Genomic DNA, 70,999 nt, shown 5'->3' with positions numbered 1-70,999 from the left:
AGCCAGGTCTTGAACTATGAGCAGGAGTTTCTCCACTGAAGAATAAGGAAGGGAATTGCAGGGAGAGGGAATAGCATGTGCAAAAGCACGGAGGCATGCAAAAGCAGAGAGAAGAGCCACATGACCAGCGGGCCTGTGAGGCTGGAAAGGTTGGGAGGGGAGGCTGGAGAGTCAGAGAAGGCTGGATCCCAAACGGCCTTGAAGACCTGGTAAAGTGCTTGGGTTTTACTAAGACATTGTCTGGAGCCACTAGAGAGAAAGCAAGAAAGTGACACCATCAGGGTGAACATTTAGAGAGACCACACCAGCAAGAAGGGGGTAGGGAGAGACCAGTGAGAGGCTGTGGTGAGCACTAGAGGTAACTGGAGCCAAGCAGTGGTCTGTGGTTGGGGCTGAGAGATAGGATACACTTGAGAAGTGTTTTAGGAGGTTAAAGAAATAGGAAGTGAAGACTGGACATGGGAGGGGGCATTGGGAAGAGTTCACAATGAGGCTTGGGATCCTGATGTGAAAAGCTGGATGGATGGAGAAGCTATTTACTAAAATAGGGGCCCTTGATTTGCCTCTTCGTATGGGTCTCCACCTGATTGCAGCACAGCCTCTCGCCTGGGAGTGGAGGTAGCTACCCAGCCTTCCAAATGGGAAGTGCAGTTTTTACAACTTAATAATTGAATACAAATTAAGCCAGTAATAGAGGCTCATTGTGGAAATCATAATAATAGCAGCGTGGTGCCCATTGTTAATTCGATTTCCCTTATTCTGAGTCCCTGGAGGATCATAATCCCCTCTCCCCCTCCCTTGGCGATGGCTAATTCTATGTATCAAATCAACTGGACCATGGGGTGCCTGAATGTCTGCCTAAACATTATTTCTGGGTGAGTCTGTGAGGACGTTTCTGGAAGAGATTAGCACTTGAATCTGTGGATGGAATAAGGAGGATTGCCCTTCCCAATGCAGGTAGGCATCACCTAATCTGTTCAGGGCTTGGATAGAACAAAAAGGCAGAGGACGGGAGAATACCCTCTGCCTGACTGCTGGAGCCGAGACATTATTCTCCTGCACTTGGACTGGACTTACATCATCTCCCGGTTCTCAGGCCTTTGGAACCAGAGTACAGCTATATTACCCAGTTTCCTGAGTCTCCAGTTTGCAGATGCCAGATAGGGGGACTTCTCAGCCTCCGTAATAGCATGAGCCAATTCCTATAATAAATCTCTTTATATAGAGAGTCATGGATGTAGGTATAAATTTAGATAGACATAGATGTCTATATATCTCCTATTGGTTCTTTTTCTCTGGAGAACCCTGACTAGCAAATATGCCCTTGAAGCTGGGCAAGAGCCTATGATTAATTCTGTGAGAGGCAGTGACATATATTATTTCTGGCCAGAAGCATCTAGTTGCTACAGCTGCTGCTCAACTTCTCATCTCTGTCTTCCCCTGGCTCGATGAACCCTGAACTCTTATGTCAAAGCATCGGCATCCTAAATCAGCTGGATCTCCCAGTGGAGGGCCCCCACTCACCTGGACCAACCCTTTGCTGGGCATGTAATGCGAGCCAGAAATAGTCCTTGGTTGCTTTAAGCCACTGAGATGTGGAGTTATTTGTTACCCAGCATAACCTAGGCCATGCTGACTGGTATAAAAAAACCCCCACTAGTTATTAAGCATCTACTATGTGCCAGGGTTCTTCCTTGTCCAATAGCTAAAAGGACCCTGTTACTATGTAAGATTCATGGCACTCCATTGCTGAGCATCGTCTTAGCTTCCCACCTCATTCAGGGTGAAAGCCCCACTCCTTCCACTGTGACCTGAAAAGCCCCACATCGCCTGGTGCCCTGCTCTGGCCTCCTCTCCCACCACTGCCTTCCCAGCTCATTCCACTGCAGTCCTACCAGCCTTCGTGCTAGTCCTCCGGGATGCCAAGCGCACTCCCCCCTCACGGCCTGTGCACTTGCTGTTCCTTCTGTCGAGAATGCCCCTCCTTGTTTCCTCATGGTTTGCCATCTCACCTCCTTTGCTCCAACGTCACTTTTTCAGCAAGGTGTTCCTTGGCACCTAACTTGGTCTAAATGTTTAGCCCCCTGACAACAGACTTCCCAACTGCCCTCTCTGCTCTATCATCTTCTCCTTATCATCTTTGCCTGAGTGGATGCATTCCTTCTTTCTCTTGTTCTCTATCTCCCCACTGGAATGGGGTCTTTCCAAGGGCAGAGGTTTTTATAGGCATTGATTCCTGCTGAATCTCCAAGCCTGGCACATAGGAAGTTCGTGGAAAATTCATTTGAATGAGTGAATACATGAGCTCCTTGAACCTTCCCCACAACCTGTGAGGAAGGAATTGCTAGCCCCGTCTTCAGAGGAGAAAGCAGAGACCCAGCCTTTGGCCCAAGGTCACACAGGAGCAAGTGACTCAAAGGACTGATGCTCTAAAGCTGGCCTGTCTGTCTTCTAGGCAAGGCGATACAATAATGTGGCGGCTTTTCATCTTTTTCCAGAGTGCCCAGTGGCCTACTTGCACTTCAGGCGGGTCCTACTGCCCAGATCCCTTTTGGAAACCTGGCATAGATTTGTCTGTGAGGGGCTAGGGCTCTGGGCTTGCCCTGCTAGGGCGGCTGTGGTGGGCAGCAGCGCCACCTACTGGACAAACAAAGTCTCTGGCATTTCTTGGCTCTGCCTGGTGGCTGAGAGGCTCACACTCTGGGACTTTGCCTTGAGGCCCTCAAAGAATTACAGCGTGTGCCTAAAGGGCTTGAGCTGAGAGACTCCATCATCCCCCCACTTATTCACAGCCTGTTTAAGAGCGTCAGGGCTGGGATCCAACAGACCTGATTTAGTGCCTGGCTGGACCACTTCCTAGCTGTGCAACCCTGAGCCTCAGATGCCTCATCTGTAAAACTTACCTCAGGGGTGTGGTGAGGATCAAGCCAGTACTGCTCAAATACCACTGCCTCAGAGGCCTTTCTTGACTATGCTTGTCTGAAAGAGCTCCCCCATACCGCTTCAAGACATTCTTCATTCTTTTACTTTGCTTTAATTTTTCTTTATATTGTACTAGAGGCGCAGGCTTGCGCCCTTTTGCAGCCCTTGGGGGATGTCCAACTGACTGCTTAGGACCACTCCCGGGTCTAAGCTGTCAGTTGGACATTCTTAGCACTGCTGCTGCTGCAGAGGTGGGAGAGGCTCCCTCCACTGCCACTGCGGTCGCCAGCCTTCAGCCTGGCTTCTGGCTGAGCAGCGCTCCCTCTGTGGGAGTGCACTGACCACCAGTGGGCAGCTTCTGTGCTGAGTGTCTGCCCCCTGGTGGTCAGTACGCATCATAGCGCCCTGTTGTTCTGCCGTTTGGTTGATTTGCATATTAGCCTTTTATTATATAGGATATCACCATCTGACTATTTATTTATTTTATTGATTTTAGAGAGGAAGGGAAAGGAAGAGAGAGAGACAGAAACATCAGTGATGAGAGAGAATCATTGATTGGCTGCCTCCTGCACATCCCCCACTGGGGATCAAGCCCGCAACCCAGGCATGTGCCCTTGGCCGGAATCGAACCTGGGACCCTTCAGTCCACGGGCCGGTGCTCTATCCATTGAGCCAAACCAGCTAGGGCACCATCTGACACTTTAACATTCTTCTTTACTATCTTTCCTATAGAATGTCAGCTCCATCACAGTAGGGGCTTTCCTCATGCTCTATCCCCAAAGACTTCAGCAGTGCTGGGCACATCATAGGACTTAATAAAAATATTTTAGTTCTGCCTGGCTGCTGTAGCTCAGAGGTTGAGTGTTGACCCATGAACCAGGAGGTCACAGTTCAATTCCAGATGAGGGAACATACCTGGGTTGGTGGCTTGATCCCCAGTATGAGGAGTGTAGGAGGCAGCTGATCAGTGCTTCTCCCTTATTGTAGATGTTTCTATCTTTCTCTTCCTCTCCCTTCCTCTCCCTGAAATCAATAAAAACATACTTAAAAAGATGTGAGTTCCAACACACTTTGCAGAATGACTGACACATGCTAAATATGCAATAACTATTATCATCATGATTATGCATTTATTTAGTCACTTATGCATTTATTCATTTGCTCATTTCTTAGTTGATTCACTCACATATATTTCTTCTTTTATTGTGATAAAATATACATAACATATAATTTACCATTTTTAACTGTGTAATTCGAATACATTAAGTACATCACATTGTTGTACAGCCATCACCACCATCCATCTCCAGAACCTCCTCATCTTTCCCAACTTAAACTCTGTACCCATTAACACTAATTTCCCACCCCCTCCCCCCCTTTGTCCAGGCCCTGGAAATCACCATCCTACTTTCTGATTCTATGATGTGACTACTCTAGGGACCTATAAAAGTGGCATCATACAGTATTGATCTCTTTGTCACATGTATTTCTTGAACCCCTACTACATGCATAGGGAGTAGTTCTTGAGCACTGAAGTGAGAATTGAATGAGATGAATGCAGGTAAAGCACCTAACACAGCTCCAGTCACAGATCCAGTCACAGAGGAAGCTCAAATAAAATGGGCCCAGTACCCTGTACACTCCTCTCAGAGCTGTGAGGTGAGGCGGTGGGCAGGGGATTCTCAGACTCCTGTCTGTATTTCCCTCCATGGCTACTGCATCCCTCACAGATACCAGGTGGCAGCATCATGCCATGGAGTGGCCTTTGTCTGAGCCAGCCAAGGGAAGCAGAGACATGCTGGGGGGAGAGGGAGCCTGTATGGGGCTCCCAGGGCAACAGGAAGTGTTTAAGAAGAAAGTTCCTGGGGGTGGGATACAGGGGTCTCAGTCCTTCAGGGTTTGAATCCTTTGCAGGCATCAAGTTCCCAATAAGGAGAGGAAAGGGCAGCATGCTGCCGGGGAAAGAGCACGGGGCTGGCACTGGACCACGTGCGGGCTAAAGCCCAGCTCAGCCACTTTCTGCTGTGTGTCATTGGGTGAGTCTCTTCACCTCTCTGACCTCTACATCAGCATCTGAAAAATGGGTCTTCTGATAAACCCTGGGCGGGGTGATGGGTAAGAGTGAGTGGAAAGGAGCGCTGAAGCCTCTGGAACACAGCAAACACTCTGTTTGTTGGCATTTACTGGTGTTTGTTATTAACAGAGGTGAGAGAGGTACCGCGCCAGGAGGTGAGGGGATGGTTATTCCTCCTCCTGCCACTCACTGAAGGTCATTTCAGTTCACAAATTCTCACTACTACTGCCAGACTCTAAGCCAGATGCTTGGCAAACCCCAAGAGGTCAGCTAGTCTCCATGTCCACTTTTCAGCCTGTGGGTTGGGGTCCTTCACCAGCCTGCTACTCAGCCTGGCTGCTTCCATGAGCCCCTCTGGCTTCCAAGCAGGAGCAGGCAGGCAGAGCTGTTATATGCCCACGTTACAGATTCCTCCCTGACCTCAGAAATTCGTTTTTGTTGTAATAAGTCTGATTTAAGAAGCCAGACACAGAAATGTGCAGAAAAGGTACATTTGGGGGGTATAGAAAGTAGGTTAGTGGCTGGAGAAGGGAAGATGGGGAAAAACTGCTTAATAGGGTTTTGTTTTGGGGTGATGAAATGTTTGGGAACCAGATAGAGGTGACAGTCGCGGAACATTATGAACGTATTAAACACCACTGAATTACGTACTTTAAAATGGTTACTTTTTTGTTATGTGAATTGCATCTCAATTTTTTTAAAAAAAATCCTGATTTAAGAATACGTTACTACTAGTGGCCCAGTGCATGGATTCATGCACATTGAAAGGAATCAATTAGAAGAAATATTTTAATATTGCTATTCTCCCTTTCTCTATAATAGAAATGTCAACCAAACTCACGATCCACAATGACAGATCGAAACATACATGTTTGGCACCAGCAAGAGCTTTATATGTATCACACATGCATGTGTCAACTTAGCCTTTCATATATATATAGAATACATTTGCTTAATTAGACCTGCTTTCTGATTTAGCTAAACTTTTTCCAGCCCAGTGAAGCACCCCAACTTCTCTGTCAAGTAATTGTCAGCAACACAGCAGTAAATATCAACACGAAGCAGATTATTATTGTAGATCATGCAGGGAGAGCAAAGGGTAAAATACTAGTATTTAACTGCAGCCGTGTTTGGCTGTATTCTGAGAAAACCTGAAGTCACCTTCAAGGTCCACCATTTCTTACTTCTTTTCAGTCGGATCAAATTTCCAAACTTTCTAAATCTCTGTTTTCTGGCTAATGAAAAGAAAATAGGATTTTACCGAGTCTCCTGTCTACCTACTCCAGTATTGATCTTTTTGTCGCATGTATTTCTTGAACCCCGACTACATTTGATCTTGAGGATCAAATGAGACGAGGCACAGGAAAACGCTTCACAGACATTTGGTTAAAGTGTAAAATGTTTGCTCCCGGCTATAAAGAAAGCCGTGCTCCTGGGTTGAAGAAGCTCCAAGGAGGCTAGTCGCTAGGGAGAGGAAGACGGGCGTTGCTACATGACATCATTACCCGGCGCCCACAGCCACTATTTCCAGGCTGGGCTGGGCTGTGGGCCACATTTTGTGCCATGGGGTCTCGGCAGCGTTGGCTGCGATTGGTGAGCTGTTGCTCGGGGTAGTGGCAGGGCCACCTGGGGGAAGCTGAGTGTTGCTTTGTTGGGGCTAGTCTGCGGTGCTGTTTCTTTGAAAATGGCCAGTGCATGTCACAGCAGCTTCTGCGTTGAGCGCCTGCCCCCTGGTGGTCAGTGTGCGTCATAGCGACCAGTCAGAGGGACACTTAGCATATTAACCTTTTATATATATAGATTATATATATATAGATTTCTGTGACCATTAAAGATAAGGGCTGGGTTAGGCAGAGTAACTTTCCAAACCTTGAAGTCCAAGATTTGAGTTTTTCTCCCTCTAATGCTAGAGGAAGGACCAGCATGCTTCCATCTGTCTATGTGCCCCCCAGTCATTCATCTATCCCAGTGGTCAGCAAACTGTGGCTCGGCAAACCGCGGCTCGCGAGCCACATGCGGCTCTTTGGTCCCTCGATTGTGGCTCTTCCACAAAATACCGGCTCTTCCACAAAATACCGACTTCTGCGCATGGGCCACGAAGTTTCAATTGCACTGTACGTGCGCGCCCACATGTGGTATTTTGTGGAAGAGCCACACTCAAGGGGCCAAAGAGCCGCATGTGGCTCGCGAGCTACGGTTTGCCAACCACAGAGCTATCCATTCATTCACCCACTCATCCATTGTTTATCTATTAATCTATTTATTCTCCTATTCCTCTCTCCACTCACTTGTCTATTTATTCATCCATCTGCCCATCCATCTATTTAATCATTTACCTACTTATCCACTCATCTATCCAAAGGCATACACCTAGAAAGTAGCCACACTGAGGCTTGAACAACAGTCTGCCTGACCCCTCTGCCCCCTGCCCTTTCAACTCTGACAACCACTTCCTTAATATTCATCATCTTTTAAAAAAAATTGCTACAAAGTGCTATCCATGCTTACATTTTCACATCTACCCTGAGAAGCAGATAAAATCCTGGCCAAGCATGTGGGCTATGGAGCCATAGGGCCTGGGTCTGAATCCTGCCCCTCTCCTTACTGGGGGGCTGTGTGACCTGGGGCAAGTTACTTGGCTTTCCTGTGCCTCTGTCAAGAGGGCTAACGAAAGTAACTGACACATGGGATGCTGGGATGGATCAATGAGTTAATCTGTGTAAATGTAAAGTGTCTTGATAACAGCTAACATTTACTGAGTGTGGGCTGTGTACCAGGCACTGTTCTTACACTTTACACATATTTACTAATTTAATTCTCACAACAGTCCTGTGAGAGAGGCCTCACTATTATCCCAGGTTTACAGATGAGGAAACTGAGGCTCCTTCTCTCCCAAGGGCACCTCTCTGGCCAGCCTGAGGTTTCATCAGGAGGGTTTTGGAGCTGCCCTGATCCTCACTTTAATTAAAACGAACCGTCCTCCCGGAGTTGTTGGGCTGGTGTTTCTTTTTCTCCTCGGAACATTTGCTCAGCCTCTGAGCTGGAGCCTGGTGCCTGATTAATTGAAAGTTCCAGATGAGCAAGGACACGGCTCTCTTGGGAGGGAACAGGAGAGGCACAAGCTGGTGTTGGCTCCGTGCCTTTCCTGTGGGAGGGAGCAGCCATGCCCCAGGCTGGTGGGTGGGAGGCCGGCAGGGGTCTGGAGGTGCCACTCCCACCCATCAGAGCAGGCCCCCTCCAGCCCAGCCGCTGCGGACCCAGTGGAAATCCCAGATGCCAAACTTATTCGGTTCCAAATAACTCATGTGCTTGCTTTCCACAGGAAAACGATAAAATAGAGCAAAACGAAGGGCCCAGAACGCTTCATTGCGGCTGCCAGCTGGAGATCATCATTGCTAACACTTGGGTGTGTACAGCCTCCTGGAACTTTCTGGTCACTTTGCATAAACAAGTTATTTTATTGCCTTCCCCTCCTTGATTATGTAAGTGATAGATGTTCATTGTCAAAAGCTTGGACAACAGTTTTAAAAGCATATAAAGACTTAACTGTTTACCCATCATGTTATACCAAGAGACTGTGCATAGAGCAGTAGAGAGTGGAAGGCGTGGGCTGGGTATGGGCTCTGGAGTCGGATAAGCCTGGCTTTGGTGAGACATTTAATTTCCTGTGCCTCAGTGGTCCCATCTGAGGAATCACATAGTGGTGGCTATGTCAGGGGCTGCTACGAGGAGAAATGAGATCACGGGGTCTCCTGCCTCGCCCTCGTCAGTCAATTTAGTCAACATTGATGAACACAGAGTTAATTCTTGGGAATATTTTCTTCCAGGTATATAATACAACAACACAACACAACACAATGATATCATGTATTTATCCTTTTGAATCCTATTTCTTTTTTTTTTTTTTTTTTACACATTATTGAATTTTGGACATAATTAGAAAATCCTTTTGAATCCTATTTCTTTTTTTTTTTTTTTACACATTATTAAATTTTGGACATAATTAGAAAAACATGTACTTTTCTGTTTTAACATCACTTTTAATGGCTGGGTCATGTTTTATGGGCTGAGATCGCCATTGTTTACCCACACACCCATTGAAGTTCTAGGTGAACGCCTTTCTTTTGCTGCTGTTGTTATGTATAATAGCGCAACGAAAATGTTTGCATACAAATTTTGGCCAGCATTTCTTAGTATTTTCTGAGAAAGAGATTCCTAGAAGTGGAATTGGTGAGTCAAGAAAATCTTCTTACTGTATTTTATTACCAAATTATATCCAGAAAGTTTTTAAAAAAATAAGTGTAGGCATCTGTCCTACCTCTATGAGTGTGTTCCTTCCCCTGAGTCCTTGCTGATACCGCCACGCATGATTTTCAAAAGTCCTGCAGATGTAATGGACGAGGAAGATCTCTTTAGTAGCTGCAGGGATGGGGAACTTTGTTCCTGCCAATGGACATTTGGATATTTATAACAACACTCCCAGGCCATACAAAATTACCAACTTAAAAATTACCCTGCTACATTTGGTCAAACACTTAATTAACTCACCCCAAATGCCTCAGCCAGACCAAAGGATTTCACAGCCTTTATTTGGCCCATGGGCTGGATGTTCCCACCCCTGCTGTACATACTAGGTGAAAAGATCAGTATTTGGGTCATTGGTGATGAGTATTTGGTAGTTGTAGGAGCAGGCATCTCTTTGCACATCTGGTTCCTTACCTATAAATTGGGGATGATAATACTACTTACTGCTAGAGCTGTTGTGAAGATTATATGACTGAATCCATAAAAAACTCTTAGAGCCCTTCTTTATAAATGCCAAGTAAAACTCAGCAGGTATTACTATTCTCCCTGCCATTGTTGCCAAATCCCACAGGCATATCTGGGGCCTGTTTTCAGGTGGAAGTCGCACTGTGATTTTGTGTAGGTCTCATGTCCTCTCGGGTTCTCAGTGTCTTAATCTGTCAAGTGGGGCTGAGAAGGCCTGTCTTGCCTGCCTTCCAAGGTCATTGAGAGAAGGTCAAGTGCCACCCTCTTCTTGCCTGATGGGTCTCAGATTCCAGAGAGTGGCGCTGGCAGTCCGGGAAGTCTTCCTGGAGGGCGGGCACCAAAGCCAACACTTCAAAGAGAAGTTGGAGTTAGCCAGTTGGATGCAGCCCAGGGCTGTCTGGTATCTGAACAATATCAGGGTTTCCCCACTGAGGAAGAAGGGGAAAATGGCTGTTGGTTCACAGCCAACTGTGTCTCTCCAGGGTCTCCAAAGACACCTCGACAGAGAGGAAATGGGCTTTTCAAAATCTGAGCGTCCCCCAAGGAAGGGAGCATGGTGGATGGCTGCCAGCCAGGAGCCTCTGCTTGGCTGCCTTGCCTCATTTGCTCCTGGTTATGTTCCCCTGGGGTCTTGGCAGGCCCTGGGGCTCAGGAAGCAGGGGATAGATCTGCATCTTCCATCAGGATATGAGGGAAGCAGGAAGCCTGGCCCAGCCCTTGTCATCCCCTCCCCCCCCTCCCCAGTCCCAGTTGAGTGGGCGCTGAGCCTTCCATCCCTAGGGTTCCAACCTTGGGGAGCTGGTGCCAACGTGGAAGGGAGTAGGGCTGAGTGAAGATGCCTGTCTTCTAGTTCACAGCAGTGTCTGGCACTGCAAGTGCTCAATAAATATTCCATTAAATCAACTTGTAAAAGGATTTGATCCTGGGCTTTGGGCAAATTACGGATCCTCCTCAGGCCTCAGGTTCCTCATATGTATAAATGGGAAAGTAAAGAAAAGGAGAAAAATTAGTAGAGCAATCTCTGTCCCACCCTCATGGAGCTTCCTTCCTCCAGACCAGAGAGCAGTATCCAGCCTTCTTTCTCAGCAAAGGACTAGAGAGAAAGAATGCTTCTGAGGCCCTGGACCTCCAAGTGCTCCCACAACCAGCACCTCCTGCAGCATCTGGGAACGTGTCAGACACGCAGGTGACCAGACTGTTCCCCTGAATCAGGTGATCACTGTGCTTGTTTGAGAAACACTGATGTTTCCAGGTGAAGCTGATGATGATGTTGCTCCAGGGACCACATTTTGAGAACCACTCAACCCTGGCTGCATGTTAGAATCTGAAGCCTCAGCCACCCCACTAAGGATTCGGAGTCTGCTGGTCGGAGATGGGCCTGCGGGGAGAGTTTAAGAGTCGCCCAGGCAGTTCCAACATGTAGCCAGGGCTGAGAACCATCGCTTCCAATGTTTTGGAGGAAATGTTCTCTCTTACTTACTTACATTTATGTATGCATCCATTCAATCATTCATTTGTGTTTGTATTTATGTTATTTATATGTGTTGGTTTGTTTCTGCCAGGAATACTGTTCAATCTGTCTTCTGGTATCCTTGCAGTGTCATGCATCCGCCCATTTCAATCAGCACATGGTTATGGAACCTCTACAATGTGACACGCGTGTGTTTGGGGCCAGGGAAATGGTGGTGAGCAGGACAGTCTCTGTCCTCACGGGACTGGCAGACCAGCCGGGGAATGAAAGTGGGAAGAGGTGATGCTACAGTGCATTTGTGCACAGCCAAGCCTTCCAGAGGCCTCCCGAGCATGCGAGGGGCCTGGCTCAGGAAAGTGTGAGCGGGAGTTTGTAAAGTAGAGCTGAGGGGGGACAGGTGCAAAGCCAGAGATGAGAACAGGCAGGTGAGTGTGCAGAGAACAAGGGGCAGCTGGATGTGGCTAAAGGTGGGAGACCAGGTCAGACAGGACCCTGCAGGGCACAGTGAGGAGTTTGAACCTGATACTCAGAGCAGCCGGAGGCTGTGGGAGGGTTTTCAGCAGGCGGGTCTCGGGTCTCATGGCCTGACTTCAGCTTTAGAAAGGGCTCCCGGGTGTGTGTGGAGATAGAAGGTCAAAACTGGAAGCCAGCAACCAGCTAGGAGGCCACTGCAGCCAGCTGGTGAACCATGGTGGTGGCTTGGGTGGAGGAGGGGAAGAGGAGAGGCCTGAGTTGAGCTATATTTGGAAGGGTGTACCCCCAGGTGAGGGTCACACATCAAGGGCTCGTAGGAGCCTGGGGAGGGAAAGCTGGGTAGGGTGGAGGCTGGGAGCTGGATTCCGACTGAGGCCGAGAAGATGCGATTTTGAACGTCCCAGTTGGCTCCCAAGACCCAGATGGGGCCAGCTGCAGGCCCCACGTGACCACTAGTAGTCTCATTGGAGTTGCTTCCTCGCTTTAAATAAAGTCTAAGGAGGCCATTGTTTTGTTGCAAAGTTTCAGCTTAAAAATAGTGCAAAGGCCAATTTTAAAATTAATCTTTTAATGGGTCAGGACTTGGCCATTAGAAAAATGTTATTCTTGAGGTGGGGTGGGGGTTAGGCAAGGGCGAGAAAAAGAGAGCAAATGCTTATCTTCAGAGAGCCAGGGTCCCAAGTCCCTTCTCCCACTGGACCAGCTCAGAAAACATCTGCTGCCAGCAGAACCATAGAATTAGCCCCTCCCAGGTGTGCAGCCGCCTCTCATCTTCCTTTCATCTCTGTCTGTCAGGGTGGGGCTCTCTGCTTGCATACCTCCAGAGACGGTGAGCTCACTTCCTACTGAGGCAGCTTGTTCTGTTGTTGGACAGTCCTGACTATGAGAATGTATTTGCTTTGGTTGAACTGGGATTTGTCTCCTGGAGTGCCCCTCCAACCCCGGAAACACACCCCTTTGTCCCCGTTGGGATCATAGAACACTCTGTACTTTCTGCCTTATTCATTCATTTACTCATGCATTCATCCAGGAATTTTTTTTAAAAGCAAGTCACGTGTTTCTCTCTAAGCACCATTTTTTTTTTTTCATTCGTAACGTGAGAGTAATCAGATCGCCCTTAGGTTTGATGGGCACTAATGACACAGAGGGTAGGCAGGGCTTCGTTAGTGCTGGGTCTCGGGAATAGGCCACCAAAAGCGATGCCTTTTGAATATCGGCATGTGGCAAACATCGTGTCAGAACTGGGGACACAAAGACCAATGAGACACAGTCCACACCCCCCTCCAGCCCCAAGGGGCTCATAGCCCAGTGGGGGAGACAGTGCTGTGAGAGGGAGCTCTGGGAGCACAGGGGGCACCCAGCACAGCCTGGACCGTGATGGGTGATCCTGAAGAGCTTCAAGGAGGTAGCTTCTCAGCTGAGACCTGAAGGAGGAGCTTTCCAGAAGAAGAGTGACTGTTGCAGGGACAGGAGTGTGTGAGTGAGGAGTAGTCTTGGTCCAGACCCAAGCTTGTTTCCCTCCCCCCTCCTCCCTCATCCCTGCAGGAACCCCATCCACACCACCCTGTATGGCTCTCACCAAAGGAAGGTGATGCCCAGGCTCTTCCTAGATTGTGTGTCTAATTCATTTCAGACTTAGAAGTTGCAAAATTAGTATGAAGAGTCTGTATACCCTTCACCTGGATTTCTCAGGTGTTATTTCTTCACATTGACCTGCTTCATCATTCTCTTTCTCTCTCACTCTCCACACACACACACACACACACACACACACACACAATTAATGTTTTTCCTCAGTTACTTAAAAATAAATTGTAGACATGATGTCCCTTTACCCCTGAATACTTCAGCATGCATTTCCTAAAAGCAAGGGCATTCTCTTACATAACCACAGTGCTAATTAATCAATAATCAGGAAATTATACTGATTATTATCTAATCCACATACCTTATTCAAATTTCACCTATGGTCCCACTAATGCCCTTTACAACAAAAGAAAAGGAATTTTTTTCTGGCCCAGGATTATCTGTCGCATTCAGTTGTCATGTCACCTGAATCTGAACATTCTTCAATCTTTGCCTTTTATGACCTTGATATTTTTCAAGAGCGCAGGCCTGTTGTTTTGTAAAATGTTCCTCAATTTGGGTTTCTGGATTGTCTTAAACAGTGTTTCTTGATGTGACGGGCAGCAAACTTTCCCCATGAGAAAGGGTTGGGCTGCTTTTTAGAAGACAAGTTCTGGACCCCTCCCCCGCCACCCCCCTACCCCTCCCACCCCTGCCCAGACTCTGTATCAGATTGGTGGTGGGCAGCCCGGGGTCAGTCTTCCCCTGGCGCCCTCTCTGATGCTCAGGTGCACTGCCATCTTCTGAAGAGGCAGTTAAGGTTCTTTTGTGCTCTGGGCCTCTGTGCTGGGCTACCTGGCATGGCCCTTGTACCTCTCCTCTTGAGCCCCCAGGACTCACTGAGTCAGTGTAGGCCCTTACATCCAGGTTGCCCCCCAAAGAGGTGGGGACAACCCCTCAGGCTCCAGCAATGAAGGGGCAGAAGCCCCCAACATCCAAGCCACGGGATTTTCCCTGGCCTGCACTCTGCCTTGTTTTAGACCTTGGTCTGGTGCCCCGTGTATGTTTCTGCCCACGGAGGTGACGGTGGTGTCCAGCCCCATGACTTATTGCTGTGTGGGCTTGGGGGAGTTGCTTTCCCTCTCTGAGCCTCAGGATATTCATCTATAAATGGAAATAAGAAGCCCTACCTTTGGGTAGATTGGTGGTGGGAGTAAACAGCAGTCCCTGAGAAAGTGCTGGGCAGGTAGAAGGCATCCGGGTGTCCTTTCCTTGTCCCTGCATGCCTGTGATTCGGAGAACTGCTGTGGGAGTGCAGTCGGCCTGCGCCTCCAGCCTCACTGTCTTCAGGATCCATGGCAGCGTTTGAATAAGTCCGTACTCTCCCTGGAGGCCCCGTCAGGGACTGAGGGTGGTGGAGGTCCTGGGGCCTGGACATTTCTCTGCCGGGGACTCCTCCAATGACAGTCATTGCACTGGGGCTGTCCGTTGGTCTGGCCGACACTGTCCCAGCACAGCCTGCAGCCTGAGGCTCTTCCTACCCCAGCTCCTTCCTGCCCCCTCTCCTTGCACAGGTGCCCGGCATCAGCGTGGCCTGAGTACCCACCTGCCTGTCCTGCCCTTTCTCTGCTGCGTCATTTAAAGGCATACGCCCGAGCAAACCTATCTCACTTTTAATTCTGTCTTGGTGTCTGCTTCTTTTCAGACCTGAACTGACCCAAACCTCAAAGAAAACCCCAAAAATCCCCTTAAAAACATTAGGTGAAACCTCTAGTGACCAGGTTGCTGGAGCCTTGGTTTCTCCTTGGGTGGAGTTACTAGTTTTCCACCTGGTTGGGCTCCCACCTGTCCTCTTGAGCACATTTTAGTCCAGCGGTTCTCAACCTGGGGGTCGCGACCCCTTTGGGGGTAGAACGACCCTTTCACAGGGGTTGCCTAAGTCCATTCTGCATATCAGATATTTACATTACAATTCATAACAGTAGCAACATTGCAGTTATGAAGTAGCAACGAAAATAATTTTATGGTTGGGTCACAACATGAGGAACTGTATTTAAAGGGCCAGAAGGTTGAGAACCACTGTATGTAGACCAAGGAGACTTTCCTCCCGAAGCAAAGCACAGTCCTTCATTGCATGTACATTGCAATGAGATGATCTTGTTAGTAAACTGTCCTCCTCCACATCGGCAAGCTAGTGTGGGTTTGTGCTTTAAAAAATATATGGTTTATTATGTGGTCTCCATTATAAAAAGCAATACCCGTGGCACCTCCGTCTTACCTAGTGGGGCCTCCATAAATGCTCATTATCATGATCCCTGCTGTTACCGCCACCACTGCCAACACCACTGGGCACTTCTCTACAGGGCCGCACAACACTCGGTGAGGTCTGACCCAAGGGAGACCCCAAGAGGATCACAGAGGGAATGGTTGTGAGGACAGAGAGGGGAGAGGCAAAATGAATACAAAAGGCCAGAAACCCATGATAAAAAGACCAGCGTCAATGAAATTCTAAGAAATATAAGCTGGATTATCTTTGGCTGTGAAATTGGAAATTTTGAAAATAACAAGACCTGGCTTGGGAAAGGGTGTGTGTGTGTGGGAGGGGGGGGGCTGATCACCCCTGATACTCTCGGGGGAACGAAAAGGGTCATCATTTACCTGGAAGCCCTCGGAGTGTGTGCCCCTAAGAACGCACAGGCCCCAGAATGGACTCAGCAGCTGCACTGCTGCGAGGTCATCTGAAGAAACGAGATGTGCCCACAATTGGAGCTTCAAGAGCGCAAGCCACTGTTGCGTTCTTTTCCATTAACTTGACCCAGCGTTGTGGTCACCCCGTCTGGCCGTTTGCGTCTCAAAGCATTCTGCATGGCTTGGATTTTAAAGAGGAGAAATGCAAAGCCTGCAGCCAGATATTTCGTGAGCTGATGGAGATAAAGGCCCCACCTGAGGCCCTGGACTGGCCAGGGTCCCTGGAGAGACCAAGAGAGTGTCAGCAACTCTTTTTCACATGACACGGAGCCAGGAGGAAATCACATAATTACCCTCCATCAGGTTGAGCTGGGTTCCCAAAATGCCACATTGCTTTGTTTATGTCTGGAATGATATCAGCTCAGTGCTGTCACCCTGGTTACCTCATGCTAATCAGGAGCCCTAATTAGCAGCCACATCTGATTAATTAAAAAAAGAGGGCTTATTATTAAGTGACAGCTTGGTAGACAAAATCCTTCAAAACACAGGGCTCTGGGTGGGGGAGGGACCCTGAATGCAAAGGTCCTTCTATAAGGGAAGCTCTCAGGCGCCATCGCCATAATAACACGTGCTATTCTTTGCATGCTCATTTGGGGCCAGGCACTCTGCTTTGTGCCTTCCTTGTTTTATTTAAGTAATTTCACTTTAACCACAATTCTGGGAGGAAACTGAGACATGTTCAGAGATGCATGGAGAGTGAGCAGCAGAGCTGTCACTCATGTCCAGGGCTGTCTGACCCCAAAGCCAGTGACCTCAATAGCTGTTATATTGTCATTCTCTGTCCATATTCATTCATTCATTCATTCATTCATTCATGTATTTATTGAGCTCTTACTGTGCGTCAGGCACTATTGTGGGCATTTAGGACAGAGCAGTGAACCAGAAAAAGGCTCTATCCTTCCAGAGTTTCCTTTATATTGGAGGGAGGCAATAATAAACATACAAGTCCTGAAAATAAGAAACATAAAGCAGGCCCTGGCTGGTAGCTCATTTTATTAGAGTGTCGTCCCGATATGCCAAGGTTGTGGGTTCAATCTCCAGTCAGGGCACATATTTTTTGTGGAAAAAAAAAAAAATCAGCCAAAGCCGGTTTGGCTCAGTGGATAGAGCGTCGGCCTGCGGACTGAGGGGTCCCAGGTTCGATTCCGGTCAAGGGCGTGCACCTGGGTTGCGGGCATATCCCCAGTGGGAGATGTGCAGGAGGCAGCTGATCGATGTTTCTCTCTCGTCGATGTTTCTGACTCTCTGTCCCTCTCCCTTCCTCTCTGTGGAAAATCAATAAAATATATATAAAAAAAAATCAATAAAAATATTTTTAAAAGAAAAATAAAGCAGGGGACAGAGAGAGACAGGGAAGTGTGTTATTTTGGGTAGGTGGTCAGGAAGGCCTCTGGGAGGAGATGCCATTTGAGCAGAGACCTGAATGAAGGGAAGGAAGCAGGCCTGAGGCCATCTCGAGGAGCCAGAGGCAGAACATGTCGCTGGTCCCCTAATACAGACCAGCAAGTGCTTTTTGTTTTTCACCCCAAATCAAACCCGAGAGAGTTTGGGAGTCTCGCGGTGCCATCTCTGCCTGGCAAGAGGCGCTCCTGGATCCAGGACCAGACAAAAATTGCTATAAAGCGTATTATCAGGACAATTAGAGAAATTGGATATGGACTGCAGATTAGACAATTTTATTGTAACAGTGTGAACTTTTCTGCATTTGATGAATGTCCTTTTTCTCACAGGAGATGTGCTCATGTTTTAAGAGAAGCAGGGTCCAAATTTCAGCAACGTACTCTCAAATGGATTAGCAAAATCATCATCATCATCTTATTATTATTATTATTATTATTATTGTTATTATTATGTTTTTTGGGGGGAGGGGCGTTGTATTGTCCTGTTCACTTGGTTAAGCTAAGACTGCATTTCCCAGAATCCCCTTATCTGTGCAGTTCTGGATTAGAGTTGGCCAAAAGCAACATTAGCCTGACACTGGAAGGCAGAAGTAAAGCAGGAGCCATTACTCCTGGGAGGTCTTCAGGGTCCGATGCAGTGAGACACCTGTGTGTTCCCAGAGGTACGGGAGGGGTCCAGCTTGTCATGCTCTCCCCTGCCCATTGCCCTGCTGACCAGTGGCTCCAGGTCATCCACGAGACATCCAGAGGTGGGAGCCATGCACTTCCCAGGCCGACTCCTTTACTTGCAGATTGTAACAGTAATTATACTGTAATTTTTTTTAAAGCAGGCTCTGTATATAGTTTGAATATGTTTCTATTACATATATTTTTATATAGAGATATATTTACTTGGTGTTATGAGAACAAATCTTTATTGCAAAAGAATAGCATCCTATATCCTATCCTATATAATAAAGAGCTAATATGCTAATTAGACCAGATGGTGGAACCAGTGGGTGCAGGGCGGGGCTGCAAGGGCTGAGGCAGCCCGGGCTGCGAAGGCCTACCCTTGCACGAATTTCGTGCAGCCGGCCTCTAGTATATGATAATACAATATCTTTCCCCGCCCCCAGAACAAATACTAAAAAACAGTTCAAAAGACAAATGCAGGGCCCCTTGTTCAAAAAGCAGGAAAAAAGTGCTGCTAAAGGTACTAAAATCAGGCCTTTCCTTCCTTCCATGGTCGTTCTCTTGACCAGTCATGGTGCTTCTTAATTTGCTATTTAATATTATCCCAAGTAAAGGAAAATTTGAAATCTAAATCTTTAGCATAAATTTTATTGTTCATCTTTACAGTGTACAAATGCAAGAGCGTTGAGCTCATATGTGAATTTCACAACATGGATTTCGAAGCTTGGACAGGCACTGGCATTTTGTTCGTATCAGACCAGTAGAAAAACCTACACAAAGCTGAGTTGCTTTTATATCACTTCTTTGACACGCACACTTTCTGCCAATACTCGCCACCTTCAGCTGAACTGAGAAGGAAGAGAAAGTGTGAGTTAGCACATCTTTCCCTTTCCTCCTATGCCATCATTTTCGGTGTAAGTGGTTGGCTAATAAGGGAAGTACCTTGAGTAACAAAGAACATGAGGAGGGCTCCTTGGGTGATGGGTGTTTCTTAACACCATTGCCTTCTTTCTGCTTCGGAACCACGTTCCAGGTCAAATAGAGTGGCCTCACGGGGTTCTCAGAGCCCCTGCTTACTCAGTTGCAGACATAACACACTTGCCTTGTGGGGGCTTTGAGTCTCACTCAACTGCACGCATTGTGGATCCACTGGAATGCTGTGCCCACAGGGCATTAGAATTCTATCTGCAAAAGGTGCAGCAAGGCACTGTGGGGACACACACATTGCTCAGACCTCTTCTGCTCAAGTTGCTTAGTGACTTAGCTCTGATCTCCCAACTCTCTCTTTCAGACCCTTACTTCCTAACTTCCACCTCAGTTGTAGAAGGTCTTGTTCCTGTAATAAATCCCTTATTCCATAATATTCCATAATATTCCATATATTCCAAATATTATTCCATAATATTCATGGTGGTTCTGCTCCCCAGACTGAACTTGGACTGATAGAATATCATCACTATGTCAACTGGTGAACCATTTGTACTTCTCTGTAGAATTCAAATTTTTTTTAAGATTTAAAAAGATTTAGCCGGTTTGGCTCAGTGGATAGAGCGTCAGCTTGGTGACTTAAGGGTCCCAGGTTTGATTCTGGTCAAGGGCACATGCCCAGGTTGTGGGCCTGATCCCCAGTAGGGGGCGTGCAGGAGGCAGCCGATCAATGATTCTCTCTTATCATTGATGTTTCTATCTCTCTCTCCCTCTCCCTTCCTCTCTGAAATCAATAACGATATATAATAATAATATAATAATAATTTTTAAAAAATAGTATTTTAAGGAATGAATCAATGAGTGAATGCATGAATGTCCTTGTTAATTAAACATGTTCCTATTATCCTGGGTTTAGACATTTATTTAGTAGACCACATTAAAATTTTCTAGAACAGTAAGAATATCTCCCTTTTGTAGCACAGTCATGTTTTAGCTACACATTCCAAGACTTTTTGGAAGTACATCTCTAACTCACTGAATTGTGAGCCCAAACCTTTCTCTCTCTCTCTCTCTCTCTCTCTCTCTCTCTCTCTCTCTCGGATAAATAATATTGTGTGTAAGTTTGGTCTGATTAAAGAGGCAATTGTGCCCCCACCCCCAAGAATTGAAGGTTTGACATTGTAGATCATAGAACCTTTATTATTTTTCCTCTAAATTCTTAGGAATGTACATAATGTCCGTGCTCCAGTTATGACACCATTTATAGACATTTAAAATGCATCTTCATTTATAAATATTTTACATTTGGTCCATAGAACAGATAATTTTACTAAATAATGCTGTAATTATTTTAAAACAGGCTCTGTATATAGTTTGAATATGTTTATATTACATATATTTTTTATATAGAGATAGATTTACTTGGTGTTCTGAGAATAAATCCTTATTGCAAAAAAAAAGCATATATGATAATACAATATCTTTTCCCCCCAGGGTAAATACTAAAAAAATGTTACACATATTCACAGTTCTCACAGTAATTGTACGACACGTAATATTGTGCTATATAAGTAGGTTTGGATGGAAATCAGTTAGGGGATTTCTTGCCAAACATCTCACTTAGATTTGCTTACAAACATGAAATACGCCGCATTTGTCTTAAAAAGACTTGGCCTTAGTTTCACACTGAAGAACAAAGAGAAAGTTTGACGTCTTCCTGCCCTTATTCTAAAGGGATGGGGGTGGGACCATGATACACAGTGAAGGGTTGCTTTCAGTCTAAACCCTATAGGTGAACAATACATATGCAGGTTGATCATGGAGTCACCAGCTGGCATTTGGGATGCCCTTAGCAATGAGACTATTTTACAGATGATCTCAGGAACAGGCTTTAGATTCCCTACACGATATCCAACAAGACCCTAACTCCCACGCGCGAGGATGAGTGTATGTGTACAAACGCTTTGTGTTTTCTCTACAATAATGTGCTTAATATTCTGAGGGTGATACCTTATTGCAAGAACTGATATGCTGGTCACTGGTCACTTTCAGATGAGAATGACAAGAGATTAAAAAACCCACAGTCACAGTTATTTACCATAGTGATTAAGGATTAGTTATAAAACACCGTTTGTGAGCTAACGAGCTAAGGAGCTACAGGGCACAACAGACGATTGGCTACTTGGGAACCCATCTTCCTGCCAGATGAGGGACACTGAGTCACTGGGGTCTGCAAGGAGCTGTCTTCACCGATGTGCGGACATGCCACCGCCACCACCGAGCCCATTCCGGAAAGGAACAGAACCGACTTCCCGGGGAAGCAGCTTTCGACTTGGAAGCACTTTGGAGGTGGGGGTGGGGGGCTGGATGAACACTAGCGCCTCAGTTGGTGGCTGGGTAGATTTTGGTGGCAGTGAGGGGACTCCCGCTGAGGAGTTTCAGAGATGGTGAGAGGGCCGCAGCTTTGAAGGGGGTGGTAGTGAGGGAGGAGATCGTTTTAAAACGGTCACTGGATCCATTTGGACGCAGGGGTAGGATCACGTGACCTTGATTTCCTCCACAGCTGTTCTGTACTCTCTCACTCTGGGCATCCTAAGAGAAACTGGGGCTCCGATGAGGGAACGTCCCCAGCAGGATCATAGGACGCCCAGAATGCTGATTAGAAATTTAATTGTGCTTGTGGCAGTTTCCAATGGGCAGGGCCGGGTGCAGTCAGAATGGCCTGGCGAGGAGGGGCAGGAAAGCCTAGCCACAGAGATGCTCTCAGCCGGTGGCAGGGAGGCAGGACCCTGTACAGACTGCTTGAGAAGCAGGCCGGGGGATGCTGACTGAGGTCCTTGGGCTTGTTTTAAAGTCAGCTGCCTCGGGAAGGAGAAAACCAAAAAACGGAGAGAGCTCTGCTGGCTCCCTGCTACTTAAGAGTGAGCTCTCCCTAGAAACCTGTTATACAAAATGCCCTTTTCATGTGTACAGAGCAGCCTTCCGGTGGAAACGCACTCCTGCAAAGTCCAAGGTAACAGTCACGGGTTTCGGCAGTTAAGAGAACAGTCAGGGAAACGACTAAAAGCCAGGAGGGTGCAGGCTCACCGAGTCACACTCGCTGGCGGATAAAAGTGACCTACGCGGCAGTCACAAATGCCCACTGCTGGACGCTTATGGGGCCCGGATTAAAAAGCTCACCGGCCCGCAGGTGCCGGAGCCGAGGAGTATTTTTGCGCAAGTCAGGACCCAGCAGGGGTGAGACCGTCCCCACCTCCCCTCTCTGCGTGGTGATGGTGTCTGGACGCGCCACTCGAGGTAGGTTGAGATAGGTGGTATCTTCAGACATCAAGTGGTGGTCCTGCTCAGCCAGGTCGGGGGTGAGAGTGTCGGGTCGGCGAGCCACCTCGCACCCCTAGATGTAGGCCTCTTTGCTGGCTGAGCCGCTGGCCTGGGGCTGCTCCGGACCGTTCTCCGGGCGGACGATGTCTTCGCTGGGCTGGATCATGACCTGAATGCGCTGTGGGCACCGGGGAGAATTCGGGCTGAGATGGAAGGAGACAGCCTCTCTGTTCCCCCACCTTCTTTTCAAGTCTATTCTGTCTGCTCTGCCTTCAAACTGTGCCCAGACTCTGCCGTGTCTCCACACCCTCCACGCACACCTCCTCTCACTTGGGTTAGAGCCATAGCCCCCCACTGGCCGTCCATGTCCATCCTTAACCATCATCCCCTTCGTTCTATTCTCAGCTCAGCGGCTGGGGGGCAGTCGTGTTAGAGATCGCATCCCTCCTCGGGATGCAACAATGGCTCCCATTTCACCCAAGTCCTATTAAGGCCCCATATGATCTGGCCCCTGTCATCTCAGACTGCCATGTCCTTCCTCATCCCCTCACTTACTTCACTCCCACCACGCTGGCCTCCTCACCGCTCCTCACACACACCACGCATGCACCTGCCTCGGGGCCTTTGCACGTGCTGCACCCGGTCTGGCACGTTCTTCCTTTCAGATAGTGACACCCTCGATGTCTACCTCCTTAGGTCTTGGCTCAGTGTCATCCCCTCAGTGAGGCCTTGCCCAGCACTCCCTAAACTCCTTCCTACTGTGTGTTTCTCCATAGTCCTCCTCCACATCTAACATGTTTTTATTTTGTTATTTCTTGATATTCCTCTCCTAGAATATGAGCTCCAAAAGGGTGGGATTTTCGCCTGCTTTGTTCAGTGCTGTGTCCCCAGTCCTGACCATAGTGTCTGGCATATAGTAGATGCTCGATACATATTCGCTGGATGTCTGGCTCTCCCACCACCTTCTCCACGCATATCCCGCAGTCCTGCCTTATCAGCTAACACGGCGTCTTCAGACGCGCCTGGCTGCCCTTTCCCACCACGGTGCCTTCGCACAGGCTGTGCTCTCCTCCACAAATGCAGACCTGGCTTCCTCTCGGGGCTCAGCAGAGAACAATGGGAAATGAAAACACTGAACCTGGAGTTGGATAAAAGGGCTGCAGGCCCCAGCTCTGCAAGGAATGGGTAAGTGGTTTCCTCACGTGGCCTCAGTTTCTCCATCTGTGATTCAAGGAGGCTGCCCAGCAACTCCAGGGACTGCACACAACCCTCCACGTCCCTTCCCTGAGCTGCAGACCCGAGCACCTCCTTCTAGCGAGGACATCTTGGTGGGAAACAAGGTTGAGAGCCACTGATTCGGATCTTCCCAGCTGTGGCCTCCATAATCTGATTCTCCAAGTTCCTCAGTGAATATCCTCAGCCTACACTCACTCCATTCCTGTCTCTAGCACCTGGCTCCCTCCAGCACTGCCGTGTCTCACTCAAGAATTTGATACAACTTACCGAAGAGCCGGCATGGACCTAGCACACGCTAGGGAGCCCCTGCTAGGGAAGCACACCTTACAGGCTCTGCCTTCCCTTGCGGGTAAGGCCATGTTTTCTCTTTATCACAAATGAGGTCTCGAGGAAGCCCTCAACACGTCTGATTCCACCCTTCATCTGCTCCGAACCCTCGATGGCTCCCCATTACCCTTAGGATAAAGTCCAAAGTTCTTTTGTGATCTTCAAAGCCCTCCATGATCTGGCCAGACCATAAATTCCCATCCTCATCTCTGATACCCCCTGCACCCCTCCTCACTCTACCCTCCAGCCACAGTGATAAGTGTATACCTGTGGGCCTTGCACATGCTCCCCCCACTCCCCCACTCCCACCTCGTCTTCTAGGAACATTCTTCTGCTTCTACTTTTAACTCTGGCTCATACTTAGCTTTCCCCTCTCTCAAGAAGCCCTCCCTAACCCTCCCCAACCCAGCAGGGCTTACCCATCTCCCTGGTTTGCCCCAATCATGGCTCCTCTAACACTCCATTGCCACTGGCTATTGATTTGTTTGTTAGACAGTAAGCTCCACAAGGGGAGGGGCTGTGCCCAGCACAGTGGGGGAAGGGGACCAAGGATGCAAAGGGTGAAGAAGAGGCTTACCTGCTTCAGGGAGCCCTTTAAGGTGAGGAACATGTAGACCATGTACCCAGGGATGAGGACCATGGAAGACAGAGCCATGAGCCAGCCCACGCCCTGGCCCCACTTGGGGAAAACATAGTTTCCCATGGTGAGAGGAGTCATCTGCACAGCACTGAAAAGGAACACACCCTGGGAGGGCGGGGGAGAGGGTGGGGAGCAGTAGGTCACACATATTGGTCAGCCAAGGTCCCTCCTCAGATCCTGCAGCTGACAGGTCCACTCCCCCCACCACTACCTTGAGGCTGACCCTCACAGAGGCTCAATGTCTTGGGAATCTGCACTCAAGGCCACTTCCAGTACATGAGGAGCCTTTGTGCAAGACAGAAGAAGGTATCCCCTCTGGGAGCACCAATGGCAAAAGGAGCCATTTCCATGACAACCAATAGAAAAGGGCACCCCTCCTGGGAGAACCAATAGAAAAAGGGCACACCCTCTGGAAGGACCAATAGGAAAAGGTGACTCCTCTGAGAGGACTGACAGGAAAAAACATCCCTTTCTCCAAGGTAACCAGCTTGGCAAGCAGAATAGTTGGATGTCAGTCGCCATTCGCCATTCGCCATTGGCTGGGTGCCCTTGTTCAAGACACAACTTGTGTAGTGGTCCCAGCCCCCCACGACCAAGGACTTGGGGCATCCCCCTCCAGGGCCTGCTCATGCCTCACCTTGCCCTTGCAGAAGGGAATGGGAGGTGCTGAGAATGAGAAGTCTCCCTGTATGAATAGTTTGGGCTTCAGAATCAGGCCGGCGTGGTTTGAGTGCAGCACTGACACGATGGGGGATGCTGGCTGGGGGAGCGCTGGGTCCTCAGCAAAGAGGGGGCACTAGTGTCTATTTGTCTGAGGTTCATAAGGATGATGCAATATGTCTGGCATCATGCAGGGAACAAAACAGATGCTCAACAAATGGCAGGGAGTGGTCTTATTAGGGAACAGGGGTCTGGGGCCTCTTCCATCCACCTGCCTCCAGAAGTTCCTCTCTGGACCTGGGGCCTAGTTGTGCTCATCCTAGCAGGGCTGGTCAGGTGCTGTCCTTACCGCCACGATGATTGGGGTGAAGAAGGACCAGCAGAGTTTCCACCAGAGGCAGGGCCTGAAGCCAACCATCTCTTGGATGTTGTCATAGAATCGGTTGACACCTGTGACATTTGGAGCAAAAGCAGGATGGATGGGTGAGTTGTGGGCATTACAGGCTAAACTCAAGCTGTCCCTTTCTCACAGTATGACCATACAGAAGTCACCCAACCTTTCTGGGCCTCAGTTCCCTTGTCTGTAACATGGGGCTAATGCTCTGAGGGGTGCTCATTATCTAGTTATTATTTAATAACCAAATCCCCACAGCAAGTAGGTAGTGTGGGAAAACAAATCACCTTAACGTGAAAATATCTACCAAAAACCAGATACGCTTACAAAACGTGTCCCCATCACTCTTAATGTCCCCCCAGGCACCATCTGTCCCAGCCATTCCTGCAAAGCTTTACTGGGCCAGGATGGTTTTCCCTGTTGATCTGATGCTATCAGCAACTGGTAAGAGATTGCAAAGAAGAACTGCGAATCCTGCAAAGACCCACAGATGTCATGAAGTAATGCTGGGCACTGCTCCAATTATAAGCAAAGTCACTGACAAGGAGGATCTGATAGCATTAGGCCAGTTAGAGTTGAGGAAAGGAAAATGATGAGGAGGTGAGGTGGCAAGAAAGATACAATGATTATCTTTGTACTAAGTACTAAGTACTTAGTACAAATAAGTACTAAGAGGGACCCCGGAGAACATTTCTCTCAAACACATCATCTTGCTGTGATCATCGAAGAGTAGGGAAGGATATGCTTGGACTACCATGCAGTTGGTCTGGAAACTTAGGCCACAAACCAACAAATAAAGTCACTATTTCCTTCATTCTTTGTTCTAAGATAGTGCATACTTTTAACTGTAGAATTTTTTTGTAGTCTTGATTTCCCTTTTCTAGATAAAATCTCACACAAACCATTTCATCCCAAAATTTATGAAGAAATCGTGGTTCCGTTTTAAATGAGTTTATTCAACTGTTCTTCTTATAATATCTTCTAAACATGGGACTTCCTGTGGTTACACCATCGAGTTGTTGTGAGAACGAAATACATGAATGTATGGAAAGGGCCTGGTGTTCAAGTTGTACTGGTTGAATGATAACTGGAGAAAGGAATGATGAATGAATGAATGAATGAATGAATGATGACAGGGGGAAGAGGGTTGATGCTCACCGTAAAACCAGGAGATGGAGACACATTCAAAGAACACGAGGAACAGCAGGCTCATGCCACTGGCCGAGTAGTAATCAAAAAGCTTGAAGACATAAATGCCCCCCTGCAGGAGCAAAAACGGGGAGAGTGAGGCCACTTCCGCCAGGGACCTGTGCATTCCGTTCACAATCATCAACCTGGGCTTTACAGTCTGATGAGGCCAGGGTTAGGCTAAACTGCAGCAAGGAGGGTGTGGGCATTGATTCTCTGGGATTGGGCAGAAAACATGCAAATATGGGGAGCATGGAGGGAAGTGCCCCATTTCCCGTAAGGCTGGAGGGCAGAAGAGGAGCCATCTGTCCACAATGTTGAGTCAGTCAAGTCCCTCCCTTGCTCAAAACCTTCCATGGCTTAAATAAGACAATAACCTAGTTCATAAATAAGTAGAAAGATAGAAAATAAAATAATAAAATAAAATCCAATGCCTTGGCCTTCAAGGAACTGCATGATCTCTGGTTCTGCATCCCCCACTTAGCCCCTCACTCCCTCTGCCCCCACCACACCGCTCCTCACGTTCACCAAGCCCATTCCCACCTCAGGGCCTTTGCACCTGCTGTGACTTCTTCCCCTAGCTCGGTCTCCCCTGGCTGGATCTTCCTCTCATTGGAGTCTCAGTTCAACTACCACTTCCTTAGAGGGACTGCCCCTGACTCTCTGTTGAGGTAGCATCTTTCCCGTCCCTGCTGGTCGTTCTCTGTTCCACTATCCTCTTTTCTTCATGGCATTTAATGATCTAATGTGTATGTCAGTCTTATCCAAGAGAGCAGATACTGTCTGTCATGTTCACTCCTGAATCTCCAATGTCACACCAGGCCCGTAGTAGGTGTTCATCGATTATGAGAGAATGAATGAACATTAATTCTAAGTCTGAACTGTATTTGAACCCAGGGGTGGTTTTGTGGAACATAAATCAGACCCACAGGGCTGAGCTCGTGGCTTTAGGGTCATTTATATTTACTGTACAATTCATCAGTTATATATTTGTCTTCTGTGTAGACTGAGAGGGGGCTTGAACGCAGAGAGCCTTGATCATTAATATCCAAAGGGGGGAAAAAAAAGTAGGAATGAAAGGGAAGGGCGGTGCCAACCTCAAAGACCCAACTAACTCCACCTTGACTCTCCAGTTAAATTTTTTTAAATCCTCACCCGAGGAAGTTTTTATTGAATGCGCATCCGAACCGGGGATCAAACCTACAACCTAGGTAGGTGCCCCAACTGGAAATCAAGCCTGCAATCTTTTGGTGTACGGGACAACACTCCAACCAACTGAACCACCCAGCCAGGACTCTAGTTAATTTTTTAAAAATATTTTATTGATTTTTTTACAGGGAGGAAGGGAGAGGGATAGAGAGTTAGAAACATCGATGAGAGAGAAGCATTGACCAGCTGCCTCCTGCACACCTCCCATTGGGGATGTGCCTGCAACCAACGTACATGCCCTCCTTGACTGGAATCGAACCTGGGACCCTTCAGTCCCCAGGCCGACGCTCTATCCAGTGAGCCAAACCGACTAGGGCTCTAGTTAATTTTTACAAGTCTTTTAAAACTCAGCCCCTGCATCCCCTTTTCCAGAAAGAGTACCTGGTGCCCTAGGCCAGGTTAGGGGCTATATTCTCTAGCTCCGCCCATCATTTCTGCATCATTGTCTGCGTTTCCCATCAACCCAGGGGCCCCTTAAGGGAAGGGATCCTATCTTACTTGCAGTGTGTGCTGGGCTTGGCATGGAGATGGTATTCAATGAACGGGGCTTGGGAGGTAAAGTGGGCTAAGACAAGGCTGGGGTGCAGAGGGCCTGGGAGTGGCCCTGGCACACAGTGGGTGCCAGGTGTTTACTGCCCTTACCTGAGTGATGTTGGAGAGGCCGATCAGGTAGGAGACGACGCAGACGGCAGCAATGAAGAGCTCCCTGCGGTTGCGGAGGAGTTTGGGGTACTCGTCCACCAGGGCGGTGATGAAGCCCTCCACAGTGCAGAACTTCAGGGGGAACAGGGGTCAGCCACCGCGGAGGCCCCAACCCCAACCACCCACAGCCTGATTGGCGGGAGACCGGAGAGCCCAGCAGCATGGAGACAGCAGGGCCCGTTGAGCCCAGGGATCCAGGCCTGATCTGCCTCTGCCTCTGCCTCTGCCTCCCTTTGTGAACTCGGGAGAGTCCCTCACTCTGAGCATCAGCTTCCCCATCTCAAAAGTGGAAAAGGTGGCTGAGCTGTTCCCTGAAGTTTCATGTGGTGGACATTCTAGGGGGACTGATACTCCAGGCCATCTTCTCAGGGGGCCTAGGGCAGTGGCCTCCTCTTTCTGCTTCCTCCCAGATGGGCAAGGCTGGGTGAGGGGCTCCTCAGGTGCCAGGGAGAACGTCCTCACCTGGCTGTCAATGCCCAGCATCAGCAGCATTGAGAAGAAGAGAATGGACCAGAGGGGAGAGATGGGCAGCTGGGTCACCGCCTCTGGGTACGCCAGGAACGCCAGCCCGGGGCCTGTGGGGGAGAGGATAAAAAATATAAATAAAACATACAAGCACCTACAACGTATTCAGTACACACCCACTTTCTAAGGTGCATTTCATCTCCCAAGAAACCTTTTGAATGAGGGTTGTCAGCCCCCTTTTCTACTTGAGGAAAAAGTGTGTGCTTGGTCGGGGCGGCCATAGGGTTGGGTCCAGTCAAGGGGACCAGTGGGATGAGATGAGGAACTGCGCTGGCCTGGCCAGCAATGGGGACAGTGTAGGGGCAGAGAGGTGACTAGATGGAGAAACAGGAAGTAGAATGGGCAGGTCCTGGCACTGGTTGGTTTGCCTGTGGAGGTGACGGAAGGGTACAGAGTGATGCTGGGGCTGTCCTGGGTACTGGCTGGCAGAACCCTTTGCTGTAATGGGGAGCACAGGGGAGCAGAAGGCTTGAGGTCAGTGTGGGAAGGTTGTGTTTGAGTGTCTGGGTGGGGTGATATTCAAGCGATCGGGAAGACCTTGGCAGGAAAAGAAAGCAGACTATAGCCTCCCTGGGGTCTGGCTCTGGAAAGTGGGGTGGTGGCTGTGGGTTCCAGAGAAATGAGCTGGTGGGCTGCCCAAGTGGGGGAGATCAAGGCCTCAGGGGAGAACGTTCCTTTCAGCATAACCCACGATGCTTCCTTCCTGAGCCTCTGGGCCTCTGCTGTGCACACAGTGGGTCCTCATGTTTGCTGCTTTCCTGGCTGAGCAGGGAAGGGAGGGGGTACCTAGGTTTTTCCTTGGAGCCGGTGCCTATCTGTGCAGAGAGAAGATGGGGCACAGCCTACTTGATGAGGATATTTTTGGAACTGGGACAAATGCACGGACTTGGGTGCTTTGTGTCATGGTGGTGAGCATGTCTGAGTTGGACCAACGTTTATATCCTTGGGGCAAGAGCGAGTCTTCTCCCCCCTGATGCCCAGGATTGGGCTAGATGTACCAGTATGGCCAGGCTCTGCAATCAGCCAGGTCTGGGCTCAACTCCAAAGTCCTACCACCTTCCCAGCTCCCCAGTGTCAGAAAGATCCAGGGGTACAGTCCACATCAATGCTCAGTGCGCGCTGCCTGGCACACAGTGGCCTCTAGGCCAGCGAGCGAAGGTGGTGATCTGATGACCGCAAACGCCAGCCCCTCCCTCTCCAGAGCCCGGTCCTGTGCGGTGCTGACCTGAGGCCGCCACATCAGCAATGGACCTCTTGGTGACATGGGCCATGAAGCCCACGATGGAGAAGATGACAAACCCTGCGAACATGCTGGTGCACGAATTGATGCAGCAGACAATAATCGAGTCCCTGCGAGGGAAGGCACGGTCAGGGAGGGTGGGTGGGCAGGACGGTGAGCTAGTAGGCTGTGGCTAGCAAAGGGCAAGGGGAAGAGGGTGCCTGTCAGGGGGGCTAAAGGGCTGGTGGGTCCACCCCCGACCCCCCACCTCTGGGGAAGGAGTGGAACCAGAAGGAGTGGCCAGAGGGACTGGCTCTGAGACAGACGGAGTTGACAGAGGAGAAAGGCCTGGGGTGCAGCCGCGGAGGGCTGTGGCTGCGGAGGAAGGTGCTCCTGTGCCTGGGCACCTGTAGACGTTGTTGTGGAAACTGTTGTAGCTCCCAAGAGCGATCAAGGATCCTAGGCCCAGCCCGTAGGAGAAGAAAATCTGCGTGGCAGCATCCAGCCACACCTATAGGCAGAATGAGAAAAAACAGTCAACGTTTATAATCATAAAGCCGCCGTGCTGCAGGGCACTTACATGTGCCAACCAGCTCTACCTGGCAACAGTCCCAGTTTACACAGGAGGGTCAGAGAGCGGCAATAGCTTATCCTAACGCTGGTCACCTGTGGCTCAGGACTCAGGTGTGCACATAACCGAACTGGCGCCTTCTAGTACCTGGGGCCAGGAGGACCGCTCACCTCAGAGTCCGACAGCTTGTGGAAGTTGGGTGTGATGTAGAAGAGGATGCCCTCCCCGGCCCCCGGCAGTGTCACTCCGCGGAAGAACAGGATGATCAGCATGATGTAGGGATATGTGGCTGAGAAGTAGACCACCTGGGAGGAAAGTGGGGGATGTGGTCACCCCCTCCCCCCTCTCCATACACACACACACCCCAGCGCACCTATGCCTCCTCCTCCCCACTTCACCTACATCTGTACCTGCTGTGGCTCTGGGCTTGGCTCTAGTTCTCTTCCTCCAGGAAGCCTTCCTGGATTCCTAACATGCTCTGCTTGGCCACTTTTCTGCAGCTCCTCCTTGGAGTCTGAACCAACCAGCTCAGTGCCCAAATTTTCCCTTCCCCTATCCCTCCCCTACTTGTTGATTTCTGTTTAAATTAAAGTATGTGGTGACAGGAAAACTTTAAAAAAATCACATATGAACACACAGTTCCTTTCAACAGCCTCTAGAGGGTAAGTTACAAGGAGGACAAGGCTTGTCTTGTTCACTTCTCTGTTTTCCCAGTGCCTAGAACAGTCCGTGGTATATAGCGGACACTCGGTTAATGCCAGACAAATGCACCAATGCGTGGGTGTTAATGCCTTACTGTTCCTCTTTGGAGACTTTCCTTTGCGTATATGATCACATTTTCTTACAAAATGATGTACTTGCCTTTTCATGTAACATGCTTAAAATAAAAAACAACAACACAGTACATACATCTTTGTTTCTTGTTTTATTTACTAAAAATTGTTTTACTGTCTCAGAACAATGTATTTTTTTAATTATACAAAATAGTCCCTCAGGAGGTTCCACCATCCATTGAGGTCACTTCCAAGTTTATGTCAATCCTAAGTCTACTACATTGGGTACTCCTGAATAGAAAACTTTGTCTACAAAATTAGGCAAATTATACTAAAAATTACTGCAACTTGTACTAAGAAATTATATTAGTCTTTGGAAAAATTTCTAGGAGTAGAATTACTGAGAAAAAAGGAATAAGTTTCGCCAAGGCTTTTAACCCATGTTGCCTAATTACCTTCCAGAAATTGAATTTTGCCCAACATTACAGAGAGCACCTTTCCTGGGTATAATCATCTTAAAAATTGCTTCTTGCCAAATTAATCATGAAAAAACGGAGATTACATTTCTTTGCTCAATGGTGTGAGAGAGCAATTTTCAAGTTCAGTGACCTTTATATCTTAGCGTCATGCTCAGCATAAATTGTTCTGTGGGTTAGTTTCATCTCCCTGAGTTGACTCTGAGAGTCTTCGGGGTTAGGAAAGGCGGCCACAACCCCATCAAGATCACTGTACTTGGAATTAGGAAAAGGGGAGTCAGAACTGCCTGTTTCACCTACAAGCTATGTGACAGTGGGTGAGTTTCTTATCCTCCCTAAGCCTGTTTTCTTGTCTGGAAAATGGGTAGAATCAACCTTGCTAGTCAGAAAGTTTGGTTGCCTGAGGACATACAACATGCTTAATATTTGCTGCTGGGTCTTGCAGTTCAATGTGTCTTCCATGTTCAGCATGGAGCTAGGTACACAGTAAGTGCTCAGTGAATGTTTACTGATGGAGTGGTTGGCTCACTCAAGAGATGCAGTGAGGGAGGCCCTACCTCTGTCCCCAAGAAGTAGCCCGTCTTCTACTGTAGCAGGAACTCTAGATACCACCCAAAAATGATAATAATTGATGTCATGTATTGAATGCCTACTGTGTGCTAGGTATATGCTACACACACTGTGTAGATTATCCCCCTCAAGTCTTTGTAACAGCCCTGTAGGGTGCCATTATTGTGACCACTTCACAGATGAGGAGACTAAGGCTCAGAGAAGTGAACTGGCTTGCCCAAGAGCACACAGCTAGGCACCGGGGGTCTAGGCCGCTACGTTCTTCTGCTTCTAAAAGCTGGGCCTGGAGACAACTGTGGCCTCCTCCTCCCATGCAGCCGAGGGACAGAGCAGAGCTGCTTTGACACCAGCCTTGAATTTGAGCCCAAAAGTCCCACCAGACTAAATGGGGCAGTTTTTTCATCAGCTTTGCCCATTCCCAAGTGCAGAATTCATTAAGGTTCTGTTTTGCTCATTCAGCTTCTTAGGCAGCCTGAACCTCCCTGTCTCTAGCCTTAGTCAGTTCAAATCCTTTCTCTCCCTCACTTTAATGACCTCAGACAACACACTTGCTGAGTCCTTCAGGCCAAGACCAGTGAGACCTGGTCATCTTCTGTCCCCAGACTCATGGGGTGGGACTTAAAAGGGGGAAGAAGTAGGTTTGAGGCCAGTCTTCTTCCCCCCAGTTTGATTGGCAAGCTCCCCACCCATGTTCCCCAGGTTGCACAACCCAACTTGGCCTGGCTCTGCCCTTGCCAATAATAAAAACAAAAACAATAACTCCCCTTGCCAGCTGCAGAGCGCCTTACAAAATCCTGTGCTCATTTGATCTGCATAACAAACCAACAGATAAGCATAGTAACAGCCCCATTTTTAGAGGAAAAAACTAAGTGTCAGAGGTGAAGTGACTTGCCCAAGGGCATAGGGACAAGTGAATGGCCAAGTTGGGATCTGAACTCAGGTCTATTTGAATACAAGGCCTGAGTATTCAACTATTAATCAATCCATCTCCGTTGCTCTTCAAAGCCGGGATGTGGCGTAGTCACCCCTGGACCATTGTTTAATGGTCCATGAGTAACATTTACCCTCTGTTTTGCAGTGGCTCTGCCAGGCCCAGGCTAATCTCAAAAGACTTAATGTGAGCCTGGCACCGAGTTAAGCGCCTGATTTGCATTATTTCCTTTAATCCTTACACCTCCCCAGAGGTAGGCAATGTTATTCCCATTTTATAGGAAAGGAAACTGAGGCACAGTGTGATGAAGGGACCTGCTTAAATGAAAGATGGAAAGGGCTCCTGGGAGGCACAGGCTGCTTGCCCAGGTGGGCGATCCCCGCATCCCTCGCTAGTTCCCGCTGTGCACGTCTCTTACCTTTCCAGTCCAGCCAACACCCTTCCAGATACAGAAATACACAAGGATCCAGGCGATGGCCAGGGTGATGGCCAGAGGCCAGCGGATCTGACCCGGCTTATCCAGCCCGTCCGTCATCTGATGCATGTTACGCCTGATGGAACAGGAGGGAGGTGACAGTCACGGGGGCTGGATTGACCCGGGAGCTGGGCCAGTGTGTGGACACAGGTAATATCTTGCACTGTGACTGTGCTGACATCTGCGGTCACTGAGATCTAAGAGCTGGGTGGGGACCGTGGGGCCCATTATACTAATCAGTAGAAAGTGCAGACCTGCCAGTGCCTTAATTCAGCCTCCACTGTTGCTCACCTAGATGGCTGCAGGTCTCCTCCCAGGACCCCCACCTTCACTTTCTCTCTGTCCCCACTCCAGTCCCCAGAGATCCTTCTAATAGCAAGTCTGGTCATGTCACTCCTCCGCTTAAAGTTCTGCAATGAATAGCTCCTTATTTCATCATAGGGGCTCCCTTAGCTCCTTATTGTTCTCAGAATGAAGCCCAACTCTCCAGGTGGCTCTTGCAAGCCGTGATGAGCTGGCCCTGGTCTTGGTTCGCACCACAGCCCCTCAAGCTCTCCTACGACTGGACTACTTGTCATCCCCTCACTCCAGCTTGCTTGCTCTCACCTGCCTCCAAGCCTTCACGCATACTCTTCCCACCCCTGTCTCCCCAACACTGCTTTTCATCCTTAGATGCCATTCCTCACCCAGGTTGGTCCAGGCGCCTCCTTGGAGCCCTCACAGCCTTCCATGTCCCTCCTTCTAGTGCTGGTCACTTGGTGTTGCCACTGCCTGTTTACCTGCCCACATCTCTAACCAAACTGGCACACACTAGGTGCTCAAGAAACGTTTATTTAATAAAAGGTTGAATGAAAAGCCTGGCCATGTGGGAGACAACTGCATGTGGGAGGTGCCTGAAAGCAGAACAGCCACAGTAGAATCTGGTATTTGTTCGTAAGGAGACAGCCTAGCCAAGGACGTTTCAGCACAAAGAGAGTGACTTCACGTGTTCTGACGCCTCCTGAGAACGGCGCCTCTTGGCAGCTTATCCAAGGTGCAGTGCAAACTTCCAGGTAGACCCTAGCAAGCTGCCCAGCACAGATGCTGCCTTCATGCCAAAGAGATTTGGGTCTCAGGACCTCGTTTTGGAAAATTAATGCTCCTAATCTGCATCTTCTATGATGAAACAAGCAACATGGCCTTCACTATGGACAGTGCGTGTGTGTGTGTGTGTGTGTGTGTGTGTGTGTCTTTATTCTAAGTGACTCAGGACTGGTTTTCAGAATGAATCGGGACTTAATTGGCCTCTCCTAGGCCTAGGATGGTTATTCCTCTCCACTGGCCATTGTCTACCCTTCTCCACCCTGCTCTTGCCCTGGAGGCTGAAAGCTATGGCTCCATCACCAGTTCCCCTGCCTTCTGGGTTTGACCAATAGCAGGAGCTCGGAGGGTGGGAGGAGAGTGATGTTGTGGATGTATTCTCCCTGCTGCCTGTGGCTTCGTCTGCAGCTGGGTTTCTCTACCAAAGGTCTCGCGCATGTCTAGTGGCTCTTCCAAGGTTCAGCTTTCCGGAGGAGAGAGGGGTTTCACCCTTTCTTGGGGCTCCCTTAGCCCTGCCCACATCTCCATAAACAGTCCTTCACCTAACCCTTCCATCAGCCTTCTGAGGTGCCTCTGTACCTGCTGGCCCTGCCACCCACCAGGAATAACCCTGCACTCACTCCCAGAACTCCATCACAGCGCTGGTCAGGTTGGTGGTGTTCGCAATGCTGTAGTTGGAGAAGCAGCGGTCTGTGTTCCAGTGGTTGTCACAATGTTTCCATGGCAATGTCTGCAAAGACACAGCGACACAGACAAATCCTGTTGAGCCATAGGCGTTGGCAACAGTGACCCTAGCACACCCTGTCCATCCCTACGGTACCCTGAACCCCCTCACGGCCATTTTCCCCCCCTCCCCTTCCCAACAGCTCCCAAATGCAAGTCATACCGTGGGCCCCATTTGAGAGATCAGAGAGGGGCAGCAACTCGCTCAAGATCACACAGCACCTAAGTGTCATTGCTGATATCTGAACCTCAAGCTTTTCACTCAGAAAATGAGCTTTCCAAACGGCACCCTAAGGTTTTGTGTGTCCATCCCGGACCACTTCCAAGCTATGCGACTCTGAGCCTGTGCACATTGACACCGACACTGACTACTCACCGCGCTTGCACTTTTCCAGGCACAGACCTAAGCGCTGCACACACATTTATGCTGCAATTCTCACAACTCTAGGAGGGCACTGAGGCTCAGAGAGGTTAAGTCTCCTCCCCAAAGTTGCACAGCTGGTATAGAGTAGGGTCCGGGTTTGAACCTGGATTCATATAAAGTGGGCTAACAATACCCATCTTAGAGGGGTGTCATGAGGGTTAGATGTTACCCCACAAAGCGCCTGGCCCAGAACAGGGGCTCAGGTCATGGGGCTATAACTGTGGGGAGACAAGGGCTGGTGAAGACCACCTCGCCCCCTGCTGCTGGAGGAACGGCTCTGTCAGCAGAACTGTGGTCCGTGGATGGAGGGTGGGACTTAGAGCGGGTGTGGCTCTTCTCGAGCAGCGGGTGGAGGGCCACTCACCGTGGTGAAGGAATTGTACAGGTAGTAGATAGCCCAGGAGATGATGACGATGTAGTAGATGTTCAGCCAGAAGGACAGCACAGCAGCGGCAAGGCCCACTCCTGGGAGGGAGCACACCTCACGATACTCATTGAATAACCACAACTGCCCCCGTGCATGTCACTGTTATCATTTCCCACAACGTCTACAATCTCACTCGACCTTGGGGAGAGGCAGGGACGTGGCTAAGGTCACATGCATCTGGCGAGGGAGGGAGCCAGGCCTGGTGTCTGGGGCCCCCACAGACTGGCTGAAGGTGGGGCTGGGGCTGGGCCTGCAGGAAAGCGTGATTCTCCACATGTTCACCTGAGTATCTGTCAGCACTGAGCAAGGGAGCCAAGAAAGTCGCACCCAGCACATGCCAGGGAAATTCAGGGAAATGAGCTCACAGAACCGGGCTGGCAGATGTGAATATGGGGCCTCCAGATTGAGTCCTCCTCTCTACCGCCCTAGGTTTTGGCCAGCGTGGTCACCTGTCACCTGGCCCCTTAATGGCTCCACTCTGCTCAGACGTGGCTGAGCAGCTCCCTCTGTCCAGAGGGGTCAAGCATATTGGGAAGGCCCTGGCTTTGCCTCCCTCCTGTGGGCAAGATCATCGCCCCAACCCACGGCCCCACTCTGCAGACTTACCTTTGAACATGGGGGCCAGCTTCCACACCCCCAGGCCCCCGATGGATGTGTACTGGCCAAGGGAGCATTCCAGCAGGAAGAGTGGGACCCCCGCAAAGATGAGCGTCAGGAAGTAGGGGATCAGGAAAGCCCCTGTGGGGTTGAGAAGAGAGATGCTCAGGTCTCGGGCGTTGGAGAAGCCCAGGGCACAGAGCGTCACACGGGCGTTCTGGGGTCTCTGCCGTGATTTCTGTACACTCTGCCTCAAAAGCAGCACCCACAGCCAACGCCCAAGGACGATCCTGCTCAAAACACACAACCTGCACTTGGCAAATGAAGAGGTGAACTCTCAGGTCATTGATGGAGGACATCACCCTTTCAGAATCCTTTGGTAAAAGGACACGAAACAGGAAGTGGGGCCTGACCCTCCTACTGGAGTCTTTCGGGGACCCATTCCACTAAGGTTGCCCCAGGAAAGGTCTAAGTGGAACACTTCCTGCGGGGGTGGGGGGGGTGGGGGGAGATTCCAGGCCCAGCGGGAAGGTGGTCGGGCCAGCACCTACCGCCGCCGTTTTTTCCGCAGAGATAGGGGAATCTCCAGACGTTGCCCAGGCCAATGGCATAGCCCACGCAGGACATGAGGAAGTCGAAACGGCCCTTCCATGTGTCCCGGTCCGGAAGGTCCGCCGCTTTCTTCTGCACTTTGACCACCAGGGTTTTGGGCTTGTCACTGCCCGTGGGAATCTCGCTGACCTCCGTGGAGATCTGTCCATCAGCCACCTTGCTGCCATCCGTCGCCATGTCTCGGAGTTTGGACGCAGGGGTCCTGGCAGATGGACGTGCGATGTCGGCCCCGGTCCACGTGGACAGCAGTTTTGCGGTTCAAGGTCACCCTAGAACAGAAGGCTGGTGGTGACAAGCAATGAAGGGGGGCAAGGTTATGGAGTTGCCCCAAAATAACAAAAAAGCAAGTCACTCACAAAGGAACCAGGGCTCTAAGAAAGCTCTCCTACAAACCCTTTTCCTCCCACCAGGCTCTGCTCCCCGAGGAAGGGGGGTTCCATTTGTTTCCAAAGACAACATGTGCGGGTGTGGTCTGTTGTCTCCTGGACTAGCTTCAACTCTGGTCATCTGTGTCATGTGGCCTCTGTGGTATGTCATGCTCAGAGAAGAAAACCAGGGCGACCAAGCTGCCAAAGAGAAACACTAAATGCTCCTCATCTGCCTCCCTGGAAGCAATCAGATTTCCACTTCCTGATGCTGTGATAGCCGCAGCAGGGCAAGCAATGGCGGGTCCGAATGTGGAGCCCAACAGGGAGGTATCCCGGCCGCAGGTGGTAGGTGAAGGTGGTGTAAGAGCACAAACACGGACCATGATCATAGCCCTCTTTACCACTTTCAAGCTGTGTGACTTTGGGGAAACTTCTAAACCTCTCTGGGCCCCATTCTCCCTCTCTTTTAAACCGAGGATGGTAATAGTACGTCCCTCATTGGGCTGTTGTTCTTCACTTATTTATGGAGACACACTGTGCCTGGAAAACAATGAGAACTTGTTGCTATTTCATCAGCAGTTCCCAAGCCTGGCTGTGCTCCCAAGTCATTTGGAAAACTCTATAAAGACACATTCCCAGCTCCCACCAAAGATGAGCTCCAAGTCTATAGTTCTAACAAATTCCTTAAAGGAGATTCTTTTTTAAAAAATATATATTTTTATTGATTTCATAGAGGGAGGGAGAGGGAGAGACAGAAACACCAATGATGAGAGAGAATCATTGATTGGTTGCCTTCTGCATCACCCCCACTAGGGATCAAGCCGGAAACCCAGGCATGTGCCGTGACTGGTCATGTGACCTCCTGGTTCATAGGTTGATGCTCAACCAGTGAGCCATGCTGGCTGAGCAGGAGATTCTTTTTTAAAAAATATATATTTTATTGATTTTTTTACAGAGAGGAAGGGAGAGGGATAGAGAGTTAGAAATATTGATGAGAGAGAAACATCGACCAGCTGCCTCCTGCACACCCCCTACGGGGGATGTGCCCACAACCAAGGTACATGCCCTTGACCGGAATCGAACCTGGGACCCTTCAGTCTGCAGGCCGACGCTCTATCCATTGAGCCAAACTGGTTAGGGCTGAGCAGGAGATTCTTATGCCGGGAGCCTAGCCCTAGCCCTTAGGTGAGGAAGGGCCACTGGCTAGATCCACTCTGACCCTCGGTCATCCCCAGACATTTTACCTACTCTGAACCACTCTTACCTCTAGTTCCAGAGAAAGCGAGGAGAGGACAGTGTGTGACTCTGGACTCAGTCCCGTCCTGGGTTTAAATCTCCACTCTGCCTCTTACCAGCGGAGTGGCCCTAAGTTGCTCTAGGCTCAGTTTCCCCATCTATAAAATGGGGGTAATGCTATCTGCCTTGTAGAATTGTGGCAAAAATGAGCTTTCATGGCTTGTAAGAGTGCTTGTCACCTGACTGGTTTGAAAAGGGTTATGATTTTGGTTGTTGATTTTACCTGATTTTCTGTGGCAGGTCAGCTCCAGAGCGGCTCCCTCTGCAACTCCTGGGAGAGAGCCTGCAAAGCAGAAAAGAGGAGGGGCCGTAACTGAAAGCCGCTGGCACTGATGAGCAGCCTGGGCAGACAACGGCAGGGGTGCAAGAAGCCTGCTAGTGGCTGTACTCTGTATGAGCCCCCTGGAGCCACCCAGCTGGGGTGACCTCAGCGAGTCCATGCAGCATGGCTGGCCCATGAGGCCCTGGGAACATGCAGGAGTAGGGCCTGCTGCCCTTGGGCCAGCTGTGAGAGTGGGCCTGAGGGCACTGTGAGGAAGGTGTTCCATAATTTTATCAGAAAGAAGAGAAAAACCACGGAGGGGCTGCAGCTACTCAGGGTTCTGCTGGGAGCCAATGAATGCAGCTGGTATATTTCTGCACCTTCACCCTCCATCCACCCTTGCAGTTGCATGTTGTGGCGAGCCCCATGTTGTTGAAAACCATGTGTAACATGAGAGAGAACCCCTTGTTTTGTGCTACAGAAAACCAGGTTTCAAAACAAATTATTGAGTATGTATGTATGTTCCTATCTTTACCTCCCCTCCAAATCTGTTCGTTAAAAAAAACAACACTAGAAGATTTACCCTAATATGTTCTCAGTGATTAGTTTATAAGTTGTTTTTGCTTTTTTTGGAAGGCTTCTGGATTTCTAGAATTATTTTTTAAATTCTACAAAAATTTACAAATGGCCCTGGCCAGCATGGCTCAGTGGTTGGAGCGTCAACCTGCGTACCAAAGGGTCATGGGTTTGATTGCTGGTCAAGGGCACATACCTGGGTTTCAGGTTTGATCCCCAGCCGCCGTTGGGAGGTGTGCAAGAGCAACCAGTCCATGTTTCTCTCATATCGATATTTCTCTCTCTGCTCCCCCACCCTCCCTCCATTCCACTCTCTCTGAAAAAGCAATGGAAAAAATACCCCCGGGTGAGGATTAACTAACTAAATAAATATTTACAAATAAAATAAATTTCTATGAAAAAATTTTAAATTAATAAAAGCACACAGAATAAACTTATGGAACCCTAAGCGCAAAGAGGAGCACATGGAGCACTGGTCCGCGGACTCTCAGATGTAGGAGCCAAAGCAATGTGTGGCACGTGCCCCAACGGCTCCCCCCTCGCTCTGCCCTGCTGGACTCCCAGGTTTGCTGTGCACTCGCCTTCCGGCCCCTGGCATGCGGTCCCCATTACCAAACACCACTGTTTCTTTCTAGAGTTCGCGGAGAACCAGACCACCTTCGGACAATCCAAGCTTGACCGCCAACCCTGCTTCTTGTTCTCAAGGATGACCCACAGTCTGTCTCGATGCCCATCTAGGTCCTGGCCTGGGCATGGCACCATTAGAAGGAACCCTAGACTCAGGTAGGGTGACTGCCTGGCGTCAGGAATGGTAGGAGGGGGCGAGTCTGTGGTCTACCATAGTCTTGAGACATTCAGGGGAGAGAGCAGCCTCAGGAAAGTGGGGTCAGCCATCAACTCTGGAAACAGGGATATCCTTAACTGCCCCCAGGATCTACCCTTGTGCGCTCCAGCCGCCATGTTTGAAATGATGCCTTCACCTTGGACCAGGGCTGATCACCTGATCCTGGCTAGCCAATCAAAGCTCCTTCCCTGGGACTTTGGCATGGGACGGAGAAAGGCCAGTCTCTCCAGCGGTTTGTTAGCACTGAGGCAGCCAGCCCTCTTCTGACCACCTTGTACTCAGAGTAGCAGAGACAGTTGGTCTGAGGAGGAAAGAAAGCAGAGATGAAAAGCTGGAGAGGGAATCTTGAAGGCATGCTACTTTGTGGTTCCAGGCTTTCTTAAGACTGGCTACGGTCCTGTTCTTGGAATTTACAAAGCAATCCCACAGTCATAAAATAGACTCCCCATTGTTTTATTACATTGGGCTCAGGGGATTTCTGCTACAATCCCAAATCTCTGCCCACTACCTCTCACCACTTGACCAAGTTCTCAGGAATGCCTATGGCCTGTGGGAACCACTTCTGGACTGAACTTTGGATTTACTTGTTGTTATCATGGAGACTCAAACCAAACCCCAATATTTACTGGATCACCTGACACCATTCAGAGAAAGAGAGAGAGAGAGAGAGAGAGAGAGAGCGCGAGCGCGAGCGCCAGGTGAGCTCTAACTCACCCCCTGCAAGCAGGCAAAACAGCAGGGCATGTTATGGGGGTGGGGAGAGGGGTAAAGGGAGGACGGTTCAGTTCATCAGGAAGTTTATGCCATCGTCTTCTCCACGAGTAGAGCACCTCCTTGTGCCAAGCCTGGAGGGATCAGAGGCGGTGGCTGCTCTGAAGAACTCACCAGGAGGAAGTCATACGTGTGATCTCCAGAATATGGAAAAGTGTATTCAAACTTAGCCAAATGCCTATGATGCCCTATTAGGAGCCACATACGCATACGTGGAGTTTTCCTTTTAGAACACGTGCAATATATGAAGAAGATCAAAGACATGAAGCCACAAATGAATATAACTGATGCCTCTTTGAGGATTCAGATTGAGAAGACCCTTGGACTTGCACGACAGCAAGTCTACCCCATTGCTATCAGACCTCAGCTCTAACACTACACTTACTGGCGATGGGTGGGTTACTCCCCAGTCCAATCCTCATCTGTAAAGTGGGGGGATACTAGCAACACTTCTCATAGGTTCATGGTGAAGACTAAATGAGAGCATGCATATAAAGCGTGTGAAAGAATGCCTGGCTCAGAGTGAGGTACTATGAATCTCCACCATTATCATCATCGTCATTGTTACCATCTATGAATGGATTGTGATCTTAATCTGGTATTCACAACTTCCTGGAAGCTATGATAGTGATGATGATGATGATGATGATGATGATGATAGCTAACAAATACAGAGGTTTCATTATTCAGGCCCTTCAGCATCTTTCAGCGTTTTCAAAAGGCAGCCAGAAACCATCCTTTTTTAGTTGCGATGGGGAATACTAGCTAATAAAAATGTCAAGTCCTTTGCTTTGGTTCTTTTGATACCAATTCAAAGTGGTCTGGCTGATCACTTTGGGCCAGTCAGAAGCTGGAAGTGGTACATTTGTGTGTTTGGTTAAAATAATGAAAAAGAATTATTTTTTAATAAATAAAGTCTGGTAAGGGGGGAAAAACACGCAAACATCTAGTTAGATGGGAGTACAGGCTAAAGGGACCCCTGTCGGTGAAAGAGCCTGGGACCCAGTGCTCACATACAGCCGTTCCAGGAGCTGCTTTGCCCACACACTCCCGGGGAATGGCGGGGATTTTAATGCCCGACACCAGCTGGTTAGCCTGTCGCTCCCCTCATGAAAAACAGCACGCAGAAAACGCAGGCATGTGCAAATTCACAGCAAGGGAACCTGGCTGGCTGTCTTTCTAGAAAATTAATGACCTCTGAAGCAGAACTAACCTTTTACCACTGTTACCTCCTCCTTCCTGAAACAGACTCCTGTGCTTCGTGGGTGTCTGAGGGTGGCTCTGTGGGTCTGCTGCGTTGAGACCAGGGGCCTCCCTGCTCCCGAGTGCCAGTCTGAGGCCCGTCTTTACCTGCTGACCGAGTGGGTGCACGGAATGCCTCTCACCAGCTCATGATGTAGGGCAGTGATGGCAAACCTTTTGAGCTCGGCGTGTCAGCACTTTGAAAAACCCTAACTTAACTCTGGTGCCGTGTCTGTCACATATAGAAATTTTTTGATATTTGCAACCATAGTAAAACAAAGATTTATAGTTTTGATATTTATTTTAGATATTTAAATGCCATTTAACAAAGAAAAATCAACCCAAAAAATGAGTTCGCATGTCACCTCTGGCATGCATGTCATAGGTTTACCATCACTGATGTAGGGGGCATTCTTTCAAGGCCACCTGCCAGAGTCTTCCCGTTCTCCCTCATCAGGTGAACCAGAACCTAGTTCCACGATCCCCCAGCTCCTTAATTTGCCCTCATTAACTGAATCCCACCAAAGCAATGTTCAAAAGGGCACTGTTCATGTGAGACCACAAGCAGCAAGTTCTCTGTATTCTACTCATTCACTCCTTGATTTATTCAAATATTTACTGAGTACGTGCTATGTGCTGGGGCGGCAATGGAACAACTGTTTCAAGCGTTTTGTACACTGACCTACACCCTGGTCACCAGAGTCTGAATCAGTGAAGAGGGGCCAGCAGAAAGACTCAGTTTTGTAAATACTTACTGAGGGCCTTAGGTGTACATGGAGCTGAGCTGGACACTCAAGTTGGAAGAATTAATAAGATGAGGTCCCTGACCTTGACAAGGTCATAGCCTAGAAAGAGAAATATCTCTGCCTATGGCTAATCCTAATCATAAATACTACAGGAATGTACGAATAAGACACTGTAGGCCTAGGAGGAATAAGTTAATTCAACCAGAGATGGGAACATTTGAGCTGGGTTTTAAAGGTTGAATAGGTGTTCATCAGGCCCAAACAGAGGGAAGGCATCCCACATAGAGGGAAATGCATGAGCAAAAGTAAGGAGGTTTGAAGCTTGGAAGGTCAATTTGTGAAGGGCCTTGAAAGCCAGACTAAGGGCCTGAGGATAGGACGGGGTGAGAATGTGACCAGATTTGTAGAGAAGACAATTCATTCAGGGGAACTTTGGGAAGGAGTTGAAGAAAGAGACTCGAGGCTGGGAGGTGGTAAAAATGTCCCCATGATTCCCTATCTTTCCTCAATGTGCTCTCTGTGACCAAGTCCTACAGCCATTGATAAAAATGGGCCAAACCAAACAAGAAGAATTCTCCCGCCCATCCCTGGGTAAGGAGATGCCTTGTAAGAAAAAGAAAACACACGGAGTTTGGAAGCTCTAGATCCGAAGTGGCAATATGGGTCAAAATTCGCCCTTGGGCTTGTTTTATTTGGCCTGAACAAAATTTTCTTTCAGTTTGAATTAGGAGCCAGAAATCTGACTCTCTGAGATACAGCATTTCAAACAGAGAGACAGCCAGTGCAAAGGCCCCAAGGCAGGAATAAGCTTGGCATGTCTGAGAGACAGCATGGAGGCCAGGGTGGCTCCAGTCCAATGCAGCAAGGAACAGAGCTACTCGGAGGCGGGCAGGGGCCAGATCACACAAGGTCTGAGACCCTGGCAAGGGGTTCAGATTTTATTCTAAATGGTATGGGAGAAAGTGGAGGGTTTAAGCAGTGGGGGTGATCTCACTCTGCTGCCCAGAAGAGGCTGCAGAAGGGCAAGGGTGGGAGCAGGGAGGCTCACGAACAGGCCCAGAGTCCAGGCAAGAGATGCTGGTGACTGAAAGGTGGCAGCTAGGGCAGAGGTGGTAAGGAGTGGCGCTGGGGATCTATTCTGGAGGTGGGGCCGGCAGGCCTTGCTGGTGGATTGGCAGTCAACAGCCCAGCCCTGGGCCAGATGGCAGGCTGGGGGGAGGGGAGCATGTGGCAGCCAGTTGGACAATCTGCCTCTGTCCCATTGCATCAGAGGGACAGGAGGCTGTGTGGGGTGGGGACTTAGGCAGAGGCCAAAAGGCCAAGGCCAGAGTCTCAGGACGGCTATTGTCCAGGGCCAGGACTGGGCCCAGAACCCACAGAGCTAGTGAGGTGCCATGCAGAGCCAGGGGGGCAGGAGAGCAGCGGCCTGGGAGTAGGGCCCCTACTCCCTCCAGGACGCTGTGCACATTCCTGCTTCGTTTTGCTCCTGTTCTGTTCTGTAATTACAGAAATTAACAGCGATTCGCTTCAGACTGCAATTATTCTACTCGCTTTTCCTTCTTTTTGAAACTACGGTTCAGGAAAAAAATTAATATTGGGTTTGGCTTCACTCCAAGAGGAAACAGAATGCAGTTTATTCTCTGCTTTAGGGGGAAATGCTAGGCTTAATCAATTGGAGATGTTATCAAGCATCTGCTGTGCACCCAGGCCCATGCCAGCTCCTATCAAAGGAGAGGAGCCAGCCTTTATTGAGTACCTACTGTGGCCAGGCATTCCACAGGTTCTATAACATCCACTCCTCATTCCATCTCTGTAAGCTGAAAGCAAAGTCACCCTTTTGACAGATAAGGAAGTTGAGGTTTGCCAGCCTGGGGCTGTTAGTCTCAAATTGCTTAGTAATTCAGGGCCTTGTTACTCAACATGTGGTTCTCTGAGGAGCAGTACTGGCATCACCAAGGAGCCTGTTAGAAATGCAGAATCTTGGGCCCCCCTCCAGACCATGGCATCAGAAGCTGCATTTTAACTGGATCCCAGGGATTCGGGTGCACATGGCAGCTGCAGAAGCTGTAGGGTAGGGATGACCCTGACTATTGGACAAAGCTTGATTCAGGGGCTGGATATTTACCTTGCTTGAGTCTCAGTTTCCTCATCTGTAAATATGAACCCGGATACTTTGATGGGAATGCTGTGAAACTCTGAGGCGAGGTAATGCATGGAAAGAAGGGGGAAAGCAGAGAGCCTGGGGCACAGGAAGTGCTCAGTAAATAGCAGCTTAGAGGGCCATTCAAAGAGACGAATGGCCACGGAAGTGCTTTGTAACTCAGAAAACGCTGTAAGAATGTGAGGACCAATTAATGACTGATGATCAGGAGCAGAAGGTTGGAGGGAGGTGGGAATTGTGCCCGGTGGCTGGCAGGTGCTGCGGGCAGCCTTTGTCACGCAATGCTCCCAAGGTCAGGAAAAGCTCCCTGGAGAAGGTGCTCTGATGGGGAAGGGGCAGCTGGACAGGGCCTCCAAGCCTCAGGCCCCAGAGGCTTGAGCCCAGTCTGGTGGTAAGGAGTCAGTCTTTGTCAGAGTGCAAGCTGCAAGCAAAACGGACAGGTGCAGGCTTGGATGGTAGGCTCTGATCCTTGGACCCTCAACCCGTAGGAATTATGAGGCCTCCTTTCTGGCCCATGCCACACCTGTACACCTGGTCTGCACTAGCAGTGTACAAATGAAGAAAAAGGCCCTGACAGGGCCGGTGGCTGGCTCAAGGTCACACAGCACAGAAGTGGTATGATCCTTACAAGCCTTCACCACCCCAACTCTTGGCCCATCTCACTTACTCAAGAGATGAAGGAAAGCAGCTTCACATCTTGGTGCAAACCCTTGAGCCGCCTCAAGGCACCTGAGGTAATTTGCAGACCCGGATACATTTCTCAAAAGCATTTATTGAATGCCTGCTCTTCACAACATCCCAGTGTGACTTTCAAGGAAGGTACTTATTTTCTCTAGTGTTTGTTTCTCATCTGGAAATGGGGCCAACAGTGAGCACTTCACACAGTGGGAGGCCTGGATTTGAATGTCCTAGCACTGTGCCCAGCCCTGTAAGTGCTAAATGCAACGAAGCTAAAAAGATTAGTCCTATTTTGCAAATGATGGTACTGAGGCTCAGAGAGGACAGATGAGCTGCCCAAGGTCCTACAGGATTTAACCCTGGCCCCTCTGAATCACAGTCCAGTGGTATCTGCTCACCCAGCAGGTGCCTCCCAGGCACCGGCCTGTGTGAAATTCTCTGAAGCCTTAGATGTGGCCTGATGACCTACCTGAGCCTGCCAGCTGGGCTCTGGGTGGGGAGGAATGTGACTACATGGAGATGAGTTCACCTGGCATCACAGCCCTATGACAGTCGAGAGAACGGAGGCTCCCATCCTTCCCCTCTGCTCGCAGCCTCTGAGAGCCTGGAAGTCTGGTTTTCTGGGCGCCTCCAAAACCAGAATGTACAAGGCTACAGGACACCCTACACCAACAACCAGAGTGACGAAAATTAGCTTTGTAACTGCTAGAGAGCTTAATAGAGCCACGCAAAGGTTAAATGAACTCCAGGCGTCATTGTTCTCTTTCTTTGTGGTTGCACACAAAACAAAAGCAAACACTAAAGCTAAACAAAATCCCCAACTTTTCATTAACAAAGAGGGGAAGAAAGGGAGAGCTCAGAGTGTAGGAAGGAAGTGAGCTGCACACTGCTAGCAGGGCCTCTAAATGGGTATTAACTTGCTATTACCCACCCCTATTTTACTTATGGATAAACTACGGCACGGAAAGGTAAACTGACTTGCCAAAGGCCTCCCAGCTCAGAACGAGGAGGATTAGACTTGAACCCAGGCAGCTGGGCTCCTGTGCCCCTGCTCTTATCCACTCTATTCTGCTGTCTCTAGTGGGGGTGCCTGTGGAAGCCCCAAGCCCCACCTCTGGTATGTGTAAGGTGGCTAGTTTCCGGCAGGCAACTCCTTCCAAGACAAACCTCTACAGGATAGGCCTGCTGCTCTTTTTAAGAAGCCCAAGAGAGGCTGCTGGCACTAGGAAAGTGAGCTCTGGCTCCAGGAAAGGCCCAGGGTCCTTTTGGGCAAATTCTGCAGGTATCCTGGTAGCCAACGAGAGGTCACATGGAATCCAGGCTGAGCAGCTTTCACCAGGCCCCCGAGGCTGGCAGCTCTAACTAGAGCCTCCCAGGAGGCAGCCAGCCCCAAGGGGTGGCAATCCCCTCTGGGAGGCCCCGCTCTGCTCCAACTGCAAGCATTGCCTACACCTGAAGCAGCCCAGAGGTGTGGCCTTAGGACCCGTCTGCAGGGAGAGGGCCTTTCCGGGACTAATGGGAGGGGAGAAAGCGCAGACACAGTTTGAATTCCTCCATCCATACTTAACTAGCTGTGTGATCCTGAGCCAGGCCCTTTCCCTCTCTGTGCCTGGGTTTCCTCCCCTGTGCAAGTAGAAGAGTTGGACTCTGACTTCTAGTGTGTCTTCTGACTTCCAACCTCATTCTCACCTCATCCTGCTCGTCTCGCTCACACAATCTGTGGTTTGCAAACATCTGTTCTGGCTCTTAATTGTCTGCAATGTCTGACTGAGCACCTTGCTTTGTCATGGCAATTTTCAATCCAATCCACATCGACTGTGCACCTCCAGGGAGCTAGGGCCCACGCTGGTTGCAGGGAGATATGAGCCCTCAGGACAGCTGGGGGATGGGCCATGAAACCAACGTCCACATGGTGAGTTCTGCAGCCCTAAGAAGGAGGGAATGGCACCCTGTCAATGGGGCCTCGGTTTAGGCAAACACCTGGGAGAGGGTAGCATTTGGGCTGGTGGAAAGGGGACAGAAGAGAGACATATTTTTATAATCACAGCTACCGAAGCAGGACTGGAATTCTTGACTAACCGCTTCTGGTCCATTCCAGGCAGAGAGAACAGGACAAAATGCATCCTGTAATTTGAGATGGTGAGGTGCCTGGCTTGGTTGGCTAGAATCTGGGGTGATTTAGGGATCATGGCTGGGGAGATGGCCAGTAGCAGTAAAAGGCTTTGAATGCAGGAAAGGGGGCGGGCGTTGTATCCTGTGATAGAAGAATGATTGTACGGGCCATTTATTAAGTGATTATTATGTGTAGTGCATCCATGGTTGATCGCATTTAACTCTCACAGAACTCCACTGCACAGATGTGGGAAATGGGGCTCAAGAAATAAAGCGATTCGCCCAGGTTCCAGGTCCAGGAGGCAGCAGCTTGATTCCAAGCCCATTGCCCCTTCCCCGATGTGAGTATTGGGGGAGCCTTATAGATGGGAAGATTTCCTTGGATGATGATTTGGCAAGGGCCTGGCAACTGTGTGGGTAAGTGGGAGGGGGTGGGAGAACAGTGCTTGAGCTGGGACCATGGTGGGGGCAATGGGGAAGGCCTGGTCACTCTATACAACTTGGCTTCTCTCCTTACTCACAGCTAATCCTTCTGTCCTATCTCCCCACCTACACTGTCTCCTCTGTACGAATAGCACCTGGGCCTTCAACTGCTTCTGCTTCCCCCCAGCAGCTCAGTGCGAGATACAAACATGCTCTCCTGAATTCCCCCCTCTGGGGCAGTGACCTATCTTGGAGAAGGAGGCACCATCTCGGAAGCAGTGCTGGGCTGGCAAGTGTTTAACCACGAGCTCTCATGAAAGCAAACAAAAGGCCGGATTTGGGGTGGCTGCTGACTCCTCTGGTGTGAATGCTCCCTTCACAGATGGGTGCCAGGTACCATCTCAAGGTCACAGGATTGTGAAGAGATGCCCACACTCTGCGAGTGGGCTCTTGATTGCTTCCCGTGAGGAGAGCTCCAGAAACCAGCTCCTGGGCTGGCACCAGTGCAGACGTGGCAGCTCTTGAGGGTGCAGCTGGAGGGAGGGATTCAGAGCCCTTACGTGGATGCTGAGGAGTGGGGAGGGGTGGGAGAGAGTAAGGTGTGAAGGAGGAGGGGAAAAGCGCGTGAAGACAGAGAAGGCGAGAGGAAGACAGTAGCAGTGACAGGGGAAAGGGCACAGGAGGAACACAGGTACTCTGTGATCTCAGTGAACCTTTGGGAGACCCCCACGAGGTAGGGGGTCTACATTTAGCAATAAGAAACCTGTGGTTGGAAGAGCCCAAGGTCACAAGTAGTTGAGGAGCTGAAATTGAATCCCAGGCTGAAGGGCCTCCCCACTGACTTCCTTCAGTTGGTTCTAGTGGGACTTCAGTGGGGCCGCCATCAGTCTCGGCCTTCCAAGGAGGGCCCGAGGCACTGAGAACGTTCCCCGAGCCAGGCCCAATGGAACCGTGGGTTCTCAGCCTTTGGGCCCTCAGAGTCCTGTTCCAGGCTGCTTCTTTCTTCCCACCTTCCTTTGGCCTGTGTGGGGAATGGTTGAGTGTTTCCAATCTAGGGGATGCCTCTGAAAAGGCCCTTGGCTCAACAGGCCAGAAAGGATTCATTCAGATCAGAAAACAAAAATGACATGATGACCACCAGGCAATTTTTGCCTTTTACGAAACACTTATAAGAAAACCAGGGGGTTAAATAACAGTCCTCTTTCGTCCAAGATATTGAAAGGCTCTGAAGGGCATTGGGATAAAGGCCCATTAAGATCCCAGATTTGGGAAAAAGAAAAAACTCAATGCTGCAGGGACGAGCTGAACTCAATGGCGATCTCTAATAAATCACACACAGACACACAGCCCCCGGGGAAAGCTGACTCAGTGACACAGATAGCACTTCGACGATGGTGGCCCTTCACATCTCCACAGCTCCTCACCAAGCGTCCACACCTGGACTCCATTTCCTCCTCTCAACAACTCTGCCGGCTTTATCAGCCCCATTCTAGAGGTGAACACACTGAAGCCCCAAAAGATAAACTGTCTGAACCAAGATCACACAAAGTCACAATAAGAACTACCAGGGCCCTGGCCGGTTTGGCTCGGTGGATGGAGCGTTGGCCTGCGGACTGAAGGGTCGCAGGTTCAGTTCTGGCCAAGGGCATATGCCTGGGTTGCGGGCTTGATCCCCAGTGGGGGACATGCGGGAGGTAGCCTATCGATGATTCTCTCTCATCATTGATGTTTCTATCTCTCTATCTCTCTCCCTTCCTCTCTGAGATCAGTGAAAGTATATATATATATATATTTTTTTTTTTAAAAAAAAGAACTACCAGGGATCTCAAACTAATGGCCTTCGGGCCACACGGGTCCCACATGTGTTTGGTTGAGTGGCATCAGCCTAGAAATGTAAAATGTGAATTTTCATGCTTTGTGGGCACGTGCTTTCCCATTTCCTACAAGTCCCACCATGACTGTCACCCTGTCCCTGACCTCTTTCCTCATTTCTCTGACCTGCCTGGCCCTCAGTGGCCTTTGAGTCTGCAGTCCTAATACACATGGTGCAATCTAGTCACTCCAGAGCGCTCTCTAAGTGGTAGAAGTGGGACCAGGTTAGTGTGGACCCTTCCCTAGGGGATACGCAAATATCTCGGTGGGGGTGATGTTTATAAAATCACACTCAGTATTAAAATTTTGTATTTGGGAAACAACAAACCCTACTGTTATCTTCACATAAACTCAGTTGGATTAAAAAAAAAATGTGGAGAGAACTGCTTTAGGATCATTTGCAAGAATAAAGAGGGTGTGTATTTTCAGTCGATTAAGGGTCAGATTCCAGGGTCTCAAATATTTCCCATAAGAGAAAGCTGATTTTCTTTTTTAAAACACTTGAATGGATGCTCACTTCAGCCAATGCATCTGTTCTTGCTTCATTCACTTGGCTTTCAGACAGAATCTTTAGAGTATGAATACCCCCTTCTTTGTAAAGTGAAACATCCCATGTAGCATGAATAAACGACCCATTTGGGAAAATGGGATTTTTTTATTTTTTTTTTACTGAGCAAATATTCCTAAGTTCCATGCACAAGAAACAATTTCAAGGGGTATTCAGAGATTTATTTTTCGTGAGTCATGTCAGAGGCAGGCAGAACAAGGCAGTGGTTAAAGGCACTGGCCTGAGGGAAAGAAAACATGGTTTTGCGTCTTAGCCCCGGTGTTGTGTGACTGAAGGCTGGTCACCAACCTCTCTGAGACGAAGGTGATGATATCTACATTAGGGCTGCCGTGAGGACTGAATGGGAGGATACGTAGTGTTAGTAGAGGGCCTGGTACATGCTTGGGACCTGGTAGATATTATAAGAAGTCACCTGATTAGGTCTAGTATTATTTGTTTTCTTTTTCTTTTTCTTTTTTTTATGGCTGTGGGAAAAAGTCCTGGGTAGAATGTCATCATTATCTTAACCTATAAGGCAATCAATGCCAGGGAATGGCGGGAACTACTGGGAGATACCGACCAAGTCAAATCCTCAGAGCACACTGTTCATTAAATGTAATCCCCAAAGTGGACATGCGCACCTACTCAGTAATTAGCACATCCACTCAAATCCTGGTTAAATGTCAACTGTCTTCATTGGTCCCCGGCCCCTCGCTTGCCTGCGCCGATGGACCCATCGGAATCTGAGGTCTCGGGCTCATTGCTTCGCACCCTGTCATCCAGCCCCAGGGTGGGCAGTGCACCAATGGCCCTCCCGCTCCGGGAATACAGAAACAGGCTGCTATCTCTGGGGGTGGACTGGCCCAGAGAGGTTTGTGGAAACAAACAAAATGGTTGCTTTCCTCCAAGTAATCAGGACCCCAGCTCTCACTGTTGCTCTCACTGAAATAGCCAAATGCTTGAGTCCAGCACCCTCTTTCTGCATCCAAAATGGAATGGGGTTGCCTGCCAGCTGTACTACCCTGGTGCCAGCATGCAAATGATGAACTTGGGGTTTCTCAGGGTGTTAACCCCGTGCTCTCCAATCCCTGATTAGGAAAGTCAATATACTGTGCCAGTTGCGCAGGAGAGAAATGAAGAGTGTGGATGAGAGTGTTTCTTTTCCAAAGGGTTTGCAGCGTGGAGTCATTGAGATAACCAGCATAGAGAAAACACAACTTCCCCTCGTGTGGTTCACACCTAGGCTTTTAAGGACAGTGCATGGGTAGGGAGGGGCATCGATCATATTTTCCAAATGCAAAATATTTGTGCATATTTTTTGGTGACGGGGAGCTGTCCATTCTGATATTCACCAGCCTGGAATGAAGAGCCTGTTACTTATCATTCTTATACTTACTTTAGCCATCTTTCAACCCCACAAATCAGAAGCAATGCATGGTTGAGAGCGGCCGGATCGGACCCTTCTCCTAGCCTCTCCTCTCTGGTTAATAATAATAGCGACTACTGATTGAGCTATGCCCAAAAGTGGGGCTTGATGCTCTGCCTAGCTTATCTTAGTTGGTCTCACAACAACCAACTTAGTTGGTCTGTTATAATCTCCATTTTGCAGATGAGGACACTGAGGCTCAGAGAGGTGAAGTGACTTGCCCAGGGTCACACAGCTAGGGAGTGGGAGGAAGGGCTTTGACTTTGGCACCAAAGCTGAGGTTTGGCACTACCTTGCAGTCATCACAGCTCTCCCTCTACCCAATTTGCAGATGTGCAAACTGAGGCTCAGAAAGGGTAAAGGGGTTGTCCATGGTTGCCTGGCCACCCAGAAAGGCCGGATTGGCGGTGCCTAGAGAAGAGAGTCGGTCCATCACATCTCCACGAGCACTCTCCTTAACAGCCTTTAGAGGGGCCTGGGTGCTCTTACTGCAAGGCTCAGAGCTGGCCCCCTTCTGGGACCTTAAACCACTAACTGCTCTCTCTGTCAGTGTCCCCTTCCAGCCTTTTCCTCCCCAACCCCAGGAAGTAGTTTGGGGTTTAAGTCCCAGCTTCACCTTTGGCCTGCTTGTGTGACCTGGGGGACGAGCCATTTAACCTCTCTTCCCTTCACTTTGTGCCTCCATGAAGAAGCGAAGGTGATTATCCTTTCTGCCAAGGTCATAGGAAGGATGGAACTAGACAAAGCCCCGCTAGCCCCGAGCATCCTTTATGGGGAATCTCAAACCCTAGCCACAGTCCCCTCTGCTTTCTCGCTCGCTCCAGCAGCTCCCGAATCAGCATTCAACACACATCACTCTGCCTTGTACAACGCCATTATCTCCCGAGGACACAGGCTCCGTTGCCACAGCAACCAGAGTCCTTCCACCAACTCTATTTAATAATTTCTCAACAGCGGAGCTGGGCTGGCCTGGAGCAGGGGAGAGCACTGGGTTAGGCGTTAGAAGCTATGGGTCATGGTGCCTGTGGGCCTAGGTCTTCTCTCTGGGTCTCGGTTTACCCATCCATAATGCAGAGGTGTCTGAAATGGGGGGGTTTTGTGGCTTTCTCTGGTCGAGAAAAACCTGAGAAATAGCTTTTGAGCTCCAGGAAGTGTGTGTGTGCTGGGGGGAGCTAGAGCTACTGAAGAGGGGTTGAAGGTTTAGGGGCATTTAAAGTCCGCAAGAAGAACCAGAAGCTGCCTTTGGTGACTGCATTCTCTCCTTCTGCTGACTTGCCTCCATAATGTCACTGGTCAGACACTACGCAATCTCTGTTCAGGGCTGCAGTTGGTTAGGAGACATGTTTTTTCTTGCAGTCATCGCAGCACTCACTCTACCCAATTTGCAGATGTGCAAACGGAGGCTCAGAAAGGGCCAAGGGGTTGTCCATGGTTGCCTGGCCACCCAGAATGGCCGGATTGGGGGTGCCTAGAGAAGAGAGTCGGTCCCCTACCCTGTCCCTCTGCCCCACTCAGTCCACGGCTGATCTTGCTCTGGCTCCCACCTGGGTGGCCTCTGGCTCTCACTTAAGGAGCCACACAATCAAAAGCAAAAGGTAAGTACCTACTATGTGTCCTCCACTATGCTGGCCACTGGAGACACAGAAACCTGGCATTCCCACTCTGAGGAAATTTATGGCTTTGACGGTGAGTAGCTCTTCAAAGCAGAAACACCTGGTTTACCTGATTTACAGTAGGGCCTGGTACACAGTAAGAGCTCAAAGTTTTATTTAGTCCAGTTGTTTGCCCACATCAGTTCCTGAAGGTAACTTGGCTAGATCCCCCCAGGGGTCTCTAAGAAAACCTCCCCGAGTAGCCATCTGTGGCTCCAGCTCCAAGGAGCCGCTGCAGACTCTGTGCTGGGAACGAGGCTGATGTGGATGAGGCTTTGTGACTCTTGTCCGGCTCCAAGGTCGGGGAGGAGGTGGTTCTGCCTTGGCCCAGGATGACGGCGCAGCTTATAGGCACAGCCAGTGTAGCCCAGCGGTGCTACTTAACTCTTCTGGGTTGGCATTCTCATTTAATAGCCATGGCATAATTAACAGTGCCACATCTGCTCTGGCAGTACTGGCATTCACTGCCATTTGAGACAGGGCTCTTATCTTCCCGGTCATTAGTCTCAGGAGGCTATTATGGGGGGAATGGAAGGGGAAGTGGGGTGTGCAGCCTCCCTTCCTCGCCTGGGCACCAGGAACAGCCCATCGTCCTATCCAGTCCAAACCTCTTGGCTTTATGGACAGAGAACGCGAAGCCCAGAGAGGGGAAGGACCCTGCCCACGGTCCCCAGCAGGCTCGAGGCCAGCAGACTGGGGGCTGCTCTCCGCTTCTTTCTTGGGTCTGCAAGCCCAGACCTTGGGGTCCCGCAGACCTGGATGTGTGTCCCAGCTCCGCCGCATGAAACAACCGCACGAGCTCAGTGGGCCTGTTTCCTTACTGAGGATCCCGGGACGTGGCTGGTGAAGTGCTCCACTCAGGTCCTGGCTGGTGTGGCTCAGCTGGTTGGAGCATCACCCTGTGCACCAAAAGGTGGCAGGTTCGATTCCTGGTCAGGGCACATACCCAGGTTTCAGATTCGATCCTTAGTTGGGGTGCATGTGGGAGGCAACTGGTCAATGTTTCTCCCTCACACTGAGGTCTCTTCTCTCTTTCTCTTTCCCCTTTTCGCTCCCCCTTTCCCTCCCTCTCCTTTCCCCCCTCTCTAAAATCAATGGAAGCATGTTCTTGGTGAAGATTAAAAAAAGTGCTCCACTCAGTGCCTGGCTCACAATCAGAACTCAAAACTGGGGCTTGTATGTATCTGATTATTTGGGGTCACCATGCTGAACCAGCCTGTTAAAGGTGTACATGTAAGACATGCACTTAAATGCCATCTTCACAGAATCCTCTCCAGTAAGCCTACTTCTTCCCCATCCCCAAGTCCACTTCTGTTTTTTAATCATAGGTTTTTTAATCTGTTTTTGACCTCAAGCTCTGGAAACATCCCACATGGGAGCAAAGGGGTTCGGGCTGCAGCAAGGCTGAAGCACAGGACGGAGCACAGACAGAGCATGGGGAGCCAGTGGCCTTTGTTCTGGGCACCTCGGAGCTCGAGGTTCCACCTCCTTGGCCTCAGGGTGGTCCTCCTGCTGATGGGGACAGTAGCAGGGACAGTAGCACCTGTTCCCTAGCATCGTTCTCACCAGCCTCAGGCAGCCCCGGACTGGTGCCCAGGAGGCTCTCCATAGTTGGTGGTTGGGGCCGGCTGGCCACAGAGACACAGCAAACCCTTGGGTGTCCCTGTCTCCCCCAACACCCCAGAGGTAAGCTCCTAGAATTTGTGATACTTCACAATCTTCAGCATGGATAGCATTTCAAGGCCAAGGGGAAGGTGCAATCACTGCCAGGCTGCGTGGTTTCCATTCCATACTTCCTCCCTTCCCTACCATCTTGTCTGGACATGGCTCAGCACCACACAGCCCATTCCTCTAGGGCCCTGGTCAGCAAACTGCGGCTCGCGAGCCACATGCGGCTTGTTGGCCCCTTGAGTGTGGCTCTTCCACAAAATACCGACTTCTGTGCATGGGCCATAAAGTTTCAATCACACTGTACGTGCGCGCCTGCACGTGGTATTTTGTGGAAGAGCCACACTCAAGGGGCCAAAGAGCCATATGTGGCTCGCGAGCCGCAGTTTGCTGGCCACTGCTCTAAGGCAGTGGTTCTCAACCTTGGCGGCACATTAGAATGTTTTAAAATCCTGATTTCTGGGCCCCATCCTCCGGAAATTCTGTTTCTTTGTTATGGGGTGGGGCCACAACATTAGTAACAAAGAAACACAGAATTTCCGGAGGATGAGGCCCAGAAATCAGGATTTTAAAAAGATTCCCAGATGATTCTAATGTGCAGCCAAGGTTGAGAACCACTGCTCTAGGGGGTCCCAAATGTTCTGAGGCTCATGTCTGAACACTTCCCCACACCTTCCTGGTTATCAAGGCCCTTAGATCCTTCTAGACCAATAGTTCTCAACCTTCCTAATGCCGTGAACCTTTAATACAGTTCCTCATGTTGTGGTGACCCCCAATTTCACTGTTACAGATTGAACATAATTAAAGCATAGTGATTAATCACAAAAACAACATGTAATTATATGTGTTTTCCGATGGTCTTAGGTGACCCCTGTGAAAGGGTCGTTCGACCCTCAAAGGGGTCGCGACCCACAGGTTGAGAACTGCTGTTCTAGACAATCTTGTGGAGTCCCTAGCGTTCATTTTCACTCAAACACATCTAGATAAGCACAGCTGTGCACTCACATGTGTGCCTGAGAAAATCATCCCTTCCTTGCCCCCTAAGTCCTGCCACCAGTGGGGGCTCCCTGACCAAATGAGTACACTTCAGACCCCATCCAGCCAGAGCTCAGGTAAGATGCCATAGCTCTTTTCTCCTAAACCTCATGGCTGTGTCTCCCCACACTATTCTGCATCTCCATCACTTTGTGCTCTGCCTCCTAGAGATCCAATCTTGTCTGGGCACCTTCTCAAGGGGGCACCTTCTCAAGGGGCTACCTGGTGAGTCTCGATTTGGGTTTTGTAAAGGTGCTTCCTACCAGCTGGAAACCAGAGGTCTGTGGTAACAGTGTTCTGGCAGATATCTTGAGTCTCAGTTTCCCCATCCCAAAAGATGGAGATAATGGTAATAAATTATTTTCACTTGGAGCTCCCAGGATCATTGCATGCTTCAGTGGAGAAGTACTCAATGGAATCCTACATAAATGTTAAGTGTGAATGTACTCAGGTGGTATGCAGAGAGTCAAAGTCATTCTGATTTGAGCTTTATGAGAAAACTGGCTTTTAAAAAATTGTATATTTTTATTTGAGAGAAGATTCTGCTCCAGGATATCAAGGACCATATTTTCTTCCCCTAGAATACTTCACACAGGATCAAAAGAAAGAACGACTACATGAGCTTTTTCTTTTCTTTTTTTTCTTTTGGGGCACACTGTAAAGTGCTGTTCTGATGTCCAGGAATCTATCTATCTATATAAAACCCTAATATGCAAATAGACTGAACAGTGGAACAACTGAACAACCGGTTGCTATGATGTGCGCTGACCACCAGGGGGCGCGCACAGAACAACGCGGGTGTCAGCAGCAGAGCGTGGAACGTGATGGGCATCGGCCACAGCGGGATAGTGAACAGTTGAGCGGGGGGTGCCAGACTAAGGCGGGGCACCAGTCACTGTTATCGGGGCGAGCCCCTGGTGGTTATTGAAAAGTCTTTGTTCCCATGCGCCGTGGTCCTGCCCAGCACTCACACCTGCTGCCGGTGCCCGACGCTGGCCCCAATCGCTTGGCGCTGTCAGCAGGTGCGAATACCTGCTGTTGGCGCCAGCTCAAATAGCTCCACGCCATCAGCGGGTGCGAGTGGGGCTGGTGACATCAGCATATGGGAGCAGAGGCAGCTGGCACAGAGCTGCCAGCACAGAGGACCAGGGGGCCCGCGGAAGGCGCCAGGCAGGGGTGTGAAGGATGGGCCAAGACCCAACCCTGTGTCCACTGCAGTCTCGCGGCCCACGGTTCCTTTCAAGGTGCACGAATTTGTGCACTGGCCCCTTGCGCGCGCGTGTATATATATATATAAAAGGCTAAGCAACCATCTGACCATCTGACCAGTTGGTAGGTATGACATGCACTGACCCCCAGGGGGCAGACACTCAACAGGAGCTGCGGTGACTTGGCAGCAGTGGTTCTTGAGTGACGCACCCAGAACCAGAGAGGAAGGAGCACAATTCCACCTTCAGCCAGGTGTGGGTTATGTTGTTGCTGGGGCATGGTCGGCCCCGAATCTGGTTTACTGCTGACCTGTGGTGACACAGATGCCCTCTGAGCCACAGTGCCGCTGCAGGTGCAGCCAGCCAAGGAGAGATCATGGGAGGTTGGCTCCAGAGAGTGCCTGGCCCCTCTCGCCCAGTCCTGCCCCGCTGGCCACCTTCTAATTAATTTCCTTTCAATGTGCATGAATCCGTGCACTGGGCCACTAGTATTGTTATAAGTACTAAGTGCCAGCAAATGGCAATACTGATACCTAATATTATTGCTCACTTCCTGGTGGATGCTGCCCTCTCCCTGCACAGAACCTCCTTACCAAACAATTAAGGCCAGGAAAGCAACCTGCTGTCAATGTCTTTCTGGGCATCTTTGACCTTGAATGTCCCTCTGGCTAGAGCTCAGTTATCTCAAGAGCTGGCATGTGACACTGATCTTGCAGACACTATGCATTTGACAGGTGGGCAGAGCCGCAGGTCACTGTCCGAGGCAGCTTCCTCCAGCCTGGCCTGTTTGCCAGGATCTTGTCCAGCCCTGGGAGCTGGGGACCCCTTTTGCCAAGGGTCAAGCCCAAGAGGGCCCCTGGACCCCAAATGTGGCTCGTTCCACCTGGCCGCACACCCCCTGCTTTCAGAGCACCACAGCCAATCGTTCTGCAAGACCTGGCCTCCTTGTAATTTCCAATTTGTGAGAAATGTAAAAATAGAAGGCCATTCGCTGCAGGCAGCTTGCATCAAATCGGATGCCACTTTCGTGTCATGTCCGATCACGGTAAACAGAGCTGATGGCTTTGTCGGCCATTCTCAGTGGCTTCCAGATCAGCGAGAGGCTGATGACAAATTGGGCGACACCTAAGAATGAAGGAAAGATGGCTGGGTGCATAATGTCAACACCAGCTTTAAATGAATTTAAAGTCTAGGTTACAAATATGTTGTAATAGGCTGGGCACCTGAGTGCGAATTCCAGTTCTGCAACTTAGCAGCTGACGGAAGCTGGGCACAAATCCATCATCTCTGGGCCTCAGCTTCCCCGATGATTAAACAGTGGCTGTCAAGCCATCAGCCTCTCAGAGCTGCGGGAAAACTCCACTGACAGAAAGGGAACGGGGAAATGCTTTCTAACTGTGCAGCTTCTTGAATGGGGAGTTGTGGTCCGTGCTAAGTGACAAAACCAGGGGCTTTTATGTGGTGGTTGAGCTGGGGCTCCAGGGCCATTTAGAAGCCCAGTGAGGCTACAGCAAGCACCCTAACCTCTCTCTTATCTGTTTCTTCATCTGTACAGGGGCAATTCTACTATATGCCTCATAGGGTTTTGTGAAAATTAAATGCAGTAACATAAGTACACAGTACACAGCACATCCCTTGGCAGGTCATCAACTGTTAGTTATTACTGTCATCTATATTGTCATTGGAAAAATATTGAGTGGGATTTTTTCTTCTGTTGATGACTGAATCCCAAGCCTGTGCTGAAATATCACAGCTTGCATTCACACCTACCGTCTATGCCAGGCAACCCTTGTCTCCGCAGTGAGCTGGCTTCCCACTCACTCCCACGTCCCCATCCCCTCCTCCTGAAGGCTCCGGGTGAGCTCGGAGGGAACATGCTGGAGCACATTTCCTGGAAAGCCTTCTTTTTGGGTCCATGATCTGGCCTCCTACCCTTTTCCCCTCTCAAGTACCACTCTTTCCCCTCCAGCTACCAGTGACCTTCAGAGAATGGGGGAAAGGTGACAAAAAAGGCTGCCGACATGGGGCTCATGTGAGGAGCTAGAGCCGAGGAATACTGCGGGGCAATGGACAGACGTCTGATGATCGATCTCCTCCTTCCTGAGAAGGCTGCTCTTTGCAACTGGAGTCAATTCAAGGTTGTTTTCATTGTGCCAATGGCTGTGTTCAGCCTACCATTCTCTGGGCACAGAGAAGCTGGGGTGAATTGAAGAGGCAGTTCTGATGCAGGCAAAGACAGGCCTGAAGCTAGGCACACCTCAGGCGAGGTGACAGGGACAGGCTTGGGCATCCCACCTGCTCCCAAGGACAAAGGGGATGTATGTTGGGATATGGGGCGCTAAAGGCGGCAAGCAAGGCTTAATAGATAGGGGTTGACACTCAGCCTGTGATGCACACACAAGCAACAGAGGGGAGAAAAGATGTGTCCAAATTCCAAGTGGTTTGGGTCATCGCTATCTTCAGGGTTAGGAAGTGTCTCTATGAGATGGTGAGAAGCCGCTTGCCACTTAGGCTTTATTTAATGTTGCTCTTAGGATAAGCCGGGAAGGTAGAGGAGCAGCTTGATGGCAGGCCTAAGGGGCCTCACTGTCAATCATCGAATCCCGACCATCACCTAACCACATCACTTTAGGGAAGTGAACACCTAGGCCTAGAGACTCAGCAGTGAGGCAAGTTTTGGCTGGGAAATTAGAAGAGCAGGGTTCAAATCCCTGCCCCAACCCCTTCGAGCTGTGTGACCTTGGGCAAGTCACTCCCCCCCTCTGAACTAGTTTCCTCACCTCTGCAGGGGAGAATGAGAACTGGACCTGCTGCACACGGTTATTGTAGGAATTACAAGCTGGGCACACTGGGAGCTCCATTTCTTCCTTTCAGCAGGGACGAGAACTTCCTCAAGGTCACCTGGCCAGAAAATGGCAGCACCCCAGCTCAAAGCCAACCCATCCAGGGCTCATTCCTGGTTGCGGTCTCCGAAGCTACCTTTTTATAGCCTTCCTGGCTCCGTGACACTGGACCATGCTGTAGGTAGGTCCATGCTAGTGCTGTCATCACCTTCCATCCATGCTGGCTTTATTCTAAGACACGTGCTGAGTGCCAGCTGTGTGCTGGGCCATGCATAAACACATCCATAGCCTCGGAGCTCCTGGTTGCCAGGCATGTGCCATCCGGGGAGCAACAGAGCTGCTGCGCTCCTCTCAGCTCGGATGGACTTGGTTTTGTCTTTGTCATCACCCTCTGAGCTGCCTACTCCTTGGCCTCTAGAAGCCCCTCCCAGCCCCACCAGGAGTTCCCAAGGGACCTACTTCTCACCCAGCTTCCAACCCTGGCAGGGAGAGTCACACATCGGAAGGGACGGCTCCTGCTTTCTCTCCCAAGCAGCTGCCCCTCTCCTGTGTGGTTCTTAGGGATCGCCTCACTCTCCGGATGCCCCGCCACACAAGCCAAGCTGTGTGTCCCGCTGAACTCACTGTTTGTCCTTCAAGGGCTGGCTACTGAGCCAGTGCTTGGCTGGAGAGAGAGCGCTTCCTTTGTTTGCTGCCGGCCTTACAATTTATTTCTGAGGCTAAGAGGAGGCTCAGCCATTTTGCCCTGGTTGCTCTGGGAAAAGGCCCCTCCCCCTCCTTGCTCCAAAGAGAGAGACAGAGGGTGCAAGAAGCCTTAGTCCCACTGACCTCCTTCGTTCTGGAATTTGGGAGTTGGGGTAGTCTTTTCAGACTCTATTATGAATACATTTTCCCCAAAGTTCCCGAAGACAAACGCTAGGCAATACCTAGCACCCAACAACTGCACTCTCACCAAGCACCCACCTTGTGTCACAGAAAAATGGTCAGTTCCCAAGTCTATTCACAGAGTCTGACAGTCTCTGATGCTGAGGGTGTCACCAAAGCCCAAAGCCAAGCCGTTTATTCAGCGCCTCCCCCCAGTGCGGATGAGGCTGAGTTTCCTAAGAGAGGACAGTGAAGCACCAGCTTCCCATTAGGAAGACACCGGGTGTTATGTGGTGTTTTAAAATCCAATTTTCTCGTTGGGGTTCACATCTATTTTGGGAGGATACGAGCTCAGACCCTCAGTGGGGGCTGGCGAGTCTGGGTCCCTTGTCTGAAGGCCAAGCCAAGCTGTAACAGGGCGTCTGTGGTTGCCACTGTGAGGATGGGGGCGCATGGAGACCTGACGGCCTTTGCCTAGGGGTAGCCCCAGCAGGCAGTCGCTTCTTTCCCCCACCCTCAGGGAGTAAACGCCAGGGCGCATGGCAAGGTTAGAGCAGCCCCGCGGTGGCAAGGGGACACAGTTCTCTAAACCTGGGCTGGAGCCGCCTCACCCCACACCCCCAGGGGTAAGGAGTGGGGGGAGCAGCAGAGCTTGTGCGCGCTCAGCCCAGGCTGCGGGGTGCTTTTTAGCCAGCATTTCCTGAGAGCTGGAGCTGCCCCGGGGTTGGAAGGAGGTGTCCCAACCCCAAGTTGCTGGCCTCCTTAGCCCTTGGAGAAAAAATGAGGGGCATGGATTTCTCTCTACGCAGCTGACCCTGGGCCCGAAAAGTGGCGCCCGGTCCCCCAAGCATTCACTCTCGGGTCCCCCACTATCCCCTGTCCCCTAGGAAATGGACGCGACGCTTCGAAGGCTCCAGCAGAGTCCAACACCAGCCCGGGAGTCCCAGGGGCCCCAGACAAGAAAAAGGCATGTGATTCCCGTGACCCGCCCGCGAGCCCTCCCCCTCCCACTCCCCGCGGCCTCCGAGCCTCCCGGGGGGCGGGCGGGGGGGGGGGGTGGTGGGGAAGGACAGTAGGTGCATCGACGGGCAGAGCGGCGGCGCCCTGGCTTGCTCCTGTGGCCCGAGGCAAGGTGCGGGGGTTGGCATCTCCGGTGCCCGCCCACCCCGTCGGGCCCGCAGCGGCGGCTCGGGGCGACCGGCCGTCCAGGTCTCTGCGCCCCGCGCCCCGACGCCGGCCGTCCGTTCCTACCTGCGGCCCGGGCTGCGCTGCCCGCGGCGGGCGCTGCGCTGGCAGCTCGGCCACGCCGGTGAGCTCCGGCTCCGGCCGCGCTGCGCTCCCGTATCCGCGCCTCCTCGGCTCCGCGCAGCTGGCCCGCAACCTCGCCGCTCGCTGGGTCTTTCGAGGGCGGGCGGAGGAACGCGGGGAAGCGGGGGGTGGGGGAGCGCGGCGCGGGGCGGGAAACGTGGGAGGGGGCGGGGCCGCCGCGCAGGGGCCCGCCCACCCGGGGAGGGGCTTGGCCCGCCCTCCGCCCCCACCCCGTCCACCTCCCCACGGCCCCCTTCCCCCTGGCCCGGCTGCGGGCCGCCCTCTGGCTGCCTCCGCGACGCATCTGTCAGCAGCCTTCGCCCTTTCCTCCCCGCTTCTCCCCTTCCTTTCCTCTCCATCCGACCGCTTTCTCCCATTTCCCCCTCCATTTCTCCCCTCAACCTCGCCCCTGCTTCTCCCCTCTTTTTCTTTGCTCTCTCCTCTCCCCACTTCCTCTCTGCTGTCTGGCTGGCTCCCCTCTCTCTCCCTCCTCTCACTCTTCCCTTCTCCTCCAGTCTGTTGCCCTCTTCCCTACTTTGGCTTTGGGGTCCTCAGCCTGTCTTGATCGCAGTCTCCAGTCCTTTTCAACATGGATTGCTCTCTTGGGTTTTCTCTTTCCACCTTGCAGGGCTGCTTCTGTCGGTCTGTCCTTTTTGCTTCTCTTTCTCTGGGCCCCTGGCTTCTGTAGGTTACAGGGCCCTCAGTATGGGTGTGGGGTGGGCTCCTGCCCGTTCTCTGCCTCCCCTTATCTCCCCCCACCCCCCAACAGCCTTCCCTGTTACAAGGGGAACCCAGCTTCTGATCTGGAGTTGACAGCCTCTTGGGACCAGGCTGGGTGTGTACATGTGGTAGGGAGCGGAAGGTTGGAAGGATGCCCTGTCTGCTGCTGCCAGGGGTTGGTCATGGAGACACAAATGGCTATGTGTGTGGATGGACAGATGGATAAACAGATGACAGAAAAGGAAAACACAGCCTGGGAAAAACACCCAGGGATGACGGCAGAATCCTGGGACACTCTCCTCTTTCTAGTCCTTGAGGTTTGACGGATTGCCCCAGAGAAGCCTTCCTCCCAGCCAATCCCAGGCTAGTGCCTGAGGACTCCTTCCCTTCCCTTTGCCAAGTCCTAACCACTTCTTCCTTCCACAGGTGGGGCCATGACTGCATTTCCCTCCGGGTCTCCTAAGGACTCCTTCTCTCCAGCCTGGATCTACTCTTCATCTCTTCTCTCTGCCCCCAGGGCTGGCATTTGCTGATTGGCTTCCCATCCCCCCACCTTGCCCCACACTCTGCTCATCCAGCCTGGGATCCCACAACACACAATGCTCCCCCGTCTTCTCTTGTCTCTTTCCCTACACTCTTAACCACGCACATGAAATCTTCATGTCTTTCTTGACCCATCCATTCCATCCCCATCACAGGTCACCAGGTCCCTGGTGACCTCTGCCAGTTCTTCACATAAATATGTGTTGAGCTCCATCTACTTGCCAGGCACTGTCCTAGGCTATGGAGACACATTAGTGGACAAGACAGACAGTCCACTGACCTCAAGGTGGCCCTGGACCAACATGGAAGACAGGCTTTTTTTATTGATTTTTTTTACCGACAGGAAGGGAGAGGGATAGAGAGTTAGAAACAGTGATGAGAGAGGAACATCAATCAGCTGCCTCCTGCACACCCCCTACTGGGGATGTGCCCACAACCATGGTACATGCCCTTGACCAGAATCGTACCTGGGACTCTTCAGTCTGCAGGCCAACGCTTTATCCACTGAGCCAAACCGGTTAGGGCTGGAAGACAGGCTTTTGTCAAATAATCACACAAGCCCAGAGTGACAAGATCTGCCAGGAGCACACATTTCAGGAGCTCCCTATTCAATTTGGGGTGGTCAGGGGAGGTTTCTTCAAGGAAGTACCATTTGAGCCATTTGTGGTCCAAAGGATGAATAGGAACCCTCTGAATGGAGATGTCGGGCACAGCTTTGAGCAAGGGTATGAAGTTAACAATGATGGAAGCTATTTTTGCTTGCCTGATATCCAATTCAACTTCTTTAAGTGATAGCACCTCAATTTTAATTTAGGGAACTTCCCCTCTTTCACTCAAATTTATATGTTTGGGTGGGGTTCCTTCCTTCCAGAGGTGGGTGGGCACGTGACCTAGGCACAGCCAGAGCACATTACCATGACCTTAGTTGGTATGTGACATATGCTGGGTCAGTGAGAGCTCTCCCTGGGAGTTTTGCTAAAATTATCATCAAACAGAAGCTTCATCTCTGCCTTGGTTCCTCAGCCTGCAGCTGCTAGCAGCTGTCTTTGTCACATCTTGAGCAGACCTACCTGAGAATGAAGCCAACATAGAGGAAGGCAGACCTAAGAGATGGGGTAGACTAAGGCCTGATGACTATTGTTTGATTCCCTGGATTCAGCCATGCCTGAAGGCATTCCAGTTATGTAAATGTCATTAAGTTTCTTTTTGTCACTTATGCAAGTCTGAATTCATTTTATGTGGCTTAAAACCAAAAATAGTCCTGATGAATCCAATACTGGATTAAGAAATATGAAGGATTAGTGAGATAAAGGAATAATAATAACCATTGCCATCCGCCTTCCCACCTTCAGATTTCCTGAGCAGCTTCACACACACACAATTTGTCTCTTTTTTTCTGTCTTCCTGATCACAAATTAATTCCCCTCTATTTTCATTGCTCTAAATGTGTTTTGCCTACATATGAAAGCAAACTCTGGCTGTCAGGTCAATTTCATAGGCTGACTATTTGATGCTGGAATTATCTCCACTAGATTCTCTGCTCCCTGCCCACTCCCCCATGACTGTCCAGTATCTGTCTGCACATCTCCAGTGATGGGGACTTCATTATCCTACCAGGCAAATAGTTTCAACCAACCAACTCTTACACTGGTTGAGTTCTTAGATAAGGCGCACTATCCTATGGAAGTTGAGGTGGCTGCATGCAAGGCTTTTGTGCCCTTCCCAAAAACCCAGGTTAAGGTCTTCCAGAGCAGCGGTCGCCAGGCTTGCGGACCTCGCGGACCACCGGTTGGTTAATGCTGTTCCAGAGAACTCACATGCATTTTCCATAGACTAGAGTGATGGGTTCTCTTAAGCAGGGCTCCTAAAATACGGGCTGACGGCCGTTGGTGGTAACTAAGATGATTTTCAGTGTAGTCGAAAAACTTGGGACGCAAAAGCTCTTTCATATTCATCTTTCTGTAACATCCTTGTGATTTCTGTCCATGAGCAAGTCTCAGGACTTCTGTAGCTGGTTTGCAAATGACTAAAAGCTTGAGTAGCCTAATGTAGAGGAGCATTTCACCCATGTGCTTATTCACCCGACACATGTTTATTGAGTATCTCTGAGCTTGAGGCACAGGGAAGTCTAGGCAAAGAGATAACACAGTTGATAGGAGATTCCACTAGAGAGAGCAGGGCCTGAGCATGGAATTAGACTTGACTTGGCGAGGGGGGCGGGGGGGGGGGTGGCGGGGGCACTGGAGAGGCATTGAGTGCTGGAGCATAAGCGTGAAGTAGGGTTTAAGAGAGCTGAGGTGCATTAAAGGAGAGAAAACTGGAAGCCAGGAGACCAGCAGGGGCAGTTAAATATTGTAAATGTGACATGAGAAGGGCTGGCACCAAGCAGAGTCCCCAGCACACAGTAGGCACTCAGTAAATGGTTGAATGATGGTTGTTATATTTTGTTATAGTCCTCTCCTCTTCTTGACTTGGGGCAATTCATTGAGTCATAGATTTACAGCGTGTCAGACTGGAAAAGGCCCTTAGCTATTACCTAATCGAATTATTTTATTTTAGAAATGGGTAAACTGACCCAGAGAAAGGCACTGACTTGCCTGAGGGCACCTACCTATCTGGTGGCAGAGCCAGGAAGAAGATGACTACTAGTTACATTTTGGAGCACTTGCTGTGTGCTCATCACTGACACATCAGGAAACAGAGACCTAGAGAGTCACTAGCCCAAAGTCACACAGTAGGAGACAAGCAGAGATGGGGTCCAGCACGGGCCCAGCCAACACCAAGGCCAGTGCTCTGGGCCATAAAACTCATTTTTCTTGCCCCTGGGGCTTTCCTGCCACCCAGACAGCCATTAGGCCGCAGGTGGCGCTGCGAGATCAGGATGCCCAGATCTGCCACTGACCCTTTCCCTGTGACCTGGGCAAGTCCCGTCCTCTCTCTGAGCCCCAGGTTCCCTCCCAGTGTATTAAAGAGATTGCGCTTCCTGGCTGCCATCCCAAGTCACCAGGCTGCTGAATGAGGCCTCAGGGGAGGCCATGCCAGCATCTGCTCCCCACCGCCTTGCCCAGGCCTCCTACTTGCACCCCCATTAGCTGCTCAGTCTCCATGCACAATAGAATTCCATCTTCCAGCGTCTCCAAAATTATAGTAAGACTGGGAAGCCTACCTTCCCCCTAAGAAAACATCTCCTGTGGGGAAACGGCTTCATGTTTGTTTACTGAAGGGAGGTTATTACTTTAACCACACTCCCTCCATGCCAGAAATTCCCCCATTAGCAAAAGCACCGCTGAATTAATGTTTGCAACCACTTGAAAACCCACAATAAACCTCGCGGGAGATAATAGGACATAAGATCATTTTGTTATCCTGTCCAAGTCATGCTGGGGCAGGTCCCTGGCAGTGGTCTCACTGCTGAATGTTCAAATATTTGTGTGTGTCATACTGTGCTGGGTTCAATACTTTACCACGTCCCCAGACTGCTGCTTTCAAAGAGGCAACCCCCAAAAGATGGGTGGGGAGCAGCTGCTGAGAATTAGCTTGTCTCTGAGTAGGTGACCCAATAAATATTTCTCCACACCCTGCAGCATTGCGGGTAATGTGCTGGCTTTGGAACTAGACAGACCTTAAATAAGTGATCTCACCTTTCTTGGGCTCAGTTTCCTCCTCTGTAAAATGGGAATAATAATGGCATCTACCTGCCAAGGTTGCTACAGAAGGCCAGGTAATGTTCTGGTGCATGATAAATGTTCAATATACTTTCATTATGCCGCTGCCTTTCACAGGGAATTGCCCTGCCCTGCCTCCCAGTTGACAAGATTCTAACTGAGGGTTGAAGGCAATCTCCAATGTTACCACCTCCTGATTTTTGCCCAACTGCGTATTATTTCTAGCTATTTTTTATATGTATAAATGTAACATGTCGGACCTTTGTAAGGATTTTTTTGGCCTCATCTATAAAGCATTAATATGTGTGCATATGTGAGCATGAGCTCTAGTTCAATAAGAAAGGGCTAAATAGCACAACACCCCCTTATAAACTGTGGCACCTCAGGCAAGTTGCTGTGTGCCTGCTTCCTTGGATCAGGAAGGCGATGGGTACCCAGTGCCCTGTGCCCATTCCTGAACCAGTCTTTGTGGTGAGGGGTATTTGATGCTCTCTTTGGCCAAGCCTGGGTCACATGTACTCCATTTCCATGGAAGCTGGGGTGGGATCAGCCCACCCGAACCACAGACCAGGCACTGTACTCAGCCCTTTGTGTGTTTGAACTCAATCCTCACCAGACCTGTGTGGGAGGTCTTATCCTTGCCACCCATCATATAAAGAATAGAGGCTCACCCAGGCAGGATTCAAGTCCACACACAACCACAGTCTGACCAGGAGACTATCCTATGTCCTATTCGAACTGAGTTTGGAAGAAGCCATCCCCACCTCCCCCCATCGAGGGGTTGTAACCAGCTCAGGAGGAAAACGGTTGCTGAACAGCAAAACCTCTAAATGTCCAAATACCACCTTAAAGCTTGACCTTAACCTAGGGATCCCTGGAGAAGGATGCAATCAGATCTGATCTTAGGAATAAGTTTTTTCTGGAAGATATGCCGCTGGTGCCCAAAGCTTCCGTTTGAGTGTCTGGATCTTGGCCTCAGAGGGGTCCTTTGTTTGGGTTTTCTCAGGAGCAGACCCGGAGACAGGACTTGAGTGCGAGCAGTTTATTTGGGAGGCGCAGGGAGCCGGGTAGGGAAGTGGATGTGAGATTGGGAAGGGAAGGCCACGCTTTTGGGGTACATGGCCCAGCCAGCTACTTGGTGGGCAACTGACACTTAATTCCAGCAGGGAAACTCTAGGAAACAGTGTATGCAGTGTACTTCAGAACTATCCCACCCCGGGGAGAGGGAGCTGGGTATTTGTACCCCAGCTGATGCCAGCCATTGGATGAGGCCTGCTCCGAGGGTGTTAATTTCCTGGAACTTGTGGACCAGTGAGCACTTGGCAGAGCAGCCTTCTGAAGTCCTATTGTGTGGAAGCCCCCAGGCACAGAGATGCAGGTTTCAGAGTGAGAGGCCAGCCAGAGCCCCTGGGGAAGGTCAGACCCAAGGTCATGGGTGACACACTGTGTCTCCTCCAGGAGGGAAGGGGTGGGCACTGCAAAGGTAGCTGATGCCTGGTAGGGCTGAGCCATGGAGCATTACCCTGAGTCTACTCAACCTTATTTATTTTCTGGAATTTTTGCCTTCCAAGAATAAGGGGCCGTTATGGTCAGGGGCGCAAGTCCTGAGGCACTGTGTCATAGTTTCTTTCTTGGTTATACAGGCACAGCCATGGCCACCCAGGAGAGACGCTGAGAGGCAGAAGGAGTTTATGGACTCAAAGCCTGGCACAGAGCGGGTGCTCCATCAGGGCTCGTGGCATCCATGCATCTCTATCTTAGGAAATTCAGAAGCGGCAAATGCGTGCTCCACTTTCTTTATCCGCCATCGGAATGGCAGCTGATCACAATATAATTATTTATGAGAAAAATGGATTCAGCATTTTTATGCCAAACGGAAGCTATTGACATTCCTAGAATAGACTTAGGAGAGGGAAAAACCCATTGCTAAATGTTCCTGCAGAAACAATTTGTAATCAGTCAGGCCCGAGTTGTGGTCCTTGCTGGTTCTCACTGATAAGGGGAATAAGTGCTTTGCAGGAGGCAAGGGCTAGAGGCAGGCAGGAGCCGGGAGCGGACTTGGCAC

The 70,999-nt window shown here is 50.1% G+C and overlaps 1 protein-coding gene across 1 annotated transcript; it reads right to left on the bottom strand.

Moving 5' to 3' along the window:
* Positions 1-19,932: 19,932 nt before the first annotated feature.
* SLC6A1 (solute carrier family 6 member 1) lies at positions 19,933-64,079 on the bottom strand. The gene is made up of 16 exons (XM_081105542.1): positions 63,950-64,079; positions 39,992-40,051; positions 38,044-38,386; positions 37,502-37,633; positions 36,833-36,933; positions 35,942-36,051; positions 34,185-34,317; positions 31,187-31,321; positions 30,853-30,956; positions 30,452-30,576; positions 29,164-29,276; positions 28,642-28,773; positions 26,761-26,863; positions 25,558-25,658; positions 24,486-24,653; positions 19,933-22,523 (listed from the first exon to the last, which is right to left on the bottom strand). Exons 3-16 carry the CDS (start codon positions 38,279-38,281, stop codon positions 22,419-22,421), a joined length of 1,800 nt encoding a protein of 599 aa, XP_080961668.1. The 5' UTR covers positions 38,282-38,386; positions 39,992-40,051; positions 63,950-64,079; the 3' UTR covers positions 19,933-22,418.
* Positions 64,080-70,999: the final 6,920 nt, after the last annotated feature.

The sequence above is a fragment of the Myotis nattereri genome, assembly GCF_964212035.1.
Source record: "Myotis nattereri genome assembly, chromosome: 14".
NCBI lineage: Eukaryota > Metazoa > Chordata > Mammalia > Chiroptera > Vespertilionidae > Myotis > Myotis nattereri.
The sequence above is the reverse complement of the archived record's forward strand: the minus strand, read 5'-3'. Positions and strand labels throughout refer to the sequence as shown.

What these genes read in the sequence shown, in the direction of transcription:
- SLC6A1 (XM_081105542.1), bottom strand. Translation starts at nt 38,281, where the DNA reads ATGGCGACGGATGGCAGCAAGGTGGCTGATGGACAGATCTCCACGGAG. An exon ending in GTGTTGGCTGGACTGGAAAG is followed by an intron (nt 31,322 to 34,184) that starts GTAAGAGACGTG and finishes CTTTCCTCCCAG; the next exon opens with GTGGTCTACTTCTCAGCCAC. An exon ending in TTCCACAACAACGTCTACAG is followed by an intron (nt 30,577 to 30,852) that starts GTGCCCAGGCAC and finishes CTTCCCTCGCAG; the next exon opens with GGACTCGATTATTGTCTGCT.